Below are 72,089 nucleotides of genomic sequence, written 5' to 3'. Positions count from 1 at the left end.
TGGAGCACCTTATGTACAGTATATTGGTCTGTTCCATCGACGGTGGAGAAAATTATTTATACATTTTTTTAATTAATTCTGGACACTTATTTACATTATAGTTTAATTCTATTTAAGGTGGGTTATTTAATACATATATTCTTTTTGGACATTAATTCAGTTTTGACTGGAGTATAATTTTTGTGCTATTATTTATAGTTTATGGTGTGTACATATATTTTGTATGTTATATTATACACTTAGGGCTGGTTACTTAGTTTCATAGTTAGTCTGGCTGAAAAAAGACAAAATTCCATCCATTAAAAAAAAAATGTTATAACCTACACCCACAGCTAATCCAGAAGAAGGCAAAAAACCCCAGCAAAGCATGATCCAATTTGCTCCTGCAGGGGAAAAAATTCCCTCCTGATCCCCCGAGAGGCAATCGGATATTCCCTAGATCAACTTTACCTATAAATGTTAGTATCCAGTTATATTCTGGGTATCTAAGAAATAATCCAGGCCTTTTTTAAAGCAATCCACTGAGCTGGCCAGAACCAGCTCTTGAGGGAGTCTATTCCACATTTTCACAGCTCTCACTGTGAAGAAACCTTTCCGTGTTTGGAGAATACATTTATTTTCCTCCAGACATAAAGAGTGCCCCCTTGTCCTTTGTGATGACCTCGGGGTGAATATCTCTACACCGAGTTCACTATATAAACCACTGATGTATTTATACATGTTGATCATATCCCCCCTTAATCTCCTCTTCTCAAGAGAGAATAAATTCAGTTCCTCTAATCTTTCCTCATAGCTGAGCTCCTCCATGCCTCGTATCAGTTTGGTTGCCCTTCTCTGTACTTTCTCCAGTTCCCCAATGTTCTTTTTGTGAATTGGTGCCCAAGACTGAACTGCATATTCCAGATGAGGTGTTACTAATGATTTGTACAGGGGAAATATATCTCTCTCAGGAGTCTATACCTCTTTTAATACAAGAGAGGATTTTGCTCACTTTAGAAACCGCAGCTTGGTATTGCATGCCATTATTAAGCTTGTGATCTATCAGTACCCCCAGATCCTTCTCCACCATTGATTCCCCCAGTTGTACCCCCCTAGTATGTATTATGCATGCATATTCTTAGCCCCCAAGTGCATAACCGTACATTTACCATCATTAAACCTCATTTGCCACATAGTTGCCCAATTAAACAGTGCATTGAGGTTGGCTTGTAAATTGGAGACATCCTGTAAGGACGTTATTCCACTGCACAGCTTGGTGTCATCTGCAAAGACTGATATGGTATTTATAATCCCAGACCCTATATTGTTTATAAATATATTAAAAAGTAATAGTTCACCCCACAGAATCAGAACTCTGGATGTGTTTTTGCATACAAGTTTATACGTGTTTTCAATACATTCCTTCTTTTACTTTTTTATTGTGAAACTTGAAAAATTTAGGACAGTGTGCGTTCTAGTGCATTTTTGCTGCGTTAACATGTGTTCCAGTGCGTTCTGCACATGTTTTGCTGCGTTCCATACAGAAAACATGCAGCAGCTTCTACTTTTGTTGACAGCATTGGAACTGACTGCACTGGTGTGAACGAGGGCCAATGGAATACATGGAAAACACCGCGCAAGCATTTTAGTTGCATATTAAAACTGCACTGGACTGTATCTGGCGTGAACCAGCCCTGGAGTGCTGGAGTTCTTGGTTATTGATTTAGTACATTTTATCAGTGTGTATTACAGCTGCTTGTGACATTCAGAGTTTGTAAGTCTAGGTTCAGATCTGTGCGGGTCTGTGCAGGTGCGTTTGCATGGACACAGCAGCCCATTCATTCAAATGGGCTGTTATACCTGTAGGAAACGGGGAAGAAAGTCCCCAATTCTTTTTTTAAAGATGCAGCTGTACAGAACGAAGAAGGTTTTGAGCACTTTAAAATACGCCGCGTTTTCCAATGTGTGATGGTGCCATGAAGAATATATGGCACTCACATTCATCTGCAAAAGGGAAGTGCGTTTTGCCTGAATGTTGGGACCGTGTGTGAATACGCATGCGTTCCTGACTAGCACTTACCGTATGTGAACCTAGGCTTAGCGTTTATTACTTGTATATGTTCTATTGTGAGTGAGGGATTGCTGTATGTATTTTCCATCAGTGACAAAATCACTACTAGGACCCCTTTACATTTCTGCGTCAAGTAAAAATGAACGGCACCTCAACACAGTGGAGTTGTTAGGTGTTAAGATGTAGCGGCAACAGTGGTGTATTTAGGTTTTGTGCTGCCCTAGGCAACACAAAAATTGGCGCCCCCCGCCGCAGAAAGAGCCTGACATTGACCAAGAGGACCCCTGCCCTCCATCCAAAGCTTCCACTACCACTGTCCCCCATACACCAGCCACCATCCCCCATGGCGAGAGAGAGAAAAACACTCACCTTCACAGCTCTGGACATCCCCAGGAACGAGAGTCGGGTCGTGCGTACACCGTCATGAAACCCGCAGCATCTCTTGGAACCCACCAGGTCCCCATGCCGCGTGTGTCCCTTCTTCCGTCCCTTCTTCCATCCCTTCTTCCAAGGGGCAGTGCTGCCCCCCCTGAAAAATGCCGCCCTAGGCAAATGCCTTGTTTGCCTTGTGGTAAATACACCACTGAGCGGCAATACGGGCAGTAATGCTCATAACTTGTATTAATGTGTTTCAGCAGCATCAATTATGAATGGAATCCCCACTTTCTAAAACAGCGCACCTGCATTGTAGTGCATCACAATGCACAGTGGTGCTTTGTTTTGTGTTACATGTTAGGATGTGTTGGTGGCCCATTCATTTTATTGAGCTGCCTTAACACAATGCATGTTAACATGCCACATAACATGCACTAATGCACCAGTAAGGAGTAAATTAACCCTTATAGTTTCTGTTTTAGGGGAAACTGGATTGTTTTGTTGCATTCTAGCCTAAGCATGCTGGATGGGTCTGCGCCTTCTGTTTAGTCTGTACAAGAAAGTTTTGTCAAGAGTGTGCATGATTCCATCTATACTTAGATCAAGATGAATACACATTCCAGCATGACACATATCAACCAGTAAACTGAATCTAAAATAGTATGGAGAGTTCCTCACACCATCTCCTTCCCTAGTATGGGGCCAGTGTGTTGTCTGTTCTTTAACTGGCACTGAAAGCAGGAGGCTGTGACAGTCACCAACATCATGATAATGTACCCCCCCCCCCTATCTGAATGAGTGCATGACCATCCTAGGACCTACCTTGACCTAGCTGATCTAAGGTTGGCCACAGCTGAATAGATGTCTCACTGCAGCTGGTGAGCACAAAAGCATATACTGCTTTTTAAAGTGCTAGGACCTGTTCCCCTGTGTTCCGGCCAACAACCAGAGCTAGTATACACACATTTTATTATGGAAAAATTCAGGCCCATTGCACAGACATTATTCAACATGCTGGAAATTCTTTATTTGCAATACAAATCCTTCTAAGGCCCCATGTACACGGGACACTTCTGAATAATGGCAACTGACTACTGGAAAACGTAGGTTACAAAAACGTCTGTTTAGCCACGTTTGCATACCGTGTTTATGTGCGTTTATGAGCGTTTGCATTTAGAAGCGTTTTTTAAAGATAACCTCAGGAGATCTTCTAAAATGCCCAGAATGCACTGAAACACAGTAAAAAACTAACTATTTCAGACATTTTTAGAGAAATAGAGAGAACAGAAGCAGAAAGAGCAGTATTTGTTGAGATTAGCTGTCTTTTTTTTTTATTCTTTTTTTTGTGCTGTTTGGATGTGTTCCAGCTCATTTCTGTGCAGAATTAAATTGCATCAGTGTCTGACATATATTTTTTATAACCTCAAAGTATGGTGTACCAGGTCCATTTGAGTACCGGGGAAACCGCTTTGCATGCATTTTTCATGATGAAAAAAGGCTCTGGACAGCATCGGGAAATGACAGAGTTAAAAAAATTTGCAAACGCCTATAAGCCGTGTTTAGCCGTGTTTACAAGCGTTTTGCATTTGAAACACTGATAAAATCTACTGCTGAACACAATTCAAAAGAATGACCATAAACTCAACTGCCTGTAAACAATTGTAAAAGATAATGTGTACATGGACACATAGGAAAACAATAGGGAGAGCTCAGGGGCTGCTGAAAAAATGCTTTACAGCTCCCGAACGTGAGTTTATCAGCTGCAGTGTACATGAGCCCTAATTGATGAAAAAATTTATTATTACCCCCTCTCAGCCACAAAATATATTATTACCCCCTCTCAGCCCCCTCAGCCACATCAGTGCCTTGGTGCATCAGAATATCAGACTGCAACAAACCTCAGACACATATGGCTACAGCGCCATCTTTGCAACTCATTGCTGGAAAGCGGCCAAGGAATACAACTGAGGGGTGACTTAGCCTTCTTCAGAGTTTCACTTACTTAATGCTGAGACTAGTAGTTCTGGGTACAGTACACTGATTGCAGTGGGTTGCTTGCTTGGTATCTCCTCCATTCATAAAAAGCCTTGCATTCTTTTAAACGAATGCAAGGCACTTTGTGATTGGAGGAGGTGCATGTATTAATCTCCCCCCCCCTTCCAATCACAGAGGCATCAGGACTAATGCACCTCTGAAGTGCCTGTAGCGTTGGCTTACATTTCAGCCTTGTTTCAGATGCATTTTAGAGGTGTTGGAAAGTGGTTTCCTGAAGCTCAGTCTTAGATTGGGGGGTGAGGGTACAAGGAAAGAAGCTTGTGCTCTGCAAATACATTCATATGCCTTAGGAGTGCTCAGAATGCATTTGCTTTGCATGTTTGCCAAATGTTGTAGGTAAGATCAAAATGAACGTCAAGCAATGCAAGTGCACTATGTGTATTAAACCGCTCACTATTCATGTGAAGAATAAGAATTTGTATTTGTAAATATTAACACAAAGCAAACACCTGTTTGTTATGCCCATGTGAACTGTGGGACCTTATATCAGAAAACCTGAATCTGTAGATGTTAATGATTTTCAGTTTAAAGTGTAAGTTTATCCTTTCAGTAGAAAAATCCCTGCTCTTCTCCCTCCTCTTTCTGCATAGCTTCTGGGACGGTTCAGAACAATTCTGATGGCTCAGCGCCGGCACAGATAATCGATTTGATCCATCCCAGAAATGCTGCAGAGCGGCATGGATTTCATATCCATGGACCGCTACACCAGTGTGGGCACAGGCAGCTCATTACCCATGAAGGTATGTACAGCATAGACCCAGGGGAGAGGGGGTGTACAGTGTTATCCAACTTTCCACAGTGCTACCCAACCTCCAACAGTGCCCCCCTCATTGTTAAGGAGATTTTTTTTTCAGTTGGGCTATGAGCTTGGACCGGCTCAGTGATGTCAGCCAACAGCCGACTTTAGCTTGCTGTCGGCTGAAAATCACTCACATGCAGGGCGGACTGACCATTCAGGTGCTCGGGCTCAGGCACTGGGTAGGGGCCCTACACTTTAGAATGCCAGGGCCAGAATGGAAGTGTGACCTTTGCAACCCTAATGGTTCTGCCACTGTGTCAGTAGTTTTTTTGTATTACTATTATTTTTTACCATTTTATTTTTTTTACAATATTATTTTTTAATATTTTAAAAAATGTTCTAGGAGTCCTGTTGGGGGGCATTGGTGAGATATCAGGGGTCTGAACAGACATCTGATGTTCCACCTTTGAGACAGAAAGGAGATTGAGGACACAGCCCTCAATCTTCTCTTCAGCCTCAGCAGCAGAGAATGGACAGGTATAGCTCTGTACTGAGCTTCGTGTTCATTCATAAACTGAAGCATAGTAAACACAGTTTACTATGCCTCAGTTATGAATGGACAAAGTCAGTGGTCATTCCAGACAAGGAAGAGGTCGGTAAATGACATATTTATTGGCCCCTTCCCCGCTCTCCATCCTGACACATCTCCCGCAGCAGCCAGCGAGAGACAAGGGGTGGAACCCGGCAGCACCGTGGGGGAAGGGGGGGCTGGGGACAGTACAGGGGGGACCGGAGAAGAGCAGGGGACTGGAGAAGAGCAGAGGGGGGGGACCAGAGAACAGCAGGGGACCAGAGAAGAACACAGAGGACCATAGAAGAGCACAGGGGAGCGGACCAGAGAAGAATAGGGGGCAGGAGAGCGCACAGAAGTTACCTGGGAAGATCACAGGGGGCCAAGAGAGAGCAGTGGGGCCTGCGGGTAGCAGAAGGAAGCTGGACAGGAAGGCGGCATATAGAAGAACTGATCCCCTCCACGAGGAGGAGAAGTAGGCTTTCAGTGGCTGCAGAAAAAACATGAAGGGGATCAGTTCCTCTATATCCCGCCCCTCCTGTCCTAGTGTAGAGGGGAGCTGCACGGGCCCCCTGGAGCATAGGGCCACTGGCGACCTCTGTAGTTATGACCCTGGGCTCAGAATTGAGATGGGAACAAGCACAATTGCAAACAATGGGATTCTGCACACTGAGGCATAAGGAAACACTACAAAACACTCAGGTGTGAATAAGGGCTCATGGGAAGATCACCCAAAAATTGCCAGTGGTCAGATTGTGTCTGCACACCCAGCTACCCTTGATGTCTATGGACAGCCCTGTACTGCAGCTGTATAATGAATTATGTGCTTTATGATATGCATATGATGTGTGAATACATGCTATATATGTTTGTGTCACACAGGGCTATGGATTCTCCATGTGACATTGCTAATTGGCCCTGGGCTATCACATGGAGTGAATCACAAGCTCCTCCATACCAGGAAGGACTGAGTAACTTCACTGGCCCCTGACACTGGATAGAGCACTAGGGGTCTAAATGAATAGTCAATCCCACATGAGCTCATCCAAGCCAACCTTTCCCTTCCCTTACAATAGGCAATAGTTCAGTTTTAGGACTCCACCTGCAGTAGGGAGAGATGCTCTCTGGGAAATATTATGTGGGACATGATTGTTACACTAAGATGTTATGTTACAGCTTCCAAACTGTATCAATTTAAGTGTAGGCCAGACTTAAAAAAATATTTATTACATCTCTCCAATACATGCACATGGTCTTTCTCTGAATATACTGCAAGTACAAAAAAAAACCTGTTGATCCTGCCAAAAATCCAGCAATTTCCTTTGCACTCTGCCACTGCTACACTGAGATACCCAACAGTGTTATCAGTCCTGCCCAGTTCACCTCTGTGATCTAGAACAGTGGTTTTCAACCACCAGGCCATGACACACTACCAAGCTACCTCAACCTGCCTTAGTGGTCCTCAACCTCCCACACTGTGCCCAGGCCCCCACAAGAGCCCTCAGCCCCCACAGTGCTGCCCAACCTCCCACAGTGCCCCCAGCTTGCTGCAGAGCCTCCAGCCCCCCCCCCCCCCATAGTGCCCCCAACCTCCAACAGTGTCCCACAGTGAACCTCAACCTCCTTAAAGAGTGCCTGCTCCCTCAAGAGACACATCCCCCACAGTTCCTCCATTCCAGGGCCAACATGTCTGCCTCAGAGTCCACTAACCCCCTCCATAACCACCAACCCCCTCAGTGACACCCAGCCTTATCCGCATTTTGATACATATTTTGTATTCCCATACGCCTATTGTGTGAGTATAAACCTTTTTTTCTACTGTTGGGGCATAGAAAGTTTTGGAAGAATTGTTTTAGTTCTATGTTAATTAATTTAAGAAATATTGTTCTTTTACAAAATCTTTTATGGACAAACACTGCCAGAACATTTCATCTGCAAATCAGGGAATGTTCAGACATTTTCCTTGGGACTTAGGCTGGCCACGCACTAGTAGAATTGTGTTTGAAAATTTCCATTTTTGGAACATATGTTTGATTTTCTAATGGTTAGCAAGGTCTAATTGAAGATTTCAGCTGTAGTGAACAGAAAAATTAAAGGAGTAGGATGGAAAATTTTTCAAGCAACAAATTTCTTAGTGTATGTGGTTTTTACTCAGGAAATTCCATTCATTTCAATATCAAACGGTAAAAGCAAAGACAATTTTGAAGTACTTTCAAACAACATTCGTCAAGTCTCTCTTTGCATTAATAAAAGCACTGCCAAGATTTTTGCTACTACCAGTCTAATCTACCAGTGCTTGGCCAGCTTTTTACCCATATTAACTTGATAAAAAAGAATGTTCTTTAGCAAGGAACATACATTCCATATTGATAATAATGTTACCAAACATAATGCCTCCAGCATTGTTCCTGTTTCTTCTTGCTGGAGACTGCCATTTTGCTGAAGCCCAGAGCCCTGAGCAGCAATACATCTTTAGGCTGTCAGCAAACCAGCCTCTACATTTTCAGCACAGTGCCAAAAAATAGAGAGCAACTGAGCATGTGCAAATAAGGGTGTATTACTGGATTTTAAACTGTATAGGCACTAATGTTTTAGCTATACCTGCAAAAGGGGTCATCATGAAGTGATCTAGCAGGACTTAAAGTATAACAAAAGGCAAAACTTTTTTTTAAATTTGGATAGAGTCCAGAGCAGGGGGGACTGACCATTTGGAACTCGGGCACTGCCCGAGGGCCCGGGGTCAGTAGGGGGCCCCATGAGATGGCCCGGGGTCAGTAGGGGGCCCCATGAGATTCTCCTGGTACCTTTATCATAGGCTTTTTTGAGTTTGGGCAAGGACACGGGCCCCATGATCCCCTATTGCCCGGGGGCCCCATGAGTTGTCAGTCCGCCCCTGGTCCAGAGGGATTAGAACTCCTGACTGTTTTTATTGCTGTCTGTGACCTGTTAGGGAGATTCACCCTCTCTATTTGTCCTGTTTACCATTATCATTGAAAGTGAAAGTAAAAGAAAATCTCAAATTTTGGGTTGTCCCCAGAAAAATAATAGAGGGGAAATCAGTTCTGGTGACCTGGGGGTCCCCAATGGATTCCCTTCATTTGCACGGATTTTGTCTTACTTCCTGTTTTGGCTATGGAACAGGAAGTGAAGGTAAATCTCCACAATGGGAGACAGATGGCAAAATAAAATCTTACAGGGGTTATAACCTTCCTTTACTCTATCCAAAATGCACAAAAAAGTTTTGCCTATAGTTCTACTTTAATTTTCTGACTAAAGTTCCACTTTAACATACTTTTCCATGAAGGAAAACAATTTCTATGAATGTTTTCCACCCTTCAAGTCATATCTAGTGGTACAGACAGCATAATATCAATATTATCTGGACACGTGACGTGTATTTTGAGAATGATCTTTTTTTGGTAGATAAAATTATTACTGCTTATGGAAAGATCATCAATACAAAACAGTATATGAAAGTTCTTTTACAAGTCCTAGCTGCAGTTAAACAAGTAAACTCCTTAAAGTAGAATTAAACATTTGATCAAATGTAGGTACAGAAATAGTTAAACTATTCTCTACAACTTAATTATAATGCGGTACTGTATTTGTACTAAAAACCCTATTTTTAGAATCTCTTCCATGGTTCTCTTTTTGGCTGGTTTACTTTGCACAGCTGCTGAAGAACTAGCTTGCATCCACCCCTAATCTCAAGTACAGAGACAGGGAGGTGGTTTCTTTCACAGTTATTACTGTCCAGCTCTGGCAGACACAAAAATTTTCTAAGGCTTGGTTCACATCTGTGCGGGTAGTGCCACTGCGGATCCGCACGAAAATCTGTGCAGCCGCACCATCCGCACAGAGGAATGCAGACACTGCCCGCACTGGAAAACGCAACTGTACTGGGAACCGAGGTTCCCGTGCGGGCTGTGTTTTCTAAAGAAGTGCAGGGACTTCTTCCCTGCACGTCACGGGGCACGGAAGTCCATTCAAATGAATGGGCTCTCGTGCCCCCGCAAAACTCAGCCGCATATATGTGAACTAGGGGTAAAGTAAGGTTTAGTCCTCATGCACAATGGACGTTTTTACAGCTGCTGTTTTTGGCTTTTGACATTTTTTTCTACAGCTAGTAAACCCCCCAGCATGTTATCCTAAGTATCCATGCACACATAGACTGTAATCAACGTTTTTTGGCTGGAAAAAAAACCCAGAACTAGTGGGTTTCTAGAGAAGTTTTTTAGCTGTAAAAACTCTCCAACGTTGAAAAACGCAGTAAAACGCCGCAAATCGATGTTTGCTAAAAACCGCAAACGTGGAAAAATGACGCTAAATGCTAATACAAAAATGCTAGAAAAAGCTGAAAAACTCACGTTTTTAACGTGACTTTACACAGCTAACGTAAGCAGAGTTATCAAAATGTCCTGTGTGCATGAGGACTAATAGTGAAAGCCAATCACAGAAGTAAGCCTTCTTCTAACTTCCTAACCAGAGACTATAGTCATATGTGAGATAGGGGTTCAAAAGCCATGCAAAGTAAACAGTACAAAGGACCTATACAGTTCATCCTTGTTCTAAAATATGTTTTATTTGTAATTGTGTAGTTCAGATCAGAAATGTATTCCAGAGTTGAAGGAAACAGTTACACCTACCCAAAGCCTAACAAATCATCTGGAGGAGATCACACACATGCCATGTCAAATTTAACTCTTCATTTTAAGGTGAGTCTTTCATAACGTGTTAGTGTGCAGTGTATGCTGGCACATTATGCCATTGACTTGCAAGGGGAAGTTTTTAATTTAATTTTATTTATAGCCTATACTATCTCTTTAAGCTTTGAAATTGAAAGTTAAAGTTGATTGGTTGCTGTGCACAGCTGATCCTGATTCTGTCTGCTCCAGTTTTGATGCTTTTTAAAATAGCATTTAAATAATGATGCAGACTAGGTACAGCCAGGTGTCGTAGTAGCAGAGAACACATTGTTGACATAGCTATCCATGCATGTGAAGGTATATGTATACACTATATTGCCATAAGTATTGGGACACCCCTCCAAATCATTGGATTCAGGTGTGCCAATCACCTCCATGGCCACAGGTGTAGAAAATCAAGCACCTAGGCATGCAGACTGTTTCTACAAATGTTTGTGAAAGAATGGGTCGCTCTCAGGAGCTCAGTACATTCAAGTGTGGTACCGTGATAGGTTGCCACCTGTGCAATAAGTCCATCTGTGAAATTTTCTTGCTACAAAATATTCCACGGTCAACTGCTAGTGGTATTATAACAAAGTGGAAGCAACTGGGAACAACAGCAACTCAGCCACCAAATGGTAGGCCATGTAAAATGATAGAGCGGAGTCAGCGCATGCTGAAGCACACAGTGCGCAGAAGTCACCAACTGTCTGCAGAGTCAATAGTTAAAGACCTCCAAACTTCACGTGGCCTTCAGATTAGCACAACAGTGTGTAGCTAGCTTCAGGGAATGGGTTTCCATGGCCGAGCAGCTACATCCAAGCCTTTCATCACCAAGTGCAATGCAAAGCGTCAGATACAGTGGTGTAAAGCATGCTGCCACTGGACTCTAGAACAGTGGAAACACGTTCTCTGGAGTGATAAACGGCGCTTCTCTGTCTGGCAATCCGATGGACGTGTCCAGCGTTGGCGGTTGCCAGGAGAACGGTACTTGCCTAAGTGCATTGTGCCAGGTGTAAAGTTTGGTGAAGGGGGGGATTATGGTTTGGGGTTGTTTCCCAGGGGTTGGGCCTGGCCCCTTAGTTCTAGTGAACGGAACTCTTAAGGCGTCAGCATGCATACCAAGACAATTTGGACAATTTCATGCTCCCAACTTTGTGGGAAAAGTTTGGGGATGGCCCCTTCCTGTTCCAACATAACTGCGCACCAGTGCACATAGCTGGGTCCATAAAGACATGGATGAACAAGTTTGGGGTGGAGGAACTTGACTGGCCTGCACAGAGTCCTGACCTTAACCCGACAGAACACCTTTGTGATGAATTAGCGTGGAGAATGCGGGCCGAGCCTTCTCGTCCAACATCAGTGCCTGACCTCACAAATGTGCTTCTGGAAGAATGGTCAAACATTCCCACAGACACTCCTAAACCTTGTGGACAGTCTTACCAGAAGAGTTGAAGCTGTTATACTGTAGCTGCAAAGGGTGGGCCAATTCAATATTGAACCCTACGGACTAAGACTGGGATGCCATTAATGTTCATGTGCGTGTAAAGGCAGGCATCCCAATACTTTTGGCAATATAGTGTGTGTGTGTGTATATACAGTTGTGACCAAAATTATTCAACCCCCACTGAAATTGAGTGTTTTGGCCAGTTTGACATTGCTTTTGATCATTCAGTCATCTTGCTTACATTTACATTAAAGAGGCACTTGTAGGTCAGACAAATATAACATAACAGTTATAATGAAATAACCACAAATGTCTTTTCTGTGCTCACAGCATTATCAGTTTTATTCAACCCCCAAGTGACATTCAATCTTAGTACTTAGTACAGCATCCTTTTACAGTTATAACAGCTTTTAAACGTGAAGCATAGCTTGACACAAGTGTCTTGCAGCGATCTACGGGTATCTTCGCCCATTCTTCATGGGCAAAGGCCTCCAGTTCAGTCACATTCTTAGGCTTGCGCACTGCAACTGCTTTCTTTAAGTCCCACCAGAGGTTCTCAATCGGATTTAAGTCTGGTGACTGCGATGGCCACTCCAAAATGTTCCAGCCTTTCCTCTGCAACCATGCTCTAGTGGACTTGGAGGTATGCTTGGGATCATTGTCCTGTTGAAAGGTCCAACGTCTCCCAAGCCTCAGGTGTGTGACGGACTGCATCACGTTTCCATCCAATATCTCCTGGTACTGAAGAGAATTCATGGTACCTTGCACACGCTGAAGCTTCCCTGTACCTGCAGAAGCAAAACAGCCCCAAAGCATGATTGACCCTCCACCATGCTTCACAGTAGGCAAGGTGTTCTTTTCATCATAGGCCTTGTTCTTCCTCCTCCAAACATAGCGTTGATCCATGGGCCCAAACAGTTCTAATTTTGTTTCATCAGTCCACAGAACACTATCCCACAACTTTTGTGGTTTGTCCACATGGCTTTTGGCATACTGCAGTCGACTCTTCTTATTCTTTGGAGACAGCAAGGGGGTACGCCTGGGAGTTCTGGCACGGAGGCCTTCATTACGCAGTGTGCGTCTTATTGTCTGGGCTGAAACTTCTGTACCCACATCTGACAAATCTTTTCTCAGTTCCTCAGCAGTCACACGGGGACTTCTCTCCACTCTACGCTTCAGGTAGCGCACAGCAGTCGAAGTCAGCATCTTCTTTCTGCCACGACCAGGTAGCGTTTCAACAGTGCCCTTTGCCTTGAATTTGCGAATGATGCTTCCTAAGGTGTCTCTTGGTATGTTTAACATCTTTGCAATCTTCTTATAGCCATTGCCCTTCCTGTGAAGAGAAATCACCTCTTCTCTTGTCTTCCTGGACCATTCTCTTGCCTTCACCATGTTTGTAACCACACCAGTAAATGTCTAGAAGGAGCTGAGTATCACAGTCATTTTAAAGCTGCCTAATTGGTGCTTATTATGCTTGATTGCTGCTCGGTGACATCCACAGGTGTTTTCAATACCTGATGGAAAGCACCTGTATGAACCTCTGTTCTTCAGAGTGGTAGTCTTTAAGGGGTTGAATAATTGTGGCAATGAAGAAACCACATAAGAACCATTTACTACTGTATTACATAAACAATTGATGTCATTTTAGTTGCATTTGGGTAGTTACAACGTCCTTGTAGGATTTGATTCTGAATACAATTCCAAATGTACACTATAGTCCCTAAACCCCTTTACAGCATTGGGGGTTGAATAATTTTGGTCACAACTGTATATATATATATATATATATATATATATATGTGTGTGTGTGTATATATATATCATTCTCCAATTTGGTAATGTGTTTCCAGACACATCCAAATGTAATTTAATCTACATTTTGTGCCTACAGCTGATAACAGACGGATAGCACATTGCTGGTGCTGGTATTATGGAGGTATGTGTACTAAAAATAATCTAAATTCCAAAATGCCTTTGTCAATAGTTAAAGGGAATGTATAGACTTGTAAACGTTTTAGATATACACATATGAAAGTGGATAGCTACAAATAATCTTTTAAATGTTTGTCATTTTTTTCTAACCTTGAGTCCTGTATCACACTGATGCGAATTGTCATGCGATATAACTGTTCAAAACGCAGGACAAATGGCATCCAATAATTGGCAATGGAACTGTTCTAATCGGTGCGACTCTGACAAAGTTGGAGTTGCGCCATTTTGAAAAGTAGTTCCTGCACTGCTTTTGATGATTTTTGGTGTGACTTTCATAGACATCTGTGCATGAAGACTTGCATAGACATCTGTGCATGAAGACTTGCATAGACATCTGTGCATGAAGACTTGCATAGACATCTGTGCATGAAGTCGCACAGGTGTTTATCAAGTCGTAAAGTCGGATCCAATGTTCATAACATTCACAGACTTCTTCTGCTTTACTGCTCCTCCTCCCTCTTAAGAGAATGGCAGAGTATATAATGTTTTAGCACACATTTAGAGTCTGTACATACTATTACAAAGCAGCGGCTGGGGCATGCTATCATACACACTAAGAAGTATTGGATAACAGCAGTGTCTAGAGCCCGCCCTGCTCCCTCCTCACTGTGATTGACAGCAGCAGGAGCCAATGGCTTCCACTACTGTTTCTGAGCCAATGGGGAGGGAGAGAGCCACGCAGCTGAAGGATGCATTAAGTGTCGGATCACACTGGGATTCGTACAGGAACGTGCTGTGCATTCCTGTGCAATTCACATGAAATTCTGTGCAGTGTGATTTCAGCCCATTCGACTTGATTGGGCTGAAATCATACTGCACTAAGGCTACGTTCACACCCGTGCATTTTTTTGTAGTAACGCACTACAGTCCCTTTAACATAGTTTCCTATGGAACATGTTCACATTTATGTTTTTTGAGCTGCTGCGTTTTTAGAACCAGTCAGGCTCCATTCACATCAATGTGGTGTTTTAGTGCTTTTTGTAGAAACGCACTACAGTCCATTTAACATGGTTTCCTATGGAACATGTTCACATCTATGCTTTTTTGAACTGCTGCGTTTTTGGAAAGAGTCAGAGACTTTTTTAAAAGGAAAAAAGCAGCATTTTTGCTACAATAGAGTTCAATGGAGAATTTTCTGAAATGCATGGTAGTGCGTTTTTGCCACATTTTGCATTTTTATTCTGCCCAGCAAAAAAAAATTCCACTTTAAAAAGGAAAAAAAAAAAGGGCTGAACATAATGCATCAAAAACGTGTCAAAAATGCGTGTAACGAAACGCAAAACAAACTGTGAAAATCACTGCAAAACGGACAAAAAGCAAACTGCATAGGTGTGAACAGAGCCTAGTAGTGTATGCACTGCTTTTGGAAACTCACTGCAACCACATTGCAAGGTACTTCTATACCATGCAATTAGTTTCAGGGAAATTGAGTCTAAAGCTGGCCATACACATGTAGATTTTGGTTCGGGAATTTTTGTTTCAAGAATATTCATTTGATTTTCTCAACGTTAGTGGGGTCAAAACGATTTTTGTTTTCGACCGCAGTGACGGGAATATTCAAAGGCAAAGGAAGGAAAACTTTCCTCGATCAAAGAATTTTCGGCTGGTGTATGGTGTAATCATTCAAAAATTACATTCATTTTAAAGTCGAATGTTAAAAGCAAAAGACAATATTCGGATAACATTCGTTCATTCACCGAATGTTCAAAGATTTTTCGTACGACTTCTCGTACGAATATTCTCGTCTGAAAATCTACACGTGTATGGCCAGCTTAAGTAAAAAAAAAATTGCTTTTTTTTTCCTTTCATTTTAAATTCAAAGTTAGATGATTTCACATACAGAAATGCATGCTGATGTGAATTCTAGTAAAATGGGGTAAGGTTCGTTTTATTCATTACTACTTTTGACTTTTAGATTGTCAGCTCTAAGGAGCAGGACCCTCTGATCCCTCCTGTATTGAAGTGTATTGTAACTGTACTGTCTGCCCTCATATTGTACAGCTCTGGACACACTGTTGTCGCTATGTAAATATTGTATAATAATAATCATCTTCCAGTTCCTATCTGAGCAGAGCTCTTCTTTCACTGCCATGGATCACAACAAATACATTGTAGCATCAGGAGATAAGAACTGCTACAAAGTAGCTGGTAAGAGAAGAGTGCAGAGAGCTCATGGAGGGAAGAGACCACAGCATGTTCGCTGGATCGTGTCCTCATTTCACAATCTCCAGAGTGAGCGATCTGCCTCCGATCAGAAGAGAACCTTCGGATGAGGATCGCTGACAGCTCCAAGGACTAGTCATTGCCTGCCAGCAGCCAGCGCTCACCTGGAGGTCTGACATACCTGAGTCTGGGGAGTGAGCTATCTGTAGAACGATCAGGGCGTTTCCCGTGCACACATACACTAGTACCGATCGGTAATACAGGACACGAGAACACACATCCGAGAAGTAGAAGTGACACCGATCTGTGCACTTACCTTCTCCACTGATCCTGGCAGCAATCGGTTCATCAGCTTGCACAGCACCACTCCGTCTTTTAGGGAACATTTTAGAAAGTCCTCGGGGTCACAGATGTTCTTCTTGGGGGAGTTGAGGACCCCCAGGGAGATGAGCCAGGTGACAGTCTGCTCCTCCGGATTCATGGCAGTGCTGGGCCGGACGGTTAGCACACACTCTGCCACATCCGCGATGACATCTCCGCTCTCCTTCCTATTTCTGTGCACCGCCAGCAGCAGCAACACGACACAGAACAGGAAGCTGAGTCTACACCACTCAGCTCTCATAGACACACATGGCTCCAGCACTCTGCCTTCTCACTGCTCACTCACTGCTATAGGTTTTATTGGCGGATTATACCAGTGATGGATTGCAGTATTAGTGAGGGCTCTGCCCACTATCAGATCAGACATGGTGTCACCAGATAGTAACTATACACACACTTATAAACTATTGGAGAACAGGAAGCTGAGCCTACACCACTCAGCTCTCATAGACACACATGGCTCCAGCACTCTGCCTTCTCACTCACTGCTATAGGTTTTATTGGTGGATTTTACCAGTGATGGATTGCAGTAGTAGTGAGGGCTCTATCCATTATCAGATCAGACATGGAGTCACCAGATAGTAACTATACACACACTTATAAACTATTGGAGAACAGGAAGCTGAGCCTACACCACTCTGCTCTCATAGACACACATGGCTCCAGCACTCTGCCTTCTCACTCACTGCTATAGGTTTTATTGGCGGATTTTACCAGTGATGGATTGCAGTATTAGTGAGGGCTCTACCCACTATCAGATCAGACATGGTGTCACCAGATAGTAAAATGGTGTCACCAGATAGTAACTATACACACACTTGTAAACTATTGGAGGACAGGAAGCTGAGCCTACACCACTCTGCTCTCATAGACACACATGGCTCCAGCACTCTGCCTTCTCACTCACTGCTATAGGTTTTATTGGCGGATTATACCAGTGATGGATTGCAGTATTAGTGAGGGCTCTACCCACTATCAGATCAGACATAGTGTCACCAGATAGTAAAATGGTGTCACCAGATAGTAACTATACACACACTTGTAAACTATTGGAGAACAGGAAGCTGAGCCTACACCACTCAGCTCTCATAGACACACATGGCTCCAGCACTCTGCCTTCTCACTCACTGCTATAGGTTTTATTGGTGGATTTTACCACTGATGGATTGCAGTAGTAGTGAGGGCTCTACCCATTATCAGATCAGACATGGTGTCACCAGATAGTAAAATGGTGTCACCAGATAGTAACTATAAACACTCTCGTAAACTAGTGGAGAAGAGTAAGTGGACCTTAAAGATGTCACAGCATTGGCATGTACATTGTATTTGATGCTGCTAAATAGAACTGAACTTTGTCCTGTGTGGAAGTTCATTACAGTTACAGGGGTTAGACAAAAAATGGAAACGCTACATGATTTGCAGGTGTGAAAGTGATGTCATGTTTCAGGTTGAAAGCAGAAGTGATGTTATATTCTTTTGCTTCCGCTGCGTGATGAGACACCTAGCTAACAAGTGGGAAGCCTTACTTTCATCATTCACTGCATGCGCTGCAAGTAGTATGGAGTCATGTCAGAGCTTACTGGGCTTCAAAGAGGGCAGAGTGTTGGTGCCGCTTAGCTGGGGCATCTGTGACTGAAGCAGGGGCGGACTGACCATTTGGAAACTCGAGCACTGCCCGAGGGCCCAGGGTCAGTAGGGGGCCCCATGAGATGCTCCTGGTACCTTTTTCATAGGCTTTTTTGAGTTTGGGCAGACACAGGGGCCCCATGATCCCCTATTGCCCAGGGGGCCCCATGAGTTGTCAGTCCGCCCCTGGACTGAAGTTAACAATTTATCATGTCATGAGATACAGTGTCAATGGTTATGACGGCATGTACAGTTTCCAGGAAAACATTGATAAGCGCAGTTGACATGATCAACTGACCAAAAGAGGCAAAAGGACATTGCGCCAGATTGTGACCCGGAATAAGAAAACAACTGCTGCAAAAGTGACTGCAGAGCTCAATCTCGGTCCCATGAAGACTGAAATTGAGCTCTGCAGTCACTTTTGCAGTGCTTGTTTTCTTTTTCCGGTTCACAATCCTGCGCAATGTCCTTTTGTCTCTTTCAGTCACTTGAGCAGGTTGTCCATGCTTATGCTTATCAGATGTTTTCCCGGAACTGTATATGCATCATAACCTTTGATACTGTACCTTGTGACACTGCAAATAAATTGGCAACTTCAGTCACAGAGGCACAGGCACAAACAATTTGCCCTCTTTGAAGCTCAATAAGCTCTGACATGAGTCCATATCATTAGCAGCGCACACATCACTTCTGCTTTCAACGCAAAAGATCTCAACACTTTTACACATGAAAACCATGTAGTATTTCCCTTTTTTTGTCTAACCCCAAGACATATACAGATAGAAGATATATATGTGTGTGTATATATTCACTCACACACACGCACAGTATCTCAGAGAGGTGAGTACACCCCTCACATTTTTGTAAATATTTTATTCTATCTTTTCATGTGACAACACAGAAGAAATGACACTTTGCTACAATGTAGTGAGTGTACAGCTTGTATAACAGTGTAAATTTGCTGTCCCCTCAAAATAACAAATTAATGTCTAAACCGCTGGCAACAAAAGTGAGTTCACCCCTAAGTGAAAATGTCCAAATTGGGCCCAATTCTCCATTTTCCCTCCCCGGTGTCATGTGACTTTTTCGTGTTACAAGATCTCAGGTGTGAATGGGGAGCAGGTGTGTTAAATTTGGCGTTATCGCTCTCACCCTCTCATACTGGTCACTGGAAGTTCAACATGGCACCTCATGGCAAAGAACTCTCTGAGGATCTGAAATAAAGAATTGTTGTTCTACATAAAGGTGGCCTAGGCTATAAGAAGATTGCCAAGACCCTGAAACTGAGCTGCAGCACGGTGGCCAGGACCATACAGTGGTTTAACAGGTTAGGTTCCACTCAGAACAGGCCTCGCCATGGTCGACCAAAGGAGTTGAGTGCACATACTCAGCGTCATATTCAGAGGTTGTCTTTGGGAAATAGACGCATAAGTGCTGCCAGCATTGCTGCCGAGGTTGAAGGGGTGGGGGAGTCAGCCTGTCAGTGCTCAGACCATACGCCGCACACTGCATCAAATTGGTCTGCATTGCTGTTGTCCCAGAAAGAAGCCTCTTTTAAAGATGATGCACAAGAAAGCAGACTAAGGACATGGATTACTGCAACCAAGTCCTGTGGTCTGATGGGACCAAGATAAACCTATTTGGTTCAGATGGTGCCAATCGTGTATGGCGGCAACCAGGTGAGGAGTACAAAGACAAGTGTGTCTTGCCTACAGTCAAGCATGGTGGTGGGAGTGTCATTGTCTAGGGCTGTATGAGTGCTGTCGACATTGGGGAGCTACAGTTCTTTATGTGTGTGTGTGTATGTATGTGTGTATATATATATATATATATATATATATATATATACATATATACACACACGGAAGGTACACAGGGGTATATATCCATTTATATAGGTTTTGGCACTACAGGATGATTGTTGTATTGGTTTACTCACTGGACTTCTTGTTGTCTTGTATGCAGGGGTCATCAAAATATTGCTGCATAGATTGGTTCAGCACAAAAGATTTTCAGCACATTGCTTTTATATCATTAAAGTGGTAATAAACCCAAAAGCAAACATTTATTATCAGGCAGTGTATTAATTCTTAAATGTGATGACTGCATTTGTTTTATTTCTTAGTCTTTCTTTCCTTTATTTGTAACTGGTGATCTGGCCAGTAAGTCTGTTTTTTTTCAACAGAACAAGCTGTCCTGCAGATGTATCTGTTACAGGGTTGAGACAATCCATTTACTACCAACAGGGGTGCTTACAATGCTTAGCTTTTACTTATTTATGTAAAACCTTTATCCCAAAAACAACAAAAATATTTGCTGTAACTGCTTAGAACGTGTTACCTGGCATTCAGCTTCAATTTGTTAGTGTATCTAAATCTGCTAATACATCTAACAATTCCTTCCCCCCAGACAGATAATGCTGTGGTCCAAAGGTGCCCCTGTGCTTCTTTATCCAGAGTATAGGCATTCTAATACAGGAGGAGTGGTAAGCTCACAATACATTGATCAAAATTTGGCTGGTTCAGCAGGGATTGGATGATCCATGTATGGGCAGGCTAGTTGTACAGAAGTTGATCTACTGATTGACTTCTGTACAAGCAGCCTGTCAAATTTTCCCTACTCAATCGGCGCTGCCAGCTATAGCCAGCAGTGTTAATCAGTGTATTCTGATGGCGGGGAAGTCTCCCCACTGTCAGGATGAAATAGCTCAGTGGGAGTGATTCCCCCTTCCACCGTGAGTGTGTGAATCAAGTAATTTTTCTTTTCCCATTCAACTCGCTGGTTAAACAAAAAAAAAAAAAGAGCTGCCTTACTGGCCAAACCATCAGGTGAAAACAGAAAGAAGCCTAAAAAAGAAAACGAAAGCAGTCACCACATGATGATTGGTAAGCTGCAATATAGCATGTTTGGTTTTGTGTTTTAATACCGCCTTAAAGTTCATGGCGGCTAAAGTGTATCTAAACCACCAATGATCAGACTTCTGCTGCCATGCCCCCCCCCCTTCCCCCTCCCCCGCACAGCCAAAATCTTAATGTTATCTTACAAACTTTGTTTCTTCTTACGATCAGGAATGTAATTATTGGATATTTCTCATGGCATTGTTGCCCTACAATCTCTCACAAAATTGATCCAACCATCCTTGACATACAGTATGCTGGCAATGTCTGCAGGCTCCTGGCACAATGCTTCATATCTGGGGCACTTTGTCACACATTGTCCCTTTTTGGGACAATATATTGCAACTATTCAAGGATCTGCCAGGATCCTACAAACAATTTAAGAAAAGTCTGATTAGGCTTTTTTTTTTTAAGTGACTCAACCAGGCATTGCCAGATGCTGCTGTCAACCTGACCCTCCATCTATGGCTGCCTTGTGAAATAAACAATATTGAAAATCAAAAAACATGATAGCCAGGGATGAAGACAAGTCTGAATCTCACAGTCCCATATGGACTGTATGGAATTTCTGGCATTTTGCTACCTTTATCTCCACTATGGCTTAAATTCAAAACTGGCTCAGGGATCATTTCATGAGTTGGTACCCTCACTTTGCCCTTACATACTGTATATCTCTGGTCCTTTTTACCCCTCCAATTACTTTTTATCCCCCTCTCTTTCTTTTTGCCCTTTTTCTCGTCTTGTGCTATCTCTTTTAATGTTCTCCATTTAATACACTATTGTATTTGGTTACAGAGGTGACTTTTTTACTTGACAAACCAATAAAATTACCTCACCTTTGATATATTCTTGCAGAAGAATTGTATTGTATATGTGTTACCATACCTAGTATGTACTTATGTTATATTGTGGACCAAGGATTGCTTTTCTTACTTTTGTGGGTGATGGCTTAATATTACTGTCCTCTGTAGCCATGATATACATTGCTTGCCCTACCGGGCTTGGGCATGTTTGCTCTCCTCTGATATGTTCGTACTTCATTGGTATGTAACGACTCTTGTTCATGTGTTCTGCACAGTTTAAGAAATCAATAAAGCACATTAAACATAAATTTAGGCCAAAATGTATTCTGCTACATTTCTTTGGTAAAAACAATCCAAATCAGTGTATATTATTTAGTCTTTGTGAAAGTTATAGCATGATCAATCCTGATGTACTGACTACCTATCTCTGACAGCAGGGGGTTTTATACACAAGCCAGTGGTTGCAGCCACCGGGATTGTGTATAAAACTGACAGGCAGACTTCTGTCTGTCAGGAGGAAGCAGTCAGGCAGCTCTGCTGTCGACGATTGCTTCCACAGCCCTCAACGATGGTCTTTTAGACCCTGCATGTCTCAAAGAGAACCTGTCACCAAAAAATCATCACATAGGAGACTTTGTGTCCTTTATGTGATGAAAAAAATGTTTGTAAAAATCTAAATTTACACCCAAGCACATTACATCCCCCCCAAACATTTTTTTTGAGGCCCCCCACATAGACACGAACATAAACGTCGGGGCACCTACACCTGAAAATATGGATTGCAATACACGTTACATATCGCTGTGCACGCCAGAGTGAGAGCGTTAATTCTAGCACCAGATCTCCTCTGTAACACTAAACCAGTGTTTCTCAATTCCAGTCCTCATGGACCCCCAACAGGTCATGTTTTCAGGATTTCCATTATTTTGCACAGGTGATTTGATCAGTTTCACTGCCTTAGTAATTACCACAGCTGTTTCATCTGAGGGAAATCCTGAAAACATGACCTGTTGGGGGTCCATGAGGACTGGAATTGAGAAACACTGCACTAAACCGATGACCTATAGGGGCCTTTGAAGCATCATCTATAGAAAATATAGGGTACTGAAGTTGGACATAATTTGATAGGCGCACACACAAATTTAAGGTTTGGCACATTGGGTATCTTTTTACTCGGCGCAACCTCATCTTTTATATTTGGGTAATGTATTGCATTATTCACTTTAGTGTGGTCTTTACTGATATTTTGGGTTTCCTAGACCTTTGCAATAATATTGTGTGACATAAAAAAATTGGAACTATGACTGTTTTATTCTCTAGGGTTATTTTTTAAACGTGTGCAAAAATAGCTCTGGCAGCGAAAGGGTTAAATGCAAGAACAGTACTAATACCCCCAATGCAACCCTTTTTGGAAAGTAGACAACCCAAGTATTTAGTAACAAGAACAGTGAGTTGTTTGAAGTTGTAAATTTTTGTCAGAAAAAATTTTGGGTGCAGCTCCCCCCCCCCAAAACGTCTGGGTGCAGCCCCATCTCAATCCAGCAATATGCATGAGAGCATCAGCTCCCCGGGGTCTCTCTATCCTCATTGGCTCACACACCAGCAGGAGTGTGTGAATGGTCACTCAGCAGGTGGGAGAAACCAGGATCCAGAAAGGTGATTTTGCACAGAGCAGGTAAGTATAACATATTTGTTATTTTTTAATTAAATCTTTCCTTTAGAAGTATGGCGACACCACGTGTGAGACTTTTTCACAGCCTAGATCAGGGGTCCTCAAACTACGGCCCGCGGGCCACATGTGGCCCGCCGAGGACATTTATCTGGCCCGCCAGCAGGGGCGTATTTGCCGCGAGGAAGGGACACTAAGTACAGGGGCGGGCTGGGGGCTGCTGTATCTTACCTGGCTCCATGTCCCAGTCCCCGACGATCCAGTCCAGGAAGCGCTGCTCCTTCATTCACTCTGGCCACTCCCTCACTCGATGTTCGTGCTGCCGCTCGGCTCTACCTTCTCACTGGTGATTGGGCGTCAGAACTGTAGCTCAGGAAAGGCACACAGGCGGCCAATCACCTGCGAGGAGGTGGAGCCGAGTGGCCCCACAAACATCAAGTGAGGGAGAGGCCGGAGTGAAGAAGGACAGCTGACAGGTAAGTGTGCCGTGCAGATGGTGCTGCTGCAACCAGGTATGCTGGCTGCAGCAGCACCATGCTGGAACAGGGGTCAGCAAGTTAAGTGTCATTGGTGTCAGTGGGAGGAATAGTGCACCTTCATTGGTGTCACTGATACTAATGATGGGGCATTATTTCTCCCACTGACACCAATGATGGTGCACTATTCCTCCCCCACTGACACCAACGATGGGACACTACTCCTCCCCCCCACTGACACCAACAATGGGGCACTATTCCACCCCCCACTGACACCAATGATGGAACACTATTCCTTCCCCCACTGACACCAATGATGGGGTACTATTCCTCCCACTGACACCAATGTTGGGACACTATCCCCCCCACTGACACCAATGATGGGGCACTATTCCCCCCACTGACACCAATGACGTACTATTCCTCCCACTGACACCAAAGATGGGGCTCTATTCTTCCCCATGACACCAATGATGGGACACTGTTCCTCCCACTGACACCAATGATGGGACAATATTCCTACCACTGACACCAATGATGGGGCACTATTCCTCCCACTGACACCAATGATGTTGCACTATTTCGCTCCATAAAACACACTTGGGGGGAAATGTCTGTGCGTCTTATGGAGCCATTGTGTGTCCGCAGTCTCTGGTCATCTCCTGTACTGTGTCCGCAGTCTCTGGTCATCTCCTGTACTGTGTCCGCAGTCTCTGGTCATCTCCTGTACTGTGTCCGCAGTCTCTGGTCATCTCCTGTACTGTGTCCGCAGTCTCTGGTCATCTCCAGTACTGTGTCCGCAGTCTCTGGTCATCTCCAGTACTGTGTCCGCAGTCTCTGGTCATCTCCAGTACTGTGTCCGCAGTCTCTGGTCATCTCCAGTACTGTGTCCGCAGTCTCTGGTCATCTCCTGTACTGTGTCCGCATTTGTTCATAGTTTTTTTTTTTTTTAAACTATAGTCCAGCCCTCCAGTGGTCTGAGGGACAGTGAACTGGCCCCCTGTTTAAAAAGTTTGAGGACCCCTGGCCTAGATCCATGAGGAAGAGCCCAAACTCCAAGGAGCACCTTTGGGCTTTTAGGGAGCATAAATTACATTTCTAATTTCTGACTACCTATTATATTTTTTGTGTCCCTGAAAATTACATTTTTCAGACATTTTTGGAAAAGTGATACCACATGACACATCACATGTCACATAACCTGACTATTTCACAGACTAACCACATTAAAGAGGCCCAAAATCAAAGTAGCATTTTAAGGCTTTCTAAGGACATAAATTATGCATCTAGTTTCTTGACAAGCCATCACATTTTTTGGAGGCTCTGGAGCACCAGGACAGTAGGAACACCCACAAAGTGACCACATTTTGGAGGGTACACACCCCAAGATATTAGGCATGGTGAATTGTTTGAACACCTAATTTTTTTGACAGAAACTTTTGGAAAATGTGTAAAGAAAATGAAAATAATTTTTTATACAAAGCTGTCAATTTTACAAGATATTTTTCACACACAAAGTGTGAACATACCCCAAAACACATTCTGCTACTCCTTCCAAATATGGGGATACCACATGTTAGCCTTTTTCAATGGTGATCAGAGACAATGGCTGATGGCACTGATATACAGTGATATCAGAGTAGTTAGCCATTGTACATGATCACAGCCACAGCAGTACAATGTCACCATCGTGCATTTGCTCTTGTGGACGTATGCAATGAGACTCAGCCAGACTCAGTTTGAACCATAAACAATGCAGGGAAATGTACATGGGATGAACGAGGGTAGAAAGATGGAAGTATATTGTCCTGGTTAAGGTGAAAGACGAAAACCACCTGAGAAAGAAAGTCCTATCTCCATGTAGAACATGAATTGGTTCTATACAAGAGAGTCGCCAACTCAGAAACTCACCTTGCAAAGGTGAAGGCAAAAGTAAGGCAACTTAGTGGGTACGTTTTGACAGAGGTATTTACAGAGCAATATCTCTGCTAGGTTCAAATGGCAGTTTCTGAAGAGCCAACCAAACCAGGTTGCATTTTTTGCAGAGTACCACAACACACAATGAAGCGAAAGTGGGAGTTAAATAAGCCCTATCATTAGTGGAAGTAATAGTAACTGTCAGCATTGGTATAAGTAACCACAATAACATCTGCCAACATTGGTGTAAATGACTGCAATAATAACCCCCAACACTAGTGTCTTTGACTACAAAAATAACCCACAGCACTGGTGGCACTACTATTAAAATATACAGTTAGGTCCATATATATTTGGACACCGGCACAATTTTAGTTTTTTTTCAGGTATTTACCAAAACATATTCAAGATATAGTTATACAATGGATATGGGCTGCAAATGCACACGCTCAGGTTTAATTTGAGGGTATGTACATCCAAATTGGAGGAGGGGTTTAGGAATTACAGCTCTTAAGAATATATACCCCCTTTTTCAAGGGACCAAAAGTAATTGGACAATTGAATCAAAAGCGGTTTCATGACCAGGTGTGGGCTACTCCATTATTTCTTCATCAATTAAGCAGGTAAAAGATCTGGAGTTGATTCTAAGTGTGGTATTTGCATTTGGAATCCACTGCTGTGAACCTACATCGGGTGTCGGCAAACCGCGGCTCCAGAGCCGCATGCGGCTCTTTTTCACCTTTGCTGCGGCTCCGGAGCACACTGCCCACCAGGTGACAGGCAATAGGGTTGCCGTAGCTGCAGTGGTCGGCAAGCCGCGGCTATTTACACTCTTTAATGCGGCTCTTCTGTGTGCCGGGCGCCCGCTCCCCTCCCTCCTCCAAACATTGGCTGTCAGGATGTAGGCGGGGCAGCGTGACGAACTCCTCTCCTCTCACAGTCCACCCTGAAGACCGGAACGGCGCGGGAACACGGCGAGAGGAACGCGCGGAGCAAAGGTAAGTGAATTGACACAATATGGGGAATGAATTACTATAGGGGGGTGAATTACTATATGGGGGATGAATTACTATATGGGGGATGAATTACTATATGGGGGATGAATTACTATATGGGGGATGAATTACCATAGGGGGGATGAATTACCATATGGGGGATGAATTACCATATGGGGGATGAATTACTATATGGGGGATGAATTACTATGGGGATGAATTACTATGTGGGGGATGAATTACTATATGGGGGATGAATTACTATGGGGGATGAATTACTATATGGGAGATGAATTACTATGGGGGATGAATTACTATATGGGAGATGAATTACTATATGGGGGATGAATTACTATATGGGGGATGAATTACTATATGGGGGATGAATTACTATATGGGGGATGAATTACTATGGGGGATGAATTACTATATGGGGGATGTATTTTCAGTTTTAAAAATGTGTCTCTCAAAATAAATTTCAATTGTGGTTTTGGCGAGATTTGGCTCAGTTGAAAAAAAAGGTTGCCCACCACTGACCTAAGGCTATGATTGTGATTATGACGATACACTGTGGCCCTGATTAACCCTTTGCTTACTGGGCCCTTAAACCCCCTTCATGACCAGAGCGCTTTTTGCAATATATGCAGTGTTGGATTTGTTTTAAATGTTGCAATGGTTTTGCGGCTCCCAGTCTTTTTTTCCCCTTCGGAAACGGGTCCAAGTGGCTCTTTATGTCTTAAAGGATGCAGACCCCTGACCTACATCATACGTTCAAAGGAGCTGTCCATGCAAATGAAATAGGCCATTGTAAGGCTTCAAAAACTAAACAAATCCATCAGAGAGATAGCAGCAACATTAGGAGTGGCGAAATCAACAGTTTGGTACATTGAGGAAAGAAGAACGCACTGGTAAGCTCAGCAACATAAAAAGGCATGGACATCCACGGAAGACAACAGAGGTGGATGATCATAGGATCCTCTCTACGGTAAAGAAAAACCCATTCACAACATCCAAGTGAAGGAAGGAGGTGGGCATATCATTGTCAAAGTCTACTATCAAGAGAAGATTTCATGAGAGCAAATACAGAGTTCACCACAAGGTACAAACCATTCATAAGCTTGAAGAATAGAAAAGCCAGATTAGACTTTGCCAAAAAACATCTAACAAAGCCAGACCAGTTCTGGAAAAGCATTCTTTGGACAGATGAAACTAAGATTAATTTGTACCAGAATGACGGGAAGAAAAAAGTGTGGAGAAGGCTTGGATGATTCAAAGCACACAATGTCATCTGTAAAACATGGTGGAGGCAGTATGATGGCATGGGCATGCATGGCTTCCATTGGCACTGGGTCATTGGTGTTTATTGATGATGTGACAGAAGATAGAAGCAGCCGGATGAATTCTGCAGTGTTTAGAGATATACTGTCAGCCCAGGTTCAGCCAAATGCACCCAAGTTGATTGGACGGCGCTTCACAGCACAGATGGACAATGATCCAAAACACACTACAAAAGCAACCCAGGAGCTTTTGAAGGAAAAGAAGTGGAATATTCTGCAATAGCCGAGTCAATCACCTGATATCAACCCAATTGAGCATGCATTTCATTTGCTGAAGGCAAAACTAAAGGCAGAAAGACCCACAAAGAACAACTGAAGACGGCTGCAGTTAGATCCTGGCAAAGCATCAGAAAGGAGGAAACCCAGTCTTTGGTAATGTCCATGGGTTACAGACTTCAGGCACCCACTGCCAGTAAAGGATTCTCAAATGAATATTTTATTTATTATTATATTCAATTGTCCAATTACTTTTGGTCCCTTGAAAAAGGGGGGGGGGGGTGGCTACTGTTATGAGCTGTAATTCCTAAACCCTTCCTCCAATTTGGATGTACATACCCTCAAATTAAACTTGAGAGTGTGCACTTTCAGCCCATATTCATTATATAACTATTCATTATATGTTTTGGTCAATACCTGAAAAAAACTAAAACTGTGTATGTGTCCAAATATATATGGACCCTCATCTTGTAAAACAACCCATTCAGTTTAAAATAAAAATGGAACGCAAAAATTTGTGTATAGATATAAAATTATCTTAGCTCTTTATGCAACTGAGAACAAAGATCTGAGGAAAGAAAAACAGCAAGACACTGAACATCCCAGTTAATTGTTGTGCAGGGTGGTGCATGTCTGATCATTGGAGGAGAACACGCTGAGTTCCCAGCACAGTAACAGAACTGACCAGGCTGTGCTCTCATGCATAGTGTAGTCAGTTTTTATTCGGAAAGCAGAAACTGGCGGAAACACCAGGGATTTGACACAAAGGAAGCAATACAAAAAGAACAGGATAGTTTTTCATACAAATACGAGGTACAGCAGGCACATATCAGGAATATGAAATGTTGGGTTTACATACTTTAACCCCTTCCAACATTGGTGGTCAGTAGCAATGCTGTTCACCACCCCCCCCCCCCCCCATACCATTGGTGGTCAGTGGTAGTGTTATGAAACATCCTCCTTCCCCCACATTAGTAGTCAGATGCAGTGTTATTTACACCCCCAGCATAATTTTTTTTTAAGGTACGTGTCACAAATTACTTTCCGCAGAAGAGTATCTGCTGAGTTACAACTGTCTCTAGAACTCGAATGCAGAGGGATCACTATCTGATATGTTTAGCTTCCTGATACAGGCCCAAACATTTAGTAACATCAATACAAAACATTCAAAAATAAAAATGAGACAGGTACACAGCTTTTTATTTCATGTATCTGTAATTTGCACTTGCCCTGGATTTCTTCCCTAATCTGTTTGAAAGTCTGATTGATTTTGTTGTAGCTGCATCTAAATAGTGTTTGGACTAAGTATCTTATGACAAAAAACAGACCTGTCATGGCATCAACAAAAAATATGTCAGCAATCCACTTGCAGCTTGTATCATGCCTTACAATACTAACATCTGTAGGCAATACACTTCTATTTAATTTCAGAAAGGAATGAGCAAACTGTTTTGACCTTCATCAATGCTAAACCAGTCCTGGTTAGAACAAAAACACAAAGTTGTTGGAAAATACTCAAGTTGTCTGTTTCTTACATAAATATTTAAAATGTGCCCCTTTGTCAACAACTATATTGCTTTTATTTCCTTCATGCTACTCATGAAGCTGTTGATTAAAAAGGTGCTCTTTATTAGGAAACTAACCATAGATTCCATATGATTTGTAGACCCCACCGCAGCCCGTAAGGAATGCATTTGTTGTTTCCAAATTCCAGGAAGAAGGAAGGAACAATTTTCCAGATTCAAGGGCTGAGTTTGAAATTCACCATGCCAGGGAGACTTTTGCCTGGCTGAACAGCAGTAGTAAGTGATCCAGATAAAGGATCTCCTTGTCCCACACTGTAAGAACATTAAGCTGTAAGAGTCTTGAGTGGAAACGAGCAAAGGGAACACCTCAAAGGAGGCCACCATAAGGCCCAGAACCCCACTGCAGAAGAGAGTAGAGGGATGCCTAGCCGACTTGAATGTCCAAAAGCTGAACCCCAAAGAAGCAAGCTTTTCCTGAGGAAAGAAAATTTGGGCCTGGACCATGTCCAAGATCAGACCCAAATACTCCAGGTGATATAAAAGGATGTAGGGCAGACTTTTTGAAGCTGATCGGCCATTTGAAAGTTGGAAGGGAGGGAGCTGGATTGGATTTTAAATATTGGAAGACAGGACCTTAGCTGAAGATTGCAGCAGAAGGTCGTCCAGGTACTCCATGCCATAGATGCAGCCACTGGAGTAAGCTCTATTGGGAGGTCTCATGGTGTAGAGGAGAGCCTGAATGGCAGGTTGAAAAATTTAAAATGTTGATCTCTCACAGAAAATTGTAGGTGTGCAGGAAAGATCTAAATGTGAAGATAGGTATCTTGGATGTCTACTGATATCAGAAATTTGACTAATCGAAAAGAACCAATTGAAGACTTTGCAGGCTCCATGTGGAATTTGGGGATATGTAGATATCTGTTTAGAGATTTTAAGTCCAAAACTGGACGAATGCCTCCATTCAGTGTTGGAACTGTGAATAGGTTTAGGTAAAACCTTCTAAATCTGTTCTCTGCAGGAACTAAGATTGCCACTCCTTGTGCCTGAAGTTGACTAAGGCCAGCCAACAAATATACCTGTCTTTGAAGTGACCCTGGCAGATTGCAGAGTGGGAATCAAGGAGGGGGCAATAGACCACAATTGCTGGTTTTAAGGCAGGGTCAGCAAGCGCAAAGGTTGCTTTCAACGAGGTTTCAAAGTGCCTATCAACAGAATCCTTAAAGTAAACATTCTCATCTGGAGCAATGAGATGCTTCTTGAGAACAAAAATGATAGGATCCACTACTCAAAGCAAGTTTTCATAAATACCTTTGCCACGGGAAGTAACTCGGCAAAGAATTTTGGAGGAATGAATACAATCTCAGCATCTGGCCAAGGCTCATGCAAAGCACAGTTAACTTTTATGTGCAAAGGGAAGGTCTTTTTAAACTTCACCTGTCATTTAGTGCACATACAAGCTTGTTCAGGCTTTGGAGATACCAGAGCTGCTAGACAAAGCTCTAGTTTGCACCACATCAATAAGTGAGCTCATGGTAGAATGCATATGGTGTGAAGCTTTAGCTTGTGCCTCATAAAATGCAGGAGATGAAAACTCCTCTGCAGGATCCTCTTCTGCATCTACCTTACCTTCCTAAATATCCTGCAGTGTTCAGGGTCATACTCCTGAAAAATATCAGGTGGTGCAGAAGAGAGCCTTTGAACCCTGGAAACCAAAGGTTCTACAAGAGTGCAGAATTTTACAGAGAAATTGGAGTTGCAGTGAAATCTGACTTCGTTCCAGAAACCTGCTGTTTCACATCTGTGCTGGAACTAGAATTATAGGAAGGGAGCTGTATTATAGGATCTTGCTACAATGCAGGGGAAGAACTATCACCAAGAGCATTTTGCTAGTTTTCCTCAGTGCCACCTGTAGCATGAGTGCCATTAGGGCCTTTTTTCTTGTTATTTGTATCTTTGTCTCCACCATTGCTAAGTGAGGGAACCCCCTGTGGGGTACACAAGGTACAGAGATGAAGTCAGGGGACATTAGCATGCCTGAAATAGGAGCCCTGATAACCCAGGGTCTGACTGATGTACTGTGGCTGTATCTCTGGAACAGTAGGCAACCAGTAGACCAGCAGATGTGCTTCTTTCACACATCAGAAATGGCAGGAGGAAATGCATCAGTCAGGAGGCATAGTACAACTGCCAAATTAAAAAAAAAAAAAGTTACAAACTACCTACCACCAACTTAGTAGAAACAATTACAGAGGGTGATAACACATTATATTGAATATCACCCAAATTTAAAAACTGGACCCTGTCACCCATAAAAGGAAACGCTGTCTTACTTTATCCATGCTGTAGGTTTCCTGGAAAGGACCAAACTTCACCCAGTGGGCATACCAACAAAAGGGGTCTTCAGGGTTTGGGTGCCACAGGAATGGATATAACAAGCGTACACACAGTAAAAGACACAACCCTCCATTTTGTTACAGAAATCTCCATTTTGTCCCCTCATTCTCCCCCCTTCCTCTCTGTTCAGCCACAGTGACATCTGGTAGTGTGTGTGTGTGTGTGTGTGTGTTGGCAGTGTCACAGGCAGGACAGAGCACAGCAGGGAGCCCAGAGCTATAAAACACCTCTCTGAGCTAGGTGCCTGGCTGTCTGAGAGAGCTGTGCCATATAGCAACTCGTAAGGAGTAATGCAAGCCTTCCCAGGAGTTTAAGGCATTCCAGAGAAGCAGGAAACCAGATAAACACTTTTAAAATCCATTTTTCCCCCCATGTCTCATATCTTGGAATATGAGAGACTTACATAAAAACCAGGCATATCTCCAGATTGGCCACAAGGAGACAGTTTGGTAGGTCACACTCCCTGACTGGAATACATAGGAAAGCAGAAAATTACATCTCTGGAACCCTTCAAATATGTATTTCATATTTCATATCTACCCGCTCCTCAGAGGCATCTGCATAATAATCTACCCGCGGATGGGATGTCACTTATGCATAGGGAAAGTTATGAGCCAAAATATGAACTAGAAGAGATTTTGGCTCTAGTTTAGGTCCACGCCCTCCCTAAATGGGGTATTGGTCCTTGACTTTAGAGACACCTCTTGTCCAGGACCTACAAAATGGGTTGTCAGGCCTAAGAGAGTGAAGTTGAAGAATTCTCCCGTTTAACATCAGAACCAGCTTGAGAGACAGCCCTTTCGCTCTGAAACTTGATCTGCTAACCCAGGACTTTGGCAAGTACTTTAACCCTTTAACCTCCTTTCTGTTACCTCTTTGCTGTGCTGTTGTTTTCTGTATATTTATATATTGGTTACATCTTTTTTTTCTGTAAATATTTTTATTGCACCCGTTTGACCTCTTAGTAATAAATCTTTCCTTCTGAAAGTGTTGAACTGTTTCTATAGCTCTTTATTGCAATTTACGAATTCCTGCCTCTAAAAGAGCGCTACTGTGTTTGTTTAACCCTCTCTATAACCGGCCTGCGGTGACCATGTTATACAGATGATTATCTCAACCATTATAGTGTTATAGCTGATATCACCGAGTTCCCTCTTTCTCTGTACAAAAAGGAGGTGGTGGCAGTGTGAAGGGTTAATTGCGTAAATAACATGACCCAGTAACAATCGCTCAGGCTGCCGGTACATAGATTGTGGTCCAATTAGCTGGAAAATCGTTGTGCAGGGTGCAGCTGGGTGTGGCATTGTTTTGCACGTGACATCGCGGTTTTAGATTGGCTAGTCCTTCGGTCACGAGTTTGGTGAGAAGGGCTGGGGTCTGACGCCGCGTTCGTCACATATTGGTGGCAGCGATCGTGGGATCGTCACATATTGGTGGCAGCGATCCTGGGATCGTCACAATGGACCACAGACCTGGATCTGTATAGCACACTGTATCTAACTACACTTGTTATACCACATGCCAAGGTGAGTTCTGAAAGCAGGATCCATTACCAGAAGCAAACATATTACAGGCTAGCTGCTGTGGAGTCCTTTATAGTTCCCAAGATGTATATCAAGGGCAAGTGATCCAGAAACTGCTAATGAGCCCTGGGGCAATAAGCAGATGGGCCTGGATAAGTGTCAGTTGAAATAGTGAAGAGAAATAAAGAATAGTTAAGAAAGCGTATCCATAGTAGAAGAGGTTCATCACATAAGGACATTAGCACAAAAAAACTGGAGTCCCATAGAGTGGGTAGGGTTTACGTGAGGGGAGTTCCCTGCAAAGCTTTTGCCAGTGCACAATCAACTGAAGGTAGTGGCACACAAACCATGGTCTATGACTCCTGTTCTGTGCCTCATACTGTACGATTATGATATTTTATTTCTTGCCCATTGAGGGACACAATAACTCAGATACTGTTGGTACAGCCAACACAGTCCATAACAACTAACAGGTCCCCCAAAAAAGCAAAACTGGGGATTGTCTGCAGCCTAAAAGCTGCCTGGATGACCAGTGCACAAAACTGACACCAGATGGAACCCTGCCTGTATGAAACTCATGTCAACACAACCAGAGGGAGGACACAGAGAGGTAAAATGATGCCCAAGACCAAAGAAGAAATGGTCAGCAACCAAAAAGGTATGATTTGACAAGGAAGGGAGCATAGAACCATAGACCATGCAAGAAGCTGGACAACCTGAGCCCATCAAGAGGTGAAACAATAAAAATGGCAATTGATAGTGAAAAACCCAACAGCCAATATGGGAACAAGGAAACAGAACAAGCCCATGGTAAAACGCATACCTGAAAAAAGACCTATAAAAAGAGACCCCAAGATTCTACTTACCTGACCACATAAGGGTCAGGGAAACAAATCTGTACCCCAAAACATTATGAGGACCTAACCTAGCATTTTCCCTGTTAAGGTGGGCCACTGACAGATTATCAGTGGGTATAGACCACCATTTAACAAATTCCCTCCCAAAGAGGAACAGTTTGAACACACTCTCAGTTGGGGCCCAGGACCCTTCGGGGTGCTTCCAGGTCACATACTTTGAATAACAGTTGTAACAACAAGGTCTTTGCAGCTTGAGGGGCTCAGAAAAAAAGCTGGAGCCGGAACACTGATCCTTCAAAAAGTAAGCATCAAATTTGTCAAAATGCAGAGTGTATTGCACACAGACAATGGAAATTAATATACAGGTGATAACACACAGGTGATTCTCAGAAAACATGGCATAATATTTAAAACTACTGTGCCATACAACCCAGAACAAAATGGGGTTGTAGAAAGAATGAACCACACTATGTGAGAGTGGAAGAACCATGCTGTTTGATGAAGATATGCCGACCACATACTGGGGGGAGGCAATTATGACCGCATGCTATCTCCAAATCAACTACCAGGAAAGTCAACGAAGAAAACTCCAAATGAACTGTGGAATAGAAAAGCCCCAAATTTAAACGATCTAAAAATTTTCAAAAGCAAAGCCTATGTGCACATCCTAAAAGGAAAAACATACAAAAAGGGACAGTCAAATAATTAACGAGCGCTTGGAGATAAATGGTAAGCAGCTGGCATAAAAAGGTACAAACCCCAAACCTTCACACTATAAATAATAATAACATGCAGCGCTAGAAAGATGACTCATGAATCATAAATCTGATAAAATATGAATAAAAACAAATAAGATGAGTGGTGGCTAAAGTGCTTAAAGTGATTAAAATGAAAACAACGTCCTCAGATAATGGTTCAATTGTCCCAGTAAAAAGGTGCAAAAGTTGTCGACTCCGTGCTCAAAGGTGGGTAAATATGCACTCATCAGAAAGCGCATAATGTGCGCATTTGAGTTGTCAGACCACTCCTGGTACTAGAAGGCTGAAGCAATGTGGGTCATCTAGCAGGCTGTCACTCTGGTAGGGATGCTCCTTCCTCTAACCAACAGGTGGACACCAGACAGCCAGCAATAATTGGCATAAAGCTAATCCAGACTCCTCAGACCAGGACACTCAAACAAGATATCCACCTTGAAAAAGGGGGGGGGGGGGGGGGAAATCGACCAAACAGCCCACCCCTCATGGACGGCACAGGGCAGCCTCTGACGCACTAAGCAGGCCCAGCGCCGGCACACATAGTTGCCTTGGTGATCGCTCAGCAGTAGAGGTCCAGTTGCTATAAGTTATATATATATATATATATATATATATATATATATATATATAAGCGGTTTGGTCGAGCCCCCCCTTTTTCAAGGTGGATATCTTGTTTGAGTGTCCTGGTCTGAGGAGTCTGGATTAGCACCACTAAATTGTCTCTTTCAAGATTGAGCTCCTCAAAACTCATTAATTCTTCCAATGACCTTTGAGTGTTGTACTGCTTTAAGAGAGCAATATATTTAACACACAGTCTTTGATAATTCTCATAAGCAACATTCAATTGCTGGGTAGCGCCCTCTAGTTGTATTGGCTCATGAGATTGTTGGGAGAGGGCAGACATGCATTTAACAGTATTATTATACAGTATTTATAAAGCACCAATAGTTCGCTCAGCGCTGTACATTACAAAGGGGGACAGAACATGTGACAGAACAATACCAATACAATGCAAAACATGAGGGGATCGAGGGCCCTGCTCTTTTAAGCTTACAATCTAGGAGGGAGGGGATGGTGGCACAGGAGGAGGTAGCTGTGGGGGATGGAGTGGTAGGAAGAGTGGAGGAGGTCGGCAAGTTAGACCATAAGTCATTAATATTTAGACAGCAATTCTAACTTGTCAGCATTAAGATTCTCTTGCATTTTCCAGGATGGTTTTCTCTTTTGCATAATTCAGGGTTTAAGTCCTACTCTGGATGAAGCTCTGATTGTGGTTGTGCATTAGTTTCCCCAGACTGTATATTACTTTCCTGAATCATGTTAGCAAGGAGAGGGGTTGATAGAAAGTTTACAGAGAAACGTATCAGTTTTTCTGTGGGTGAGCTCAGGTTTCCTAGGCAATGGTTGCAGAAAGGTTTTCTTTTACTTTCTTACAAGATTTCACAGACAAGCCATGTGCTAATGCATACAGATTCAGTGTATAAACTTGCAGTTGTAAGACATTCACATCAGTAATTTGTCCTGACACTGATGAGTATTATACTGAGATATACTTGCAGACATGTACAGGCTTGTGTAGAGATGGCTGCACTCTGTTAGCTGTCCATATAACCTCTCACTGTGTATTCAAAGCTAGCAAGGATCCTATGAAGACATTTCACTGATCTTTTGACTGTTCTGTCTCTCCAATCTAAGCATTGAAAGTGTGATCTCTGTAACTTAGTTATGATGAGATAGCGATAGCTCCAATCTTGGCTGAATATCACAGGCAGTGACTCAATACAGAAGACATCTTGTAGATGCTTCATGACATGAGGCTAGAAGCTGCAATGCATTTCTGGGAAAAGGGCTGGGCTATCTATACAGCATTAACTAAACCAAAGGAAAGGGAGGAGCAGAGACAAAATATAGAGAACAATTAAAGGCATATGACAGTCATGTGAAACATGACAAGCCCCGTTCACTGCCAGCACTAGCATTTAGCCCCTCTGCCGTTTTTCACAGATTTGTATCAATTATTTGTGGGCCAAAGCAATTTATACGCACAATACATGGCCACCCACTCAAATTCTTTTCTTGACAGACAATTCGCATGGAAGCCTATCACGGCTTCTGAATTTAAACTCTTTTGGGCATAACCATCAACATGGGCATTACAGAAAAGAATTAATTGCGGTCATGTTGATTCACAGAGCCAATTCATCGTATGCCTGTGTTCTCTGCTGCTACATATATGCCCAACATGTACCAGCAATGTATTGGTATGTCACTGCATTTTGAGTGGTAATACCGGGTTGATGCCTGCAGCTACAGGCATCAACCTGGTATTCTTTTTTTCAGCTGGTCGGCTTTCATGTAAAAACAATCCTAACGGCCAATTAACTACTGAATTGTTTTTACGAGCAGCGGGAAGAGACATCCCCTCCTCCTGCTGCCTTCCAGTTTTCTTGGGCTCTCCTGTCCCACAGGGAATCTGGGAATGCAGCTGGAAGTTCTGCTGGCTGACCATAGAGCTGGTCAGAGACAAGAGTGGCTCCAATCATCTCTATAGTCTAAGAAATCTGAAGCTACGAGCATTTTATCACTTCAGTTTCGCAGGATATAAAAAGGGCCATTTGTACATTGGGAAAGCATCTGATCACACCGATCTTGCTGAGATTAGATAATGTAAGGGCAGAGGAGATATCTAGAGTCTGATAGACCCCAGATTTCTCAAAAAAGAATATATGACAATGCCCATTGAAGTTATAGGGGATATTTGCATTCCCCATGATAGCATTAAAAGTGAAGGGAAAAAAAAAAAAAAAAAAAATGGACTTCCTCTCAGGATCCTGCCACTCCTTTATCGTATCCACCAAGACCTCGTGAACAGGAAACTCTCCGCTTTTGTTCTTCCATACCGATACATCTGCTCATGTAGAGAAAGGGGTTTTTCATCCTCAATATCGAACGTGCATAAATTGCCCCCAACAAATAGTCTTCCTCCAGGGACAGTTTGTATCTCAAGGGGTCTCTGGGATCATCTGAGGGGCCCTCTCCTTCTGAATCCTCTTCCGACTGGGAGCCCAAGGATGACTCTCCTTCTGCAGCCTCCTAGCCCTCCGCTAGTTGACAGAAGCACCTACTGGGGGGGGACGGGCGCAGCCTGGGATAACACTAGATTCTCAACAAGTGTCTTAAAAAGGAGTCAAAAAAGGTATTGGTCAGTTCCCTCACTGATTTAACCAAGTCTCCCTGTACCAGACTCTCTAACCCATCTATACAGGGCCCACATAGCACCTTTTTTCATGATTCTTTCAGAGTCACCTTACATGACGGGCATTTCCGCTTAGGCAACTGGTGCTTTAGGCACGGGCTTTACCCAAAAAAAAAAAAAAAAAAGAAAAAAGGGAAGACAACCAGGGAACCTATTACCCCTTATCCAAGCCACTCCCCTTTCGTCCCTGGCAGGGAACAAGGGCCTGACCTTGCATAGACCGCCCCTCTGACCGCAAACACCCCTTGGAGTTAGGGGACCATAGGGAGGGGAAAGACTCCATTGAGTCACCTTACCTGTGCCTGGCTGGCCTCACCTGGTCCCAGTGCCTCTGCTCCAAACATTGCTCAGGAGGGTGTCGCCTCTTCCGCAGTATCTCCTGTCTCTAAAGGGGTAATGCATCACACCGCCATCCTTGTGTGTTTAGGGCCTCAGCCGGAAGCTCCGCCCCCTCCACCGGAAATTGTGTCTCCCATCATCTGGCCTGCTCCAGTGCCGGCACGTATTGGAGGAGCAGGACTCCTCCCTCGATCTCCGCACAAGGACACCCTGGCTCCCGCAACTCTCCGGAGGGGACCGGCCAACAGGTTAGTGCTGCCTCTCCTCTGCTCCAGAGGCTGCAGTCCTGCCCATGCGTTACACTTGGGGGATAGCAGCTAGCTCTCCAGCCTTCACCCCATGCTGCCCTGTCTCCAACCAAAGAAACAACCAGGTACTGCTGTCCCGAGAGCACCTGGAGAGGCCTCGAAAAGACGTCTCCCCACCACCGGAGGAAACACCAAAACTGAGGTCGGAGGGGAGTGAGTGTTTTTATTTAGGGTAGGTGTTTCCTCAGGTGGGGAGGAGCCGAGGTCTCTCAAGGTACTGTCCTGAAAGATGAGAGGGGAAAAATATCTAAACAAGGTCATTGTTGCATTTCTGAAGAGAACAGAGTGAAAGTGATTTAGTGGCCAAGTATGTCTCCTTATCTGAACCCAATTGAACACCTATGGGGAATTCTGAAGAGACAAGTTGAGCATCACTCTCCATCCAGGCTCTAAAAGGTAATTCTTGAAGAATGGAAAGATAGATGGTGCAACATATCGCCAATTTGTTCATACCATGCCTAGACTTGGTACTGTCCTTACAAATCATGGAGATCATATAATATACTAGATGGTGTAGCTTTTGTTGCAGGGTGTGTTCATATTTGCATCAACTAATTTGCATAAAACTGGAGATTATTGTCATCAAAGTTAGATAACCTGTCAAGTAATGAGCTAAACAAAATGTTCTATAAAACAGTTTTGGGAATTGTTCCTGTATTGAAATTATTAATATCTTACTTTTCAAAAGGGGCACTCATTTATGCTGAGAACTGCATATCAAAATGACTCTGAATGGGATCTAGGTAATTTCTTGCTACAGTAGCCACACCATTTAATCAAACTGGGGCCAGCAGAAGAGTGTAGCTTCTCCATTGTTTCCTGGATCACTCTATAGGAATCAAGATATAACTTTCTCTCCTCTCACCTTTGTGTGGCTCGAAACAATCTTGAGAGCCCCTCAAGCAGCAAGAATTACCTTTGTCTTCTTTGCCTGCAGGACCTTTCCTTCCTCCTTTTCAATCAGAGGTGGTAGGGAAAGCCCTTCTGACTCCAGAAGTTCTCTGAACCTAGTGCAACTCCAGGCAGAAAGGAATTACCTCTGGGAGTTTTACACAGCGTTTTTCTGCCACAAAAATCCACAAGTGCAAACCAGAAGGGTTTTCTGCTTGTAAACACTGTAACGTGAACGGACACAAAATAATATTGAGCCACTTCTTCAGACAACTCCTGTAGAATTTTATTTTTTTAAGCCCAGTGTGCATGGACCCTAAAACAGGTCTAATTGACCCTGGATATGGGAGGCAGACAGTTGCCTACAAGTACATTATACAGTACCAACTGTCAGATGGACAGTTCTAAAAAGGGTATAGTAAATGTATTAAAAACAGAACTGAAGCATAAGGTCATCTCTAGCTCACTATAAAAAGGTGCATCAGCACAATCTGCTTAAAGAAAAAGGGTACTGTTCCTTAAAAGTGTTTTAATTTGTCTACCAGCACATACAAAACATAAAAATGCAAGAACTATCAGGGAGTATGAATCATGCAAATTGGTCTGTGGCTTGCTAAACCATACTAAAGAACTCTGCTGCACTAGTGTGAAACGTTTACTTGCACCCCATTCATACTTGTCATGCAACTTTGTTACCATGTTTTACAAATAACCATTCATATGTGTGGCTTAAAGCTGCAGCAACTTCAAAAGAAGTTCCTGTACTACTTTGGTTTGACTTTCATGCAACTTGAAAGGCCATGGGCTTCACTGTTAACCCTCAAAAAGTTGATTGAAAGTCACACCTGAATGTCTTACATGCAACAATGGGTCCAACTTTGCAGTTGGATATCACATCCATCCAAACTTGCACTCCAAAGTCACACAAGTGGAACATAAACTTCAAGAACATTGTAGTTTGAAAGGTTCTCCATTTAAAAGAAAACTCAAATATATTTGGCCTCATTCTGACATGATCGTCCCTGCTGCCCCTTGAGTTGGTTTGCATTCAGAACTTCCCGATTGCATGCAATTTAATTTTTGCCCCAACCACAAAGCATGGCATTATGTGTACAGCATAACCACAGCTCAACCACTTTCTTTTAGCACTCCCTGGCCACCAGTGTGAACCACTTACAAGTAAGCCAATCCCAAAGAACGCCTTTCAGGATGGTCTATTCTTGTGCATAACATGGGTTGATGCCATTTCCTACTGTTATTCTATATTATCACCAAGAATATTATTCAGTGCTCACCAAATGTCTGTGGAAACTGGTTTGTGCGGTGTCAAATATGACCACATTGGAACCATTTGCTTTACTGTTGTGCTCCAGAGTGGTTTCCCCACTTCCTGTGCAAGTAGTAAAGGGATCAATCACCAAGGAAAAGCACAAAAGGGTCAATTATTGCATCAGCAGTCAATTTAAACGGAAGGCTTATCTGCTTGCCTAGGGCAGAGGTTCTGGACTGTCTAGATCTGATACAACCCATACATTTTCAAGCTCTATCATATACAATGTAACAGGGATTGTAAATTTACCGTGTTCCAACAATCAGCAGCGGAGGGGAACAAAAAAAAAAAACAAAAAAAAAACACACCACAACACAAGCTTAAATTTAAAAAAATGTGTTTTATTGAAATACATTTGAAAAATATCCATGTTCACATTGCCCTGACAAGTCTGCAACATGTGATTTTTTTTTTGCTGGATCTTCTACTTGCTGCAGACAGCTTGGAAGCAATCCTGCATGGGCTGTGTTAATACCACTTACCAAAATATAACTTCTTAAGGCATTGGGCTTAATAAGACTACAAGCTAAACTGTCAAGGCAGGCAAATCTTTAGACGCCAAGATACTGGGGCCATCTATTGTGAATTACCAAAATTCAAACCCTGACAAATGCTGATATTCTACTTTATGTCTAATAAGATGGCAAGGATTGTTCCAAACATTCTGGACCCTTTCCTACTTTAATTACCCATTATCTGTGAATGATTAAACAGCTCTAAAAGACAAACATATTAAAGCATCCTTGCCAGGATTCACCATAGGCAGAAATACCAAAAGGCTCCATACAGTGTGGCTGGCGGAATCTCCCACTGTGACTATTTATTTTGAAAACCAGACCCACCAGCTGTCAAAATACCCACACAGTGCCTGCATCTGGCTGGATGCAGACATATTAAGCCAACAATTTCCTATCCTGTGCCTTTTGTTTTAATCGAGAGATGTTGGACAAGTGGTGGCTGACTAGACCACCTACTGAGCAGATTTTAAAATGCATGCATGGCTAGCTAGCTGTAGTGCGTATAGGTCGAGAGACAATGGTCTGCATTTTAGGCAAGTCAAGTGTAAATACATCCTAATGTGTCATGTAAAATTGCTTCTTACCCAATTCAAACAGAGCAAGAGGGGTTTTGAAGAACCCAGAGAGCCTAGACTGTCTCCCCTGGACCCAACTGAAGCCAATGGAGCACTACTTGCATATAGCAGGCTGCTACAGGATTTCTGGATGGAGACACAGCTCATTACAAACTTGATATGGTTTACACCACACATTCTTTAATTTGGACATCTAAACATCATTACATCTGATATGACGATGTAAATAGCAGCAAGTTTCCGTTATGTTACAACATACTATGGGCCTGAGGTCTACCAAGATGGAGTTTCAATAAACCAGACAGCAACTAAGCCTAGCAGGGTGTCAAAACACAAGTTCATCTGTTATAGTGCCCCTGCCTGGCACAAATGAAAAATGATTTTGACAGAGCCAGAACTACCGCTGTATGTGGAAAACTTATTAGGTATCATTACTAACCAAAAATGGAAGAATGACAGGTCACATTGTCAGACCACTTGATGTGGTGTCTTGATATTGGAAAAAAAAAAAACAAAAAAAAACAAACAAACAAACACAAAAACATGCAATTTTTACTTAACTATAGCACCAAATATATTCACTGACACTAAAGTCATGAAGTTTCTCTTTGCACTCTGCATAGCTTTGTGATCTAATAGACTGGGATCATATGGTTAAATCACCTCAGAAATTAGCATTTAAATGTAAGCTCCAAGAAGCAGGGACCTCGAACCCTCATGTATTGTATTGAATTGTAGTGTTACTGTACTGTCTCCTATAATGTACAGCGCTGAGCAAACTGTAAAATAATGTCCCACCCAAAGGCTAAACCACGATTAGGAGTTACTCTTCGATTGTAAGCTCCAAGGAGCAGGGCCCTCCTAACCCGCTTGTATTAAACTGTATTGTCTCCAGTTATATTGTAAAGCGCTGTGCAAACTGTTGGCGCTATATAAATCCTGTATAGTAAGTTCATCAACCATCTGCATCCTCAGGCAGATGCTGCATTATGCAGACCAGCAAACTTTAATTCACCCCAGAAGCTTTCTGTATAAGAGCAGCAGAACCTCAGATACTGTATGTGCCACAACCATTACAAGGCTCTACTCCCCCAACCTAGATACACAAGAATGCAGACCACAAAAACTCAAGCTGGTAGGAACACAGCCCAGAGCCATGGGAAGATCTTGCCACTGTAGTCCTAGAGCTGAAACTGAACCTGCAGGTGCTGTCACCAAGACTAATCTAAGATTAAAATGAACCTTTGAGGCGTGGCAGTAATTGTTGAATATTGGTCTTCTGGATGCTGCACTATTTACAGGTAGGGATACCACTTACCAAGAATCCCTACACAAATGGCATACTACACCGAGACAAATCTGCTCAAGCTGATCTTCACAAAAAAGGTAAAATCTTTCAAAAATGCACGGTAACCACCTGAAAGACAAAAAAAAAAAAAATTTACAAGTTGCAGGCATATTCTACATACAATCCAGGAAAATAAAGACTTACAGGAAATCTTTCAAGAGAAAGAGGCGGCCAATATGGTTTACTACTCGAGAATTGCCTTTCTTTGCATAAGATACATTTGAAAGTCAATTTAACAGAACAGATTTGTTATGCAGGGGTACCTGCCTGTGTTCTATTTCTGCATCAAATGCCCCATTTCTAATCTCTAATAATGAAAGCTGGACTAGCCCTTTTCTGTGCTAAATATTTAATACAAAGATGTAGTATCTATTCCTAAAGCCGTCAACAAAAAGCAAAAAAGGCTAAATGCCTAGCTGACATTCTGAGCATGTGCTCTGCTGCAGAAAGGAAGATATGATTTTGCTAATCTGCAGACTTGTTTGAGATCTGATAACAGCTAAGCAAATCTTTTTTTTTTTTTTTAAAGATCAGTAGTGGGCACACCCTCATTTCTCAGGAAATAGTTACTTTAGAAAAGCTCTACTCTTGGTTTAATGGTGCAGCCTTAATCAGTGACAGCAGAACATTTATAGGGTCAGACAGCTCCTACCTCCGCATGATTTAAATACTAAGTCTTTTACCATGTCATACATAATTGCTATGTGCAATGGTGTTGCAGAGCAGGCCCGATCCTCTGCTTCTTGGGTCCCTCACTGGCACTCCTGGCCCCTCCCTCCTGTCCGGTGCCCCCCAGAGCAAGCAGCTTACTATGGGGGGGGGCACTCAAGCCGCAGCTCTACGCATCCATTCACATCCTGACCCGATTGACAGCAGCAGAAGCCAAATCGGGAGCGAGTCCCCGGAGAGCCAAGGCTCTGGTGGACATCGCTGGATTGGGACAGAGCCAAGTGGTGGGAGGGGGGCCTTTAGAACACTGTTCTGCTGCAGGGAGGTAAACCTCTCAAAGGTAGAGAAAGATTAAGGTTTGCTTAAACCCAACCAACATCTTTGGCATAAGACAGCATAGCTAAAAAAGGAGGCACGATGCCCTTACCACCTCTGTTGTGTACTGGCCAGTGCACATACAAGTAAATAAGATGTCACTGAAAGGAACATCTGCACACTATTAACACATGACAGTAGATTCAAAATAGAACATGTCCATCAGTAGCTCAAGCATCTGGTGTCACTGTTTATTTGGGCCCTGGGTAGACATACAGCAATTACTACTTTTAATACATAGGCAACTGCTAGTGCAAGATAGCAGGATCTCATCACTCCACTACAGCTGGAAGCCTCAAACTCTAAACTAACTAATGGAGACACAAAAGTTGCAACAAAGCTGTGTTGCAAGTTCACAAACCCCACTAAAATTGCTTAAAAATATTTCTGAAGGACCAGCACAAAGTTCTACCCAAACCTACCTGATCTTTTGGATTAGAATATCCTTGAAGCTTGCTCAGAAAGGAGAATAGAATCCTGCAGCTCAAAACTGAAACAAGCAGGAAAACCTCAACCTGTAATAAAACAATTTACATGAGGAAATGTTCGAACAAATATCCCTGCCACCCCTCCTCCCCACCCTGTGACTTTTTACAATATCCGGAGGCATTTGTTTGGAAAGGAACATTGGGATGACTTTTGGCATGTTTCCACTGTGCACTGCCATGGTTAGATTAGTTACTTTGTAGGTCTCCAGTATTTTTTTTTTTTTTTTTTTTTTTGAGAGTTGGTATGTGTCATTGGAAGTGTGCATGTGGCAATAGGCTGCTTCTGTTCAACGTTAACCATCTACAAAGTGTGCTTTGGTTTGTTTGAACTTCCGGAGGCTAGAGACGACATTGTCTGCCAGAGAGAATTTCACCCAATTAAAGTGAATCTGTTACATGTGAAATTCTTAGTACTGAACACCATACTGAACTTTTTCCTTTGTAAAGGTTTTGCCATTCCTGCATATGCAGCAATCTTGGCCCCTTCTATTAAGTCTCTGACTCTAGCAGAAAGCTGCAGAGCCTTGAACTCAACAGTGCTTTGTACCTGCATGTTACAGATTGAAAGTGGACACACCCAGACTGAATTTGGTATTCTACTGCAACATTAATCCAGACACATTGAAAAGACTTGATTGACACCTGTTACTTTATATAGTGAACTCCTGCATGTCCAAGTGCTTGTCTTTGGGACAGATTGCCTTTAAATGTGAAAACACTACTGCCAAGTGCAAGGTATCCACCGTTTCCATATAACTGGTTAAGTGTTTGTTTTGTTTTAAATCCAAGTATAATATTTTGAACTAGTTATCCAGCAGTGCCTTTCCAGGTTTTCATTATGTTCCAAAACTTAAGAATTGTGCACTGAGAGAAATATGCAGTGCAATTTTGACTTAGACTGAAAAAATAAAAACAAAAAACTAGTTGACTTTGCTTACCCTTATTGCAGTTTCACTGGATTTTGGTGGTTTAGATTGATTCACTTGTTTTTGGCTGCCTTGGTCTTTGGGCAGAGACATCGTTTGGTTCTTCGTTAGCCTTTAGACTCTTTCCTTTAAAAGTGACACTACAGATTTGCAAATACATTGAAACAGTAACAGCACATATGGTTTGCTAGTTTCTTTGAAAGATGGACTACTTTGGTCAACAGCAGTTTTATCAGGTTTTTAATTCATAACTTGGGCGTGGATCCTTGTTTGACAACAACTGCAGGCTAGTTGAATACACATCCAGGATTAGTGTATTTTAAACCATATGATCCGTAACAAACATTTGATATATATATAGTTTTGGAGACTCAGGATTGTTTTGTCTCATGGGCACACTCACAAGTTAAACAGAAGGTGAGCTACTCCTTTTCTCGCAGCATCCATTTAATATTGATGTGTAGAATTATGAAATAAGATGAAATTTTTTTTAGTGAGACTTTACTTTAGAAAAAAGTTACAACACTAATACACAACTTATACTACACATTGTACATTTCAGAGAAAAGCTAACAAAATCTGAAGATTAAGCATTTTAACTTCCTCAAACTGATCATACTTGATGGAGGAGAAAACTTACAGGTTAAAAAAGAAAAGATAAATAAAAACAAAATCAAACTCCTCTTAGTAGTCCGCTGGTGGTAAATGCAGAGCAAACGCCACTTTTACTTGTTACAGAATGTCTTTGGTCCATGGTTAAGTTTTTTGCTTTTAGTATCTGCTTCTGCCACCTCCTCTATCAGATCTGCTTCCGCCTCTGCCGCCACCACGGGGAGCACCCCGACTTGAGCTGCTGTATGAATCACGTGGAGGTGGATAGCCTCTATCCATTGGAGGGGGTAGGCCACGATCTTGACGGCCAACTCTGTCACGTCCACTTGAGTACATATCATTTCTGCTGCTTGAGTAACTGTCTCTGCCTCCGTAGCCATCTCGAGAGCTGCCATAATCGTCATAGCGACTGCTTCCACCATATGATGGAGGGGGCCCTCTTGTAGGTGGGGCACTACGTGAGTTACCTGCAGGGTCAATGGTCAGGCAATAGGGCAATACTATGAGTTACATATTACATTTCAATTTGGATATTTGCAGCTGTATGTTAGGGAATCTAGTGGAAAGGTTTGCATGTAAAACAATCTAGTTGGTTGAAATAATAAAAAAAATATATATGAATGAGGCACACTTTTAAGCGATCATCTCATTTGAATTAGAACTCCAGAATAGTAGCTTAGATTGTAGTGGGAGATTTTGCCACATGACATCCAAGGAGTTTCATTTGCTTCACTGGCATAGGGTTTTTGGGGGGGCTCCTGAACAGGACACTAAGGTTGCTGTTGATTTGTAATGAATCTTGCTGTAGCACAATTTAACATTACTCCACGTATGGGTGAAAAGAAAATGGACTTTGGCACACAGTATAACTATTAGGATTCTCTGTGTAATGGATTTTTTTTTTTTTTTAATCTTCAGGAGGGGCAAACATGTATCCTGTAAAACAAAAATGAAGTACAAAAGATAACACCTTACCGTAGGGCTCATAGGAGTCTCTGTAAGAACCGCCACTTGGATGATCAGAGTAGTCTCTATCACGTCCCCCATAGCCATCACGATCACTGAACACAGATGGCAAGTTTAGGTTTCACATTCAAGAACAGTGAATCTAAACTAGTTTACTTAATGAGACTATGGACAAAATACAGGTATAAAAAACCCTCCAAAACAAAAACAAACACCAAAAAAAAAAAAAAACCCAAAAACATACCTATAACCTCTTGATCCATAATCATCACGAGAGCTTGAGTGGCCATAATCCCTATAAGCATAATCTCGTGGAGGCGGTGCATAATCTCTTGAATCTCTGGAGCTGCCATAATCTCTGGAATAACTGGAAGACAATTAAAAGTTGCTTAGGTACCACTACCCCTTTGCTCTGTTTTATGTCAGTTATTTATTCGAACTATGAAGTTTCTGAAGTATCAAGAATTCACCATTGTGTTAGCCTCCATTGTTTCCTAGGGGAGGAAGAGCCTTATCCTTAAACCACCTTCAAGTGATTACGAAAAGGCTTTACAATAACGTGTTCTTAACTGCTGTAGGGTCCCCACCGACACTCTGGGCTCCTCCTCCTCCCTTTCGTGTGCCCCCACAGCAAGCTGCTTGCTATGGGGACACTCGTGCAGGCTCAATCCAGAGCCTGTGTCCATAGACACAGACAGCACAGCTCAGCCATGTCTCAGGATTTGATTAATAGAAAGACATTGGCTCAGCAAAGCATTGATAGCTGATAGAAAAAAAGAGCCACTACAGACTGATGCAGTGCTGGATCAAGTGAGGATTCGGGCAAGTATGAGGAAGGGAGTGTTTAAAAAAAAAAAAAAAAAAAAAGTGTTAGTGCTTTCCTTTCAAGTGGTACTAAAGCCTGGAGAGAAAAACCCTCTCCAATGGTTTCACAGCATTAAAGACATGACAGGCAATCTCCTTCCCACACTGTCTAAAAACAAACTCAATGCGATGTGGGACTTAAGTGGTTCTAACACTAGTTATTTCCCCAATGCATTCCCAGCATTAAGGTAAAAAATTGTTTCTCACATTTTGTGGGAGAACAGTAATGGCCTCCAGTTTCAAACTTTGTGACCTTTCAATGCACCCCAACACTACTATAAAGAAAAGCTGGTCTACAAACGTGTGTGAAAAGCTACTAAACTACGTCTTACCTATCGTAGCGATCCTTTGCACTGTAACCATCATCTCTTGGTGACATGTATTCATCTCTGCGTGATGGCACCGAATCTCTGCGGGGTGGCCCACCATAGCTGTCCCTTTCACGCGACAGCGGAGCTGCATGCAGAAAGTTAATAGGAGGCAAATTACAAGACTGCAAATACTGATGCAAGTTGCCATTTGTTAATCTTTGCAAAAAACCCTGATTTACCTCGTCCACTCATACCACTGCTGCGGATAGGACCAGAAGGGGCAGATCTTTTAGGTGGAGGGCCACCGCTGCGAGGTGGAGGACCTCTTTTAAGTGGCATTCCGCCTCTTGAAGAACCTAAAGTGTTTAACGATACAAAGAAATAAAAACTACATGCATAGGTGGCAACTGTCACCTGTCCCTAGTAAGAGTTTTAAGTGAATGATAAGAGCTCTATGAATTAGCACTAAGGACTGGAAGACATAAGAACCATACAAGATACTTCTACATGAGGTTTAGGATTAACTTCAAATTACAGGTCAAGTATGACCAGGAAAGCGAGACTCTTCTCCATCTACACCTCCTCCCTTGGTCACTTGATAAACTCCCATGGCTTCAATTACCATCTCTATGCTGATGACACGCAAATCTATCTGTCCACCCGTCACCTCACTCCTTCAGTCTCCACTCGCAACGCTAGCCTACTAAGTGACATATCGGCTTGGATGTCACTCCACTTCCTCAAACTCAACCTTTCCAAAACTGAGCTAGTATTCCCCCCCCCCCCACCCCGTGCCACCTCCACTGACTAACTGACCATAAAATATCGATAATCATCAGTCCATCCCCTCATGCTAGGGTACTGGGTGTAATCCTAGACTCCCATCTGTCCTTCCAGCCCCAGATACAATCGCTGACAAAATCATGTAGACTTCACCTCCGAAACATCTCCAAGATACGACCGTTCCTAACCCCGGAAACCACTAAGCTACTTAATCACCCCCTTGTCATATCACACCTCGACTACTGTAACTCCCTCATTGGCCTACCTCTTCGCAGGCTATCCCCACACCAGTCTATCATGAACGCTGCTGCCAGACTCATCCACCTTACTAACCGCTCTGTATCTACCACCCCTCTCTGCCAATCCCTCCATTGGCTCCCAGTTGCCCAACGGAAAATATTCAAAACACTAACAATGACATATAAAGCCGTCCACAACACTGCCCCAACTTACGTAACCGATTTTGTCTCTAAATATCACCCAAACCGTACTCTCCGCAAGACCTACTCTCTAGCTCCCTTATCTCCTCCTCCCATGGTCGTCTCCAAGACTTCTCCAGGGCATCACCCATCCTCTTGAACTCCCTACCTCAATCTATCAGACTATAGCCTACTCTTACTTTTAGACGATCACTGAAAACCTCTCTTCAGGGAAGCCTATCCTGCCCTCTGCTAATACTGGAATCCTCTACTCTTCCAACCACTCCATCCCCCCCCAGTTATTACCTATTGTACCATTCACCCCTCCCTCCTAGATTGTAAGCTCCAAGGAGCAGGGTCCTCAAAGCCCTCCTGTATTGAACTGTATTGTCTCCCACTATAATGTAAAACACTGAGCAAACCGTTGGCGCTATATAAATCCTGTATTATAATAATAGAATGCCTCCAACAGACTAGGTCTAAACAAAAAAACGCATGTATATAAATTCATAGAAAAAAAAATGTAACCTAAAGTTACAAGCAATACCATAATCACCTCCTCTTGACCCTCTAAGACCTCTTGGAGGGCCACGACTTCTTGGTGGAGGTGGTGGCCCACGCCTACTGCCCGCTCCAAAGGACGGCTTTGTGGCTTGCTCCACCTTGATTGGCTTTCCATCAAGTGCCTATAGCGATAAAACATTGTTCTAGTCAGACAGCAGATTGTGAACCTGTAATCACAGTATGTCTACCAACATAAAGTACACAGCTTGCTTAAAAAAAAAAAAAAAAAAAAAAAAAAAAAAAAAAGGTTTTGTTCTTCCACGGAGCTATGGAAAAGCCTTTACGCAGATTTAAATTATTAAAAACACAGGTGCTCTGCTGGCAACCACAAATGACAACACCAGCAGAAAAATGTAAGCCACTGTAAGGACCAACATTACAGCATATAGCAGCAAGTTATACATTAGTATGCAGTCTGGCCAAAGATTGTCTAAAGCTGGTCATACATACTCCCAGCCTGATGCTGTATTCTGACAGCAGAAGATTTCCACACTGTCAGAACACAAATCTGCTGCTGCCAGTTTTTGTCAGCAGTAGTAATTAGACACACAAGCTGGTTTATACTGAATTTGATTAGATACATCTTCAGTATAATCAGACTGACCATGGCTAGATCAAAATTTAGCTGGATCCTGCTAAACTGACTGAATTTTGATCTATGTCCAGCTTTATGCCTTCTGAAAAACAAATCCATCGATCCTCAAATAACTCAACTTGCCCAGGCCAAAAAACTGCATACAATGTCCATCACTTCCTGCCCTCTTAAAAAAGGAAGAATCAATGTAAAAAGGCTAGCCTTTTAGAATTAGCTCAATTCCTCCATCCATGCTAAACAGCATGGACTAAGGAATCTCCACTGCTGGTTGCCATAATCAGACATTGCAAGCTTCTGAAAAGTGACTGTTCCCATTTATATTCAGTCACCATTTGACCACTTTTTTTTTTTTTAAATAAACACACCCAACACCTTCCATTTTTCAAATGGAAAAAGTGTGGAGCCACATGGTGCCGACAGAGCCACCCACAGCTGAAATACAATCTGTTTCCATGGGAAAAATTGAAGTTACATATGGCCAGCACAAGTCTGACATCTTACAGATCCTTTGCATCCATTGCCACAAAGATGGATATAAAACATCTCTATTACGTCCAAACAATTTTACCACCATGCAACTCACCTTTCCATTCAATTCTCTTGCAGCATCCTTGGCATCTGCAGGACTCTCGAATGTGACAAAGGCAAACCCTCTGGATTTATTTGTGTCACGATCTTTCATTAACAGTACTGCAAAGACAAAAAAGGCAATTAAAATAGTTCTATTTCAATAATCAGCAGCACTAGCAAAGCACACAGCATGTAGTGTTCAAAAAGCTCAGAACTTCTTAGAGGACAAATGGGCTCTATCAGCTCAAACCTGATCAACGCCACAAATTCATCATAGCTTGTATTCAACACTGCAGCATGAGACGCTCACCTTCTGATAGACTCACCTTCTGATATACGACCATATTTGCAAAATACTCCTTCCAAAGCCTTCTCTGTTGTCTCAGTGTTCAGGCCACCAATGAACAGTTTTCCAGGACGGTCTGCTTCCAACATTGTTATTTGATCTGTAATTAGAGCAATAAAATTATGAAAAGGTGAAGTTGCTTAATTTGGTTGTAGAACACTATAAAGAAACCCTGCCCACCACCAGTCCCATGACATCCTAGGATACCCACTCCATCGACAATGACCATGTGAACACACTATCAATTCTTTCCAGGCTCCTTTCTTATGGAATGGCATGACAGAACAAAACTCTTCATTGGTCAGCGCGATCTAGCTACTGCTGAGGAATAAGCAGTGTAAGCAATGTACTCCTATACAGCCTACAGCTCTGTTTAGGGACTTAAAATTGACACTGTTATACCAGCTAATGTGAAATATGCAATGTAGATGCATATGGTGTGGATTGCAAAGCATAGCCATTCATTCTAAATTGCATTACAACACAACTATGCTACAGCACAAAGTACATTGTAGTGCAAAACAGCTCAAAGGTAATTCTTCCTGTAATGGGGTGCATCTCAAGTCTGCACATGAATGTGTGTTGTGGTAGGCATTGCAGCTGACCTTTGTCCCACAATTTTCCCAGGATAACATTAAAGTGGGCTCTTTGTCAGGAAAAGAGGACGCTGGAACTTTGCATTGGGTTCAGGCTGCATTCACACATGGGAGTTTTGAAATCGCAGGCAGGATTGTCTTGTGGACAGAATCACCGTTTAGTGTGAATGGGGCTTAAACTTCAAGGCTTGTTCTCACCAGCTGCATTAATCAACAGCACAGAGAAAACAACTGTCTGTTCCTCTGTACACGCGTGTTGTACAAGCATGCAGTATGTCTGCATTATTATGCCGTGCCAAGCATTTCGTCACACCACAGCAATTCCCAACATGTTGCATAAAGGTAGCGCAATTGCTTTTTTTTTTTTTTTTTAAACCAACTTATTTTCTCCATTAAGGTGAATTAAAAAAACAAAACAAAAAAAAAAAACCTTCCATGATCACCTCCTCCCTCCTATCTTGACCCAGCACTGTGCCAGAACACTGCTGCTCTTTTCTCTCTCTCCTCACTGGACATGGAGGCAGCAGTGAGCCATTGGCTACAAATTCCAGAAATGACACGCCCATGGCCCAGCCATTGAACAAATGGGAGCCAAAGTGGTCAGATCACATGACCAGACTGTAAGAGTACAGTCTTAGGCAGAAAAGGTAGGAGGGGGAGGGAACACTTAAAAATAGTTATGTTAACCTTTACCATCAAAAAGGAGTCATTACCAGTGTGTCTAAGTAACACTTTTTTGCGCAACAGCATTCACTTGAAAGGGCTGCCCTACAAACAGCAAAGTAGCTCATGGAGCATGTCACCACATCCGGTATGTACATTTTAAGGGCTGGTTCACATCATAGAAACAGTCCTGATGTCTTTAACCACTAGCCTACAGGGCACTTATACCCCCTTCCTGCCCAGGCCAATTGCCAGCTTTCAGCGCTGTCACACTTTGAATGACAATTGCACAGTCATGCAACACTGTATCCATATGAAATTATCATCGTTTTTTGGTGACAAATAGAGCTTTATTTTGGGGGTATTTAATCACCTCTGGTTTTTTTTTCTTAAACCAAAAACCACTGAAAATTTTGAAAAAAAAAAGTTTTAGTTTTTGTTATAAAGTTTTGTAAATAAGTGATTTTTCTCCTTCACTGATGTACACTGAGGCTGCACTAATGGGCATTGACAGGCATCACTGAAAGGCAGCACACACGGCACTGTTAGGCAGCTCATATGGGCACTGATATGGCACTGGCAGATGGCATGAATGAGCACTGACAGCTGGGGCTGCACAGAATATCAGTGCCCTGATGATCAGTGTACATGTCCCCTCTGAGGAATGCCGATCACCGGCTCTCCTCTTGAGCTGTCAGTGTGACAACTCGTGAGGAGAAAAATTCCGATTACAGGCATTTTCCGATTTACATGTGATCAGCTGTGATTGGACACAGCTGATCATGACTGAGCCGACCTCTTCGGCTCTTTCCGTTGAGTCCGAGGGACAGCGCACTGCCGATTGCTCACAGAGACGCGCATGTGCGGTTAGAATGGGAGGACGTCATAGTACATCCCTGCAGAATGAGAGAACTGCCTTGCGTCCGTCATTTTACTATATGGCGGGCGGGAGGCGGTTAAGCAAGTGTGTTTGACGCATTCCCCCCCCCCCCCCCCCATTTTATTCTTCAATTTAAAGTGGTAGTAAAGGCTAAAAGGTTTTTTTTTACCATTATGCATTCTTGTGTGTGCTGCTGCCCCCACCACCCCCTAATACTTACCTGAGCCTCCCTCATATCATTGGCCGAGACAGCATCGGGAGCCATTAGCTCTCATTGCTGTCAATCACAGCCAGTGAGTGAATTGGGAGAGAACAGGGGGTGGGGCTGAACCATGGCTCTCTGCGTCTTATGGACACAGTAGGGTTCGAAAGCGAGCACACACCATGGCCCCCATAGCAAGTCGCTTACTATTGGTTGCACTGGTCAAGAGGGAGGAGCCAGGAGTGCCATTGGGGTAACCGAGAACCAGTGCTGCTCTGTACAAAGCCATTGCACAGAGCAGCCAAGTATGACTTTCTAAAAAAAAAACAAACCTTTAGAATCATTTTAAGGGTTGGTTCACACCATATGCAGTCTAGTGCATATTCTGCATCAAAAACAATGGAAAGTGTTTAACGCACAGCCTCTTCACACAGGTGCAATCAAAAGTAAAGCACGTAGCATTCTTTCTGTGCGGTACATATCTTCAACAAACAAAAGCCATCAGAAAACACGTCCTCAGTTGGGGAAAAAAAATAAAATAAGCACACATAGAAATGCATCTGGAATGCAGGAATTGTGGCGTGAACTGGCTGTAAATAAGAGTTCACTTTACGTTGTAGTACAGTTCAGAAATAAAATGCAGCATGTTCTACTTTTTCCCTAGAACTTGCCACATTGGTGTTAACTATTATTTCAGGTACTTATATAGCGCCATCAATTTATGCAGCACTTTACATATATATTGTACATTCACATCAGTCCCTAACCCTCAAGGGGTGTACAATCTAAGGTCCCTAGCTTACATTCATACATACACATACTAGGGCCAATTTAGACAGGATCCAGTTAACCTGCCAGCATGTCTTTGGAGTGTGGGAGGAAACCCACGCAGGCACAGGGAGAACATGAAAACTCCAGGCAGGTGGTGCCACGGTTGGGATTCAAACCAACAACCTTCGTACTGTCAGATGGAAGTGCTCTCTATGCTACTGAAAACCGTAGAACATGCTATCCATGGATTTTTTTTTATGCAGAAAAACTGGACTGCATGTGGTAGGAAGCAGCCCTCAACATGTTTTGTCACATTATTATACAGGATTTATATAGCGCTGACAGTTTGCTATATGAAGGGGGACAGTACAATACATGTCAGTACAGAAGGAATGTGAGGGCCCTGCTCATGGAGCTTACAATCTAAAGGAAGGGGGAGCTGGTATAAAAGATGATCACTGTGGGGGATGATCTAATGGAAGTGGCTCAAGTACAGTTCTTAAGTGGAGGTAGGGTAGGCTTCCCTGAATAGGTGAGATTTCAAACACTGTGTTGGGGCTGACTGGACATACTGGGGTACGGAGTTCCAGAGGATGGAAGAGGCTCTGGAGAAGTCCTAGGAGGAGGTAGCGCAACATGTCTGGAGAGAAGCAGGCGATTTGGACAATATCTGCATTTGAGATTGGTGATGTAGCTCGGGGCAGTGTTAACAAATTGCATGTTTCCTAGCCACGTCTGGGGTCCTATTAATGGCACCACAAGCATGATGCGTGTTCTTCATGGGTTCAGAACACAAGGGTGTGAATGGGGCATAGAGCAACAATTTAGGGGAACTTTCAATTAAGTTTATTAAGTGACCTGAGCACTGCAGTATGGAATCACACTGCCCCCCACTGGACACACCGTGGAGGAGCACTACACATGCTCCGCAGTCACTGCTCCCCATACAGAGGTGAGGCCTGGGCCTGCAGACTTTCCCACCAGCCGAGCTCTGTAGAGATCACAGGGCGCCGCACCACATGGACAGTGCGACTTGGGAGGGTTACCTATATCAGGAAGAAGATAGAGCCACAGAAACTATGTAATGCCCCTCTGCGGATGAGGCGAGAGCGTCCCCTACATGGGCAGCAGTGTGCTCTATAAACCTGCCCCCACCCCCTCAGTATCCCAAGCCCCGGACAGCTCACACACAGCCGGCGGCCATTGCGCCCACACACGGGAGACTCCCAGTCACACACAAAATGGCGGCGGAAGAGGAAGCAACGCGGAGAACACGCGGCCTGCCTCCTCCTCACATACGGCCTGTGATAGCTTCTCAGCTACTCCCCTGCGTACTATACCCCGATAATAATACACACCAAACCGTACGAGGCTCACATGTGGCCTACACACAGAATCTTCGTTTACGTGCCGCCCCCGTACTCCCACACTCCCCGCCTTATCGGGAACGCCGCGCCCTGAACGGCTGCTCCCGCCCTTCCTTCCCGCTACAGCCGCTAACTAACTACGCCCGCGGCCTAACATTCCGCCAACTTACCACTTCACTCACTTCTCTCGAACTGCTGCGCAACAAAATGACCGCGGACAAAGAACGTGAGCGCTTTAAATAGGTCTGACGTCATCTCCCCACAACGAGGCTGAGGACCCGGATTTCAGCCTTCAGTGACATCGTGTGTGTGCCGCCTGTAGGGGCGCTGTGCGCCATGAAGGACTAACCTATGCAGCCCACACGTGTAATTAGGCACAACGAATTTACGGGGGAGGTCACTCAGGAAACATGGTCCCGTATACAGAGGAATGAGATCAACAGGGCCAGTTCACACCACGTGCAGACCAGTGCGGGTTTTCTGCTTCATATACGCTTTGGAAAGTAGATTATATGGTTTTCATTGGCATAGTTCACCCACGGCAGTTCCAAGAGAAGTGGAACATGCTGCATTTTTCCTGCTCTGGAACACTTTAAAATGCCTAAAAAACAGACCAGAACACATCAAAAATGCATCAGACCCCAGTACAGAGGGGAAAATAAAAAAGGCAACATGATTGATCCAAAAAGAGCAACCAGGCGGTGCAAACACCCAGTGCATTATCCAAGGTGTAGTAGAAAGTACAAAAGATGAAAACATACAGACATGGTTTACAAACATGCTAAGTATGGAGATGGCCACAACAGTGAGCAGGATATTCCAGCTGTCAGCGTGGTCTGTCAGGGCTCTGAGGAAAGGGACTCGTCCCCGAAAACGCGTCAGCAAGCGGAGCACGTGGACAGCCAGAATATCCTGCCCACTGTTGTGGCCATCTCCATTTCCACACTTAGCTTTACAAACATGCTATGTCTGGGAGTATGTTTTCGTCTTGTAGACTTACTAATACCCCTTGGATAATGCACTAGGTGTTTGCGCCACCTGTTTGCTCTTTTTCCAGTTGTTGATTTCCCTGTCTGAGGAGGACGGCATCCCCGAAACGCTATCCATAGGCCACCTTTTTGCCTTAGTTCCCCTGGCTTCACTTTGACAGTTGATTCCTGGAGAGTGCACACTGTCATCTGGATTGATCCAGTAATGCTTTAAAAATGCAACAAAAACACCGGAATGCATTAAAACTGCACATGTAGAAACTTATCCACAACAGATCTGGAGTGTATTTTTGTGGTGTGAACCGGCCCTCAGTGTATGTCCAGACAAACGGTTTATCTTTATTTTCTGCCGTCTGTTGGGGAGATTTCTCCTCACTTGTTTCCAGAGAAGCTGTAGGATAGGAAGTGAGAGGAATTCACCTCATAGGCCCCTTTCACACCAGTATTCTGATCGGACCCTCCATTCTCCTCTATGGAGTAGCGGGTGTAAATGGACATGTGTCCGTGGACAGACCCTCACTGAGCAAGTCTGTCCCGTGTGAAAGGGGCCTTAGGCAGTTGGAATTAGAAAACTGGAAGACTGAAGCAGGACTAAATCCACAGATTTTGTTTCCAAAAACAGTAACTTTGCAGTCATGCCAAGATTGGTCATTGTCAGTGACTTGTGCTCTCCACTGATGTTTGGTGTCATAACCCATAGCAACCACAGATCAAACAGGCTAAGATGGCAGCCTCCTTGGCTGTAAAGGAGAGGAGGGCTTAGTTCCACATTAAGGGCGCATGGATAGTGAGAGGCACAAATGTTCCTGTGGTCAGGGAGCTGCAGGCAGGGCGTACAGCTGGCCTTAGAAGTAAATGGCTGTGTGCGTCTGTACTTGTGTGAACACCACTGCTCACATCAGGAGGACAAGATCCAGAGAAAGGTTAGGTGGGCTAGCTGGGTCATACAGACGAAGGCAGAAGTGGCAGGTTTGGTCGCAGGCTAATAGGAACCAGATGCTAAGCTAGCCTTGTGACGATCGCGGCATCAGACCTCCAACCCTTCTCACCAAACTCGTGACCGAAGGATTAGCCAATCTAAAACCGCGCTATCACGTGCGTAACAATGCCACGCCCAGCTGCACCCTGCACAAAGATTTTCCAGCTACTGGACCACAATCGATGTACCTTCAGCCTGAGAGCGATTGTTACTGGATCGGGTTAATTATGCAATTAACCCTTCACACTGCCACCACCTCCTTTTTGTACAGAGAAAGAGGAAACTCGGCAATGTTAGCATTAACACTATGATGTTTGAATAATTGTTTGTATACACACTGTCACCGCAGACAGATGTATGCAGACGTTTTAAAACACACAGTAGCGCTCTTCAGAGACAGGGGTTCTTAGTTTGCATTAAAGAGCTTTAGAAACAGTTCAGCGCTTTCAGAAAGTAAGATTTATTACTAAAAGGTCAAAAGGGTGCAATAAAAATATTTACAGAAAAAGATGTAGCCAATATATATATAAATATACCGAGAGCAATAGCACAGCAAAGAGATAACAATAAGAAGTTTAGAGAGATAGAGTACTTGACAAAAGTCCTGGGTTAAGTAGAGCAAGTTTCCTGAGCCAAAAGGGTACCTTATCTCCCAAAGTTGGTTCCGATGTTAAAAGGGAGGATTCTTCAACTTCCAACATGACCTACTCAACCTAACTTAACTCTCTGCTCCAAGCATAACAGCCTTTCTAGGAACTCAGCAGGGTGTCTCCTTGAAGCAGAGAACCAATCGCCTCATTTGGGGAGGGTGTTGCAGGCAGAGACACAAGCTAGAACCAAAATCCCTCGCAGTTTATATCATGATCCACAACGTACCCTAGGTGCATGTAGCAGCCTTGCCACTAGTGGATTAATATGCAGAAGCATCTGCTGAACGTCTAGATATTAAATATGACATACCTGCTTGGGACGGTTAAGGCGATATAATTTTCTGCTCTCCTGTAGCTCTCATATAGGGGGTGTAATATATCAGCCGACTTGTATTAAAGTGACTGATCTGAATATATGCCTGGTTTTCCTGTAAGTCTTCCATATCTACAGATATAAAATTATATGGAAAAGTGGGTTTTTAAATGTAAGTCTGTTTTACAGCTTGCTGGAATGTCTTTGAAGCCCAGTGAAGGACTGGTTTATGGCTTTACAATCCTTTTCCAAGCAAGAGACTCACAGACATATGGGGGCTGGGCTAATTGGGGTTTATAACCATGAGCTCCCCCACTGTGCCCGATTGCCTGTGATCTCTGTCATCATACAGACCACATGTCACTCAACTGAGAGGGACGGGGGATTGGAGGGAAGCTGATTTGGGAGTAGAAATGATACAAGATGGAGGCCTTTGCCAAAATGGAGGTTCGCATCCATCTCTGTACGTACAATTGCTACAAGCCTTCTCAACCAGGGTGCTCAGACGCCGTGGGGTGCCTTGAGGTTTCTTGAGGGGTGCCTTGGAAAAATGTCTAAAAATTGGCCAAAACGTATACAAGCCATCGGGGGGAACACGCCTGCCTTTTAGTTACACAAAGTCACAGGTTTTCATTGAGGGCCATTACGACCTTCTAGCTGCCGGTGTCCTGACAACCAATGACCTCATCAGTTGATAAGGCGGATGTTGGTTGCCTGCACAGCATCCTAGTTTGACCCTCCCCTGCCCCTCTCCATCAGTGCTGGGGTCACATTAGCTGAGTGATGGAGGAAAACTGAGGGAGAAGAGAAACACTGGAATACTGGTCAGTACCAGTATGCAAAAGTGTATTTGCTTAGGAAGAATAAATCACCTCTAATGTTGGGTGTCCTACATGTGTGGATGTTGCTGCGTTATATAAAACTATTAGAATAGTTTCTCACATTTTAGAATGGGATACCTCAGGACTGTCCATAATTTTAAAGGGTGCCTTGACTGAAAAAAGGTTGAGAAACACTGTGCTAAGCAATGTGTCCACGCCACATTGCAGTTTATATAGGCCATTTGGCGCAACACCAGTGCTGAGTGTGGACACGCTCTCGCACATCAGTGCACCAGATTGTAGAATGTATGGCCAGCGTAAAACCCATTACACCTTTTATTGCTGTCTGTATCCCCTCTGGGGAGATTCACCCTTCTATTTGTATTGGTGACCACTGTCACTGAGACAGAAAGCAAAAAGAAATCCACAATTTTACAGCTGTCACCAGAACAAGAGGTGAGCATAAACCTTTCAATGGGAACACCTGTTCAGGTGACGGTCTAATGCCTAGTACACATAGGGGTTGATTTACTAAAGCTAGAGAGTGCGAAATCAGACTCACTTCTGCATAGAAACCAATCAGCTTCCAGGTTTTACACCCCAGTCACAACGGGTGCGACTTGACATGTGATTTGCAAATCGTATGCCAAGTTGCATCCTATTGTCCGCTATTAGAGCGGTCATATCGGCACGGTTCTGACTTGGTTGGAGCCGCACCCATTTCTAAAGTAGTGCATGCACTACTTTTGTTGCGATTTGCATAGACATCTGTGTCAGATGTCTTGCAAATCGCAACTGAAATCGGCAGGTCATCTGATTTTGAAATCGTGCGACGTTCCTGTAAGTTGCACGATTTCAAAATCGGCTTTGATGTGACCAGGGTGTTATTGTCAAAGTTTAATTGACCAAGCTGAGGTTAGATGCTGATTGGCTACCATGCCAGCTGCATCAAATTCTGACTGCACCAGTTTTAGTAAATCTACCCAACAATGAAATAACGTGAAAATATCAGAAAGGACAAATACGAACATTATCCTTGTACAACAGAAGGAACGGTTTACGTGTAATTAGTATAGTATTTGTACGAAAAAAATCAAGTGACCATGCTCAGAGACTGTGCATGCTCAGAGATGGTGGAATACATTGCATTACCATACAATACATTACTTCCGAAGTTGTATTCTCCTACAAGAATTGTTGTAACTTTAGTAACTGATTGGTTTTCGATATGAGACTAGTAGAGATGAGCGAATCGAACATGACGAAGTGGAATTCGTTTCGAAGATTAGGAAATATTCGATTCGCGCCGAATCCGAAAATTAGCAAACTTCGGATGCACGAATCGAATTTTCCCAAAAATGGCGGCGACATGTGTGGCGACGGAGCGGGGATCTCTGGGAAGGCGCGCAGACAAGGCGCGCTGACCCATAATGCATTCATTCATGACATGTGATCGCATTAGCCAATCAGCAGCCAGCCAGCCAGCACTGTGTAATGGTGGAGCTATAAATCGCGGCCATCTTAGAATTCTCCATTAGCCTCCGGTCATTCAAGAGAGACAGACCTCTGTGTATTAGGGACAGAGTTAGGGCCACAGAGACTTTAGGGCCACAGAATCGTTACTTAGGGACACAGAATCGTTACTTAGGGACACAGAATCGTTACTCAGGGACACAGAATTGTTACTCAGGGACACAGAATTGTTATTCAGGGACACAGAATCGTTACTCAGGGTCAGACACAGAATTGTTACTCAGGGACACAGAATTGTTACTCAGGGACACAGAATTGTTACTCAGGGACAGACACAGAATTGTTACTGAGGGACACAGAATTGTTACTCAGGGACACAGAATTGTTACTCGGGGACACAGAATCGTTACTCGGGGACACAGAATCGTTACTCGGGGACACAGAATCGTTACTCGGGGACACAGAATCGTTACTCAGGGACACAGAATCGTTACTCAGGGACACAGAATTGTTACTCAGGGACACAGAATTGTTACTCAGGGACAGACACAGAATTGTTACTCAGGGACACAGAATTGTTACTGAGGGACACAGAATCGTTACTCAGGGACACAGAAATGTTACTCAGGGACACAGAATTGTTACTCAGGGACACAGAATTGTTACTCAGGGACAGACAAAGAATAGTTACTCAGGGACACAGAATTGTTACTGAGGGACACAGAATCGTTACTGAGGGACACAGAATCGTTACTCAGGGACACAGAATCGTTACTCAGGGACACAGAATTGTTACTCAGGGACACAGAATCGTTACTCAGGGACACAGAATCGTTACTGAGGGACACAGAATCGTTACTGAGGGACACAGAATCGTTACTCAGGGACACAGAATCGTTACTCAGGGACACAGAATCGTTACTGAGGGACACAGAATCGTTACTCAGGGACACAGAATCGTTACTCAGGGACACAGAATTGTTACTCAGGGACACAGAATTGTTACTCAGGGACAGACACAGAATCGTTACTCAGGGACACAGAATCGTTACTGAGGGACACAGAATCGTTACTGAGGGACACAGAATCGTTACTCAGGGACACAGAATTGTTACTCAGGGACACAGAATCGTTACTGAGGGACACAGAATCGTTACTCAGGGACACAGAATCGTTACTCAGGGACACAGAATCGTTACTGAGGGACACAGAATCGTTACTGAGGGACACAGAATCGTTACTCAGGGACACAGAATCGTTACTCAGGGACACAGAATCGTTACTCAGGGACACAGAATCGTTACTCAGGGACAGACACAGAATCGTTACTCAGGGACACAGAATCGTTACTGAGGGACACAGAATTGTTACTCAGGGACACAGAATTGTTACTCAGGGATACAGAATTGTTACTCAGGGACACAGAATTGTTACTCAGGGACAGACACAGAATTGTTACTCAGGGACACAGAATTGTTACTCAGGGACACAGAATTGTTACTGAGGGACACAGAATCGTTACTCAGGGACACAGAATCGTTACTCAGGGACACAGAATCGTTACTCAGGGACACAGAATTGTTACTCAGGGACAGACACAGAATTGTTACTGAGGGACACAGAATCGTTACTGAGGGACACAGAATCGTTACTCAGGGACACAGAATCGTTACTCAGGGACACAGAATCGTTACTGAGGGACACAGAATCGTTACTGAGGGACACAGAATCGTTACTCAGGGACACAGAATCGTTACTCAGGGACACAGAATTGTTACTGAGGGACACAGAATCGTTACTCAGGGACACAGAATCGTTACTCAGGGACACAGAATTGTTACTCAGGGACACAGAATCGTTACTCAGGGACACAGAATCGTTGAATTAAAGAGTATGTCAGACAACACGCAGAGGAGTGGCAGAGGAGGCAATGTTTGAGGAGCGAGCAGACGTGGCAGCAGAGGAAGGGGTCGAGGCAGCACTAGTCGCAGCCAGAGGACAGTGCTCCCGGTGTCATCCAGCGGTCGTGTCTCCACCGACAACCCTGCCGTCATCGATTGGTTGGCTCAGTCGTCTTCCTCTTCCCAGGTCACCTCTGACACCTACAGCCAACGGTCGGTGGGTACGTCAGACACAACCGTTAGTTGGCATGGCCCGGGAGCAAGCCCACTGAAATCACATGTCCTCTACCTGCCCCTGTCCTTTGGTGTTCCCTCACCAAGCGAAGTATCGCATGCTGTGGGCTCAGCCCCACTGTACAGTGAGGAAGAGCTAACAGAGGGCGGTCAGGAACGGGGGGAGACATCCGCCTCTTCAGCAGCCAGGCGAAGAAGTACTGGCGAGGAGAGTTGCTCGGTAGCCGGTCTAGAGACAGGTCTGTCTCCTGACCCACACGCAGCCGAGGGGGCTAGTAGTGAGACGGAGACCCTAATTGATGATGATGAGGCTGATCGCACTTGGCAGCCTCGTCGTCATCAGGCTATTGCTTCCGCATCATCAGGAGAAGAGGGTGGCAGCTTGGCAGCGAGCAAAACAGTCGGTGGGTTGCCCAGGAGGCAGCAGGGTCGCAGCAGTGTCAGTGGAGGCAAACGGCCACGGAGTAGAGCACCAGCTCCACTGCAGCCTACCACCACGGCCAGTAGTGGTGCCGGTGTGCACGGAGGAAGTAGCAGTCAGCCAGTGAGGAGTAGCGGGGGCAAAGTTTCCTACTCGGCGGTGTGGCAATTTTTCGTCAAGCCGCCCGAGGAAGTAAACGTAGCCGTATGTCGACTATGTGGCCAGAAAGTCAAGCGTGGCCAGGGGGCCCATGTTGGGACTACAGCGTTGCGTCAGCATATGCAGCGTCGCCATTCGGTGGCCTGGGAAAACCGTGATAAAGATACGGCGGTTCTGCCTGCCCCAGCCCCCGCTCCATCACCCGCTCCGTTACTTGCTCCGTCACCCGACGTCAATCGCCCTCTATCAGCCAGTCAAGGCTCCAACACCTCTGCTGAGGGGAGTTGTCGCTCGTTGGCATCTTCCGCTCGTTCAGATGCTCCTTCTCCTGCTACTCCTCTTCACGGATTCCGTCAGCAGTCTATCTTGGAATCCGTTTCCAAGAGACAACAGTTTGCGAGCACGCACCCGACGGTGCAGAAGCTGAACGTCCTCCTGTCCAAGTTGCTGGTGCTGCAGTCCCTCCCTTTCCAAGTGGTGGACTCAGCACCTTTCCGAGAAATGATGGCTTGTGCCGAGCCGCAGTGGAGAGTGCCAAGCCGGCATTTCTTCGCCAAAAAGGCAGTGCCAGCCCTGCATTCACATGTAGAAGAGATGGTGGGCCAGTCTTTGAGCATGTCGGTCTCTGCCAAAGTGCACGGCAGCGCCGACGTGTGGAGCTGTAACTACGGTCAGGGACAGTACATGTCATTTACGGCCCACTGGGTGAACGTGGTGCCGGCACAGCCGCACCAGCAACTTGGACAGGTCACGCCGCTTTTGTCTCCACGTTTGCACGTCCTTGGTCCAGCAAAGATGTCCGCCTCTACCACCTCTTCTTCTGCCGTGTCCTCAGCCGCCACCCCCGTGCCAAGTCCCATTACCCGACCGGCATATCACATGTGCAGGGCGCAACGGTGTCACGCTGTGCTGCACCTGGTATGCCTTGGCGAACGTAGTCACACAGGGGAGGAACTTCTGAGTGTAATGAACAGAGAAATTGACAGATGGCTGTCTCCGCGCAAACTGAAAATCGGAACCATGTTGACTGACAACGGAAAGAACATGGTGTCTGCTCTGCGTCAAGGAAGGTTGTGCCAAGCGCCATGCATGGCTCACGTGTTCAATCTGGTTGTCAAGCGGTTCCTAAAATCCACCATCCCACTGCAAGACATCCTTAAAATGTCACGTAAACTTTGCATGCATTTCAGCCATTCCTACACCGCAAAGCACACCCTCCTTGAGCTGCAGCGGCAGAACGGAATTCCACAGCATCGCCTGATCTGCGACGTTGCAACAAGGTGGAATTCAACCCTACATATGTTAGACCGCCTTTACGAACAGCGAAAGGCCATCACCGATTTCCTGATGTTACAAGCGGATAAAGGTACTCCCCTGTGTAACTTAGATGTCAGCCATTGGCAGCTCATGCGTGACACCTGCCGCTTGCTCAGGCCCTTTGAGGAGGCCACGCTATTCGTGAGTCGGCAGGACTATGGGATGAACGACGTCATTCCTCTGTTGCACATCCTGGAACAAATGCTGTTAACAATGGCTGGTCAGGGTGCGGTAGACGTGGCGCACAGATCTCAACGCCACATGACCCCTGTGGGGGCAGGACAGGAAGAAGAGGAGGAGGTAGAGGAGGACATTGGTGCTCAGGAATTATTGAGTGAAATGGGTGGTTTTTCCACTCAGCGGACAGGAGTGGAGGAGCAGGAGCATCTGGTAGAGGAGGAGGAGGAGACAGAGGACCCAGACGCACCATGGCAGTATGCTGTGGAGATGGAGGCAGGGAGTCCCTCGCATTCCTTGGCACAAATGGCCCATAGCATGCTCGGTTGCTTGCGTAGCGACAGCCGAATAATAACCATCAGACAGAGGGATGACTTTTGGCTGTCCACCTTGTTGGACCCTCGCTACCGTTCAAAAATGGTGGCCTTTTTCACACCTGCTGAGAGGGAGGCCAAAATAACGTACTATAAAAACCACCTATGTAGTCAGTTGGTCTCTGCCTTTCTGCGCCAACGTCCATCCTCAGACACTGTGGGCCCTGTGCGCTCGCGTTCCGCTGCCATGGCAGCAGGGGAGGGGTGGGGTGGTAGGAGCAGTGGCAGCTCCACCAGCAGCGGCTGCCTCAGTCTGCAGTCGATGATGAGTAGCTTTCTTCACCAGCGCAGTGAGGAAACTACTAACCAGCCGCAGCAGCAGCAGCATCAGGTGGACCTGGAGCAGGACCTCAAACAACAGGCTTGGGCCTACTTGGACAGCACCCTGCCAACCGAGGTAGACAATCCCCTTGACTACTGGGCAACGAAACTTGACCTTTGGCCCCAACTAGCTGAATTTGCCCTTGAAAAGCTGTCATGCCCGGCCAGTAGCGTGGCATCGGAGCGCGTGTTTAGTGCGGCAGGAGGTATTGTAACTCCGCGGAGGACACGACTGTCCACCCAAAGTGTGGAGAGACTCACGTTTGTGAAAATGAATCAGGCGTGGATTAGTCTGGATTTCAAACCACCAGTTCCTGACACAACTGACTAAATCCGCCATGAATCATGCCCCAAACATGTTATTATTTTTAACATAGGCCTCTGTATGGCCTTCAATTTAAGCTGCTTACGCTTCGCCACTCTGCCATGGGCCCCTGTACCGCCTCCTCTTGCTGCTGCCAGGTCCAGAGTGTGTCATGGGTCCCTGTACGGCCTCCCATTGCTGCTGTCTCCATCGCCACACTCTGCCATGTGCCACTTTCAGGTCTCCTCACACTGCTGGTGGGTTCCATTTTGTCATAGGGTGCTGGCAGATTACGGGCCTCCCATTGCTGCTGCCAGGCCCGTAATCTGCCATGGGCCCCCGTACCGACTCCTCATGCTGCTGCCAGGCCCGTAATCGGTCATGGGCCCCTGTACCGCCTCCTCATGCTGCTGCCAGGTCCAGAGTGTGTCATGGGTCCCTGTACGGCCTCCCATTGCTGCTGTCTCCATCGCCACACTCTGCCATGTGCCACTTTCAGGTCTCCTCACACTGCTGGTGGGTTCCATTTTGTCATAGGGTGCTGGCAGATTACGGGCCTCCCATTGCTGCTGCCAGGCCCGTAATCTGCCATGGGCCACCGTACCGACTCCTCATGCTGCTGCCAGGCCCGTAATCTGTCATGGGCCCCTGTACCGCCTCCTCATGCTGCTGCCAGGTCCAGAGTGTGTCATGGGTCCCTGTACGGCCTCCCATTGCTGCTGCCAGGCCCGTAATCTGCCATGGGCCCCCGTACCGACTCCTCATGCTGCTGCCAGGCCCGTAATCTGTCATGGGCCCCTGTACCGCCTCCTCATGCTGCTGCCAGGTCCAGAGTGTGTCATGGGTCCCTGTACGGCCTCCCATTGCTGCTGTCTCCATCGCCACACTCTGCCATGTGCCACTTTCAGGTCTCCTCACACTGCTGGTGGGTTCCATTTTGTCATAGGGTGCTGTATGGCCTCCCATTGCTGCTGCCAGGCCCATAATCTGCCATGGGCCCCCGTACCGACTCCTCATGCTGCTGCCAGGCCCGTAATCTGTCATGGGCCCCTGTACCGCCTCCTCATGCTGCTGCCAGGTCCAGAGTGTGTCATGGGTCCCTGTACGGCCTCCCATTGCTGCTGTCTCCATCGCCACACCCTGCCATGTGCCACTTTCAGGTCTCCTTACACTGCTGGTGGGTTCCATTTTGTCATAGGGTGCTGGCAGATTACGGGCCTCCCATCGCTGCTGCCAGGCCCGTAATCTGCCATGGGCCCCCGTACCGACTCCTCATGCTGCTGCCAGACCCGTAATCTGTCATGGGCCCCTGTACCGCCTCGTCATGCTGCTGCCAGGTCCAGAGTGTGTCATGGGTCCCTGTACGGCCTCCCATTGCTGCTGTCTCCATCGCCACACTCTGCCATGTGCCACTTTCAGGTCTCCTCACACTGCTGGTGGGTTCCATTTTGTCATAGGGTGCTGGCAGATTACGGGCCTCCCATTGCTGCTGCCAGGCCCGTAATCTGCCATGGGCCCCCGTACCGACTCCTCATGCTGCTGCCAGGCCCGTAATCTGTCATGGGCCCCTGTACCGCCTCCTCATGCTGCTGCCAGGTCCAGAGTGTGTCATGGGTCCCTGTACGGCCTCCCATTGCTGCTGCCAGGCCCGTAATCTGCCATGGGCCCCCGTACCGACTCCTCATGCTGCTGCCAGGCCCGTAATCTGTCATGGGCCCCTGTACCGCCTCCTCATGCTGCTGCCAGGTCCAGAGTGTGTCATGGGTCCCTGTACGGCCTACCATTGCTGCTGTCTCCATCGCCACACTCTGCCATGTGCCACTTTCAGGTCTCCTCACACTGCTGGTGGGTTCCATTTTGTCATAGGGTGCTGTATGGCCTCCCATTGCTGCTGCCAGGCCCGTAATCTGCCATGGGCCCCCGTACCGACTCCTCATGCTGCTGCCAGGCCCGTAATCTGTCATGGGCCCCTGTACCGCCTCCTCATGCTGCTGCCAGGTCCAGAGTGTGTCATGGGTCCCTGTACGGCCTCCCATTGCTGCTGTCTCCATCGCCACACTCTGCCATGTGCCACTTTCAGGTCTCCTCACACTGCTGGTGGGTTCCATTTTGTCATAGGGTGCTGGCAGATTACGGGCCTCCCATTGCTGCTGCCAGGCCCGTAATCTGCCATGGGCCCCCGTACCGACTCCTCATGCTGCTGCCAGGCCCGTAATCTGTCATGGGCCCCTGTACCGCCTCCTCATGCTGCTGCCAGGTCCAGAGTGTGTCATGGGTCCCTGTACGGCCTCCCATTGCTGCTGCCAGGCCCGTAATCTGCCATGGGCCCCCGTACCGACTCCTCATGCTGCTGCCAGGCCCGTAATCTGTCATGGGCCCCTGTACCGCCTCCTCATGCTGCTGCCAGGTCCAGAGTGTGTCATGGGTCCCTGTACGGCCTCCCATTGCTGCTGTCTCCATCGCCACACTCTGCCATGTGCCACTTTCAGGTCTCCTCACACTGCTGGTGGGTTCCATTTTGTCATAGGGTGCTGTATGGCCTCCCATTGCTGCTGCCAGGCCCGTAATCTGCCATGGGCCCCCGTACCGACTCCTCATGCTGCTGCCAGGCCCGTAATCTGTCATGGGCCCCTGTACCGCCTCCTCTTGCTGCTGCCAGGTCCAGAGTGTGTCATGGGTCCCTGTACGGCCTCCCATTGCTGCTGTCTCCATCGCCACACTCTGCCATGTGCCACTTTCAGGTCTCCTCACACTGCTGGTGGGTTCCATTTTTTCATAGGGTGCTGTATGGCCTCCCATTGCTGCTGCCTCCACCGCCACACTGTGGCTCCACACTCTGGTTTTGGCCCCGTGACTGCCCAAATGAGTGAAGTGTGCGGTGATTCTAAGATCGACGGCACTCATCTGCATGTCATACTGACTGACAGTATTATTTCTCTTCCCCAGCAGACTCCAAGGGCATTTAAATTAAAGGTACAGTGTTCTGCACTAATATAAAGGCTCTCTGAAGCCTAGAAACACCCTTTTTATAAGTTAAATTCGCAGCGAATATATTCGACTCGAATCGAATTTATTCCGCGAATTCGCCGAATCAGCCGAATCGAATTTTTGAATAATTCGCTCATCTCTAGAGACTAGCATGCAAGAAAAAAAACCCCATGCAGGCACAGGGAGAACAAGCAAACTACAGGCAGGTGGTGCTGTGGCTGGGATTCAAACCAGCAACCCTACTACTGCTAAGCAGAAGTGCTAACCATTTAGCCACTGTGCTGTCCAGTTTTTAATTTTACCATCAACTGTGTAGTGTAGGGTGCCTGCCTGACTGGATACAAATTAAATGGATTGTTTATGCTTGTCTATATATTACATAATTTTGGTTCATTGAAATGAAATTTCACAGAAATTGTATGGTTAGGTCATATAATGTATTGCCAGCATAACAAGGGAATTCCCATAAAGCCAGCCATATATGGATCAAAATTAGGCAGGTTCAGTGGCAGCTGGCTGAATTTTGATCAATGCATGGGCACCCTGGTTGCACAGAAGCAGGGGCGGACTGACCATTTGGAAACTCGGGCACTGCCCGAGGGCCCGGGGTCAGTAGGGGGCCCCATGAGATGCCCCTGGTAATTTTTCATAGGCTTTTTTGAGTTTAGGCAAGGACACAGGGGCCCCATGATCCCCTATTGCCCGGGGGCCCCATGAGTTGTCAGTCCGCCCCTGCACAGAAGTCAGTCTATCAATTGACTTCTGTACAACCACCCTGTTGGGTTTTTCCAGAATGATCAGTGCCACTGGCTATAGCTGGCAACACTGACCATTATGTTCTGATGGCAGAGAACACAATAGTACAGCGGGAGCGATTCCCTCATCTACATTGAATGTGTGGATGGGGGAATCGGCACATTTTTTTTTTCCGTTAATCCCACCGATTGAACTACAAAAAAAAAAAAAAAAAGTTAGTGTATGGGCTTCCTAACTTTGGCCTCATTCATACAGCAAACAAATGCAAGACTGAAAGTGACTACAGCTGCCACCAGTGTTGGGATGTAATTACACTGCCAGTGCTATGATTGCCTTTCTACAATATGGGTGATTAGCAGCTGCCTGGTCTGTCCATACTGTATCTATTGAGTGTCACCTTCATCTTGGGTGTCGCCCAGTTCCAAGGAGAAGACTCCCATGTCAGATCTGCAATTGAATAGGCAGCTATTGAGTATTGGTATTACCTTTGGTTCACATATATGCGGCCATGCAGGCCGTGTTTTGTATGAGCACATGCCCCGTGACACGCAGGGAACAAATCCCTGCACTTCTTCCGAAAACGCAGCCCGCATGGGAACCTCGGTTCCCAGTACGGTTGCGTTTTCCAGTGCGGGCGGCTTCCCATTAGAACTAATGGCACCTGCCCACGGGTCCACATTCCTCTGTGCGGGAGGAACGGCTGCACGGATTTTCGTGCACATTCACAGTGGCACCACCTGCACAGATGTGAACCTAGCCTTAATCATTGTCAAAGGAAACGGCTTCTTTTATTTAATCATAGTGGAAACAATTTGTGACTTAGAGCTTGGGCTCATAGAAGGAAGGCGAATGCAAAGTCACTCTGAAATTAAGAGGCTATTTACAATATGAATACTCAAAGCAGAGTGTGAAAAAACATGATCCCAGATAG

At 44.7% G+C, this 72,089-nt stretch overlaps 2 protein-coding genes and 1 non-coding gene across 4 annotated transcripts in view; all 3 read right to left on the bottom strand.

Annotated features, from left to right (window-relative positions):
* The window catches only part of LOC149456539 (rho guanine nucleotide exchange factor 6-like), a gene marked incomplete at its 3' end in the record, with an annotated part of 47,885 nt that extends 31,186 nt beyond the window's left edge, over window positions 1-16,699 (bottom strand). Inside the window, exon 1 of the mRNA XM_089684868.1 lies at window positions 16,394-16,699. Within this exon, the coding sequence (XP_089540994.1) occupies window positions 16,394-16,699 (306 nt within the window). The remainder of the gene's footprint in view (window positions 1-16,393) is intronic.
* Window positions 16,700-46,695: 29,996 nt separating this feature from the next.
* RBMX (RNA binding motif protein X-linked) lies at window positions 46,696-57,277 on the bottom strand. 2 transcript variants are annotated; one of them, XM_089684991.1, is made up of 9 exons: window positions 57,152-57,277; window positions 52,483-52,602; window positions 52,170-52,276; window positions 50,975-51,113; window positions 49,465-49,581; window positions 49,247-49,370; window positions 48,295-48,417; window positions 48,060-48,145; window positions 46,696-47,551 (listed from the first exon to the last, which is right to left on the bottom strand). In XM_089684991.1, exons 2-9 carry the CDS (start codon window positions 52,589-52,591, stop codon window positions 47,244-47,246), a joined length of 1,113 nt encoding a protein of 370 aa, XP_089541117.1. In that variant the 5' UTR covers window positions 52,592-52,602; window positions 57,152-57,277; the 3' UTR covers window positions 46,696-47,243. The 2 variants fall into 2 exon arrangements, with proteins under 2 accessions (XP_089541117.1, XP_089541116.1); XM_089684990.1 differs by lacking the exon at window positions 57,152-57,277 and having other exon boundaries at window positions 50,984-51,113.
* Window positions 52,361-52,434, bottom strand: LOC149456538 (small nucleolar RNA SNORD61). The gene has a single exon (XR_016313878.1). It is a non-coding gene; the product is annotated as a small nucleolar RNA SNORD61 (small nucleolar RNA).
* Window positions 57,278-72,089: the final 14,812 nt, after the last annotated feature.

Source organism: Staurois parvus, unplaced genomic scaffold (genome assembly GCF_062004578.1).
Source record: "Staurois parvus isolate SC_StPar_1 unplaced genomic scaffold, SC_StPar_1.0 ptg000361l, whole genome shotgun sequence".
Classification (NCBI taxonomy): domain Eukaryota; kingdom Metazoa; phylum Chordata; class Amphibia; order Anura; family Ranidae; genus Staurois; species Staurois parvus.
The sequence above is the reverse complement of the archived record's forward strand: the minus strand, read 5'-3'. Positions and strand labels throughout refer to the sequence as shown.

Bases quoted from the DNA above. Each gene is read 5' to 3' on its own strand.
- RBMX (XM_089684991.1), bottom strand. From the start codon at position 52,591: ATGTTGGAAGCAGACCGTCCTGGAAAACTGTTCATTGGTGGCCTGAAC. The intron at 49,582-50,974 runs GTATTGCTTGTA...TAAACACTTTAG, and splicing joins GTCAAGAGGAGGTGATTATG to GTTCTTCAAGAGGCGGAATG. The intron at 48,146-48,294 runs GTATGTTTTTGG...ATCTGTGTTCAG, and splicing joins TATGGATCAAGAGGTTATAG to TGATCGTGATGGCTATGGGG.